The following is a 61614-nucleotide window of genomic DNA, read 5'->3' on the forward strand; positions in this document are numbered from 1 at the left end:
TGACTGCTAGGCTAGTGATAACGTCGGAAATAAAATGTCCATTAGCAGTGAGAATGACAAAGTGGTTTTAAAACCTCATCAAAGATATCCGGCTTAAAATTTAGAACGCTAGACACGCGTCTGTTTACTCAAAATTCATCACTTGCGCTCAAATCAAGATAGTTGTAAGGCCAAATCAATAAGCAGTTATGCACTGAAAACGAAATATTCTAAAGAGGCGGGTCGAAAATCAACTCCTTAATCACAAAAAAAAACACAGAAAATGTGATGCACATTTTGTATGCATGGTTTAAACCAGCCATATACGCTTATAATACATTATCATGTTTAAAAAGTAAAATAACAAAAATCCCAAGGAAAATTCAAAACGGAAAGTCCCTTATCAACTTGCACAATCAAAAGCTCAAACACATCTAACGAACGGAAAACAACTGTCATGTTCCTGACTTGGTACAGGCGTTTTCAAATGTAGAAAAATGGTGGATTATACCTTGTTTTATAGCTAGCAAAACCTCTCACATGTATGACAGTCGTATAAAATTTCATTACATTAAACCAAACACGCATAATAAGTAAAAAAATCAAAAAATTGGGGTATTACAGTCAACATTGTGTTATAACCTCAATCACTATAAAACCAAACAACTATTTAAACTTTACATTGAATATATACTGCATGTCAGAGACATTAACAATGTGTTAAAATTCATGGTTGATAAATGGTTTCGACATTGGATTTTGGACGAAATTTTTTTCATCGATGTAAAACATACTTGTGCTTAGTATATTTTGGAACGGATTTTTTTTTCAACTTAAACGAGCCAGTTTGATTTTATTTAAAGACACATATTTTTTATGGACGCATAATACTTGACCATTGACGTTGCCTTTGTCGTTTGTTATTGCAACCACAAACAACTTAAATGGGGAAAATATGATTTCAATGTACATTGCTTCTGCTAACTGGAAACTAACCACTGTGGCTAAATTACGATAATTCGTATTTGCAATTCTGTTATAGATTTATTTTGGTGTACAAAATTGACATCAAATTCTCCAGCCGGCTGTAAGCCAATACTTAAGAGGGGCGTCAATTTGGCTGTGCAGAATTTTAAATATGCAGCAAATTTGGTCGGAAAAGGGTGTTTAATCCAATGCCTAGTGTAGGGAGAGTGTCACCTTCTCTATACGTTGAATAACGCTTGTAAAAACTCATTGGTGTGTCACTCTCAGTTTATTGATTTATGTAAATATCATATTTAGATAGCAATTTTGCTCCTTAATAAATACATACAGCCTTACAAATTTAATCATCTCTTGCATTTTGTGTACAAACATTTAACAATGCTGCATGGAAATTAATTTTTGACTTTGTTTATCTTATTATAACATCCTGTCTTTATCTTCAAAAGAAAGTCATTGATGTATTCTGGCAAGAAGTTATAGATTCGAGCATACATCTGAAATAGAATTCAGGAACAAATATATTTTGATGTGTACTTAATATTGTAATCTAGGAAAACATGGTTTATTCATTAGTTGAAATTTGTTATTGACTAGCTTTCAATTATAAACTGCGAGTACTCTTAGATCGGAAACTTGTGGGTTTTCTTTTTCGTTTTTTTTTTATAGTTGTGTGAGTGCTTCGTGTCAATCTGTTTAGGTAAGCCCTTTTAAACTGATTTTTACAGTTGTTCATATGTTGTTCTGTTACAACACAGTCCCAGTTTTGGGGAGGATTGAGCAATCTCAAACATGTTCAACCTTTCCACATTCCCTACGTGCCAGTCTCAAGTCAGAAGCCTGTCATTCAGTGGTTTTCGTTGGTATTGTTTGCCATATTTTGCTTTCTATTGTTATAGCAGAATTCTGGCCTTTGATGTTCTCTTTTGAATTGCTTCACATTTTGTCATGCTAGAACATTGTATAGCTTACTTAAGGTATGGAGTTTCTCATTATTGAAAATCGCACTGTTTTTTTTAGTTTTTACAATCTTATCATTTTGGTCACTTGTGAAAAGTTATATCATTTGCATACAACAGCTGTTTATTTTAATATTGTTCAACTTGTTAACATTTGACATGAACAAGTCTATACTCAATCTCGATTAATTTTTAATTATTTGGTACATCAGATTTGCTCTTCTTCTTCTTGATATGTCAGGACCCTTTAACAACAATTGGTTTCGGATTGAAGAAAATACTGCATGTTCAAATATGTTGATGTTTTTCTGAGGATACCACAGATAAGCACTTTCACAGCTGTAATGAGGAACGCAATTCACCCATTAACCTCTTCAGATATAGAACATGAAATTGACCACTTCGTCGTCATGTATATGTGGTTGTTCTATCGTTCTATTTTACAAGTGGCTCATACGGATAAACAAAAAGTAGGTCCCTTTTGGTCATATAGCGTCTCACTTATTCAGGTATTTATACATCGTTAGCTTTCAAATATTTGGGTTGAGCCTTCCTGATGAAGGATGCTTTAAATCTATAAAGGATTATTTTCAAATCAATTAACAAATAAATCAAAAATGATGTAAACCTGCTTTTATCAAATTTTATTAGTAGAATCATGCTGAATTGATGAAAGAAAACTTTGCAATTTGTATCATCAGCACATTGTGGTCTATGTATTTTTATTTTCATGAGCTTTTCTGGTAGGAACATGTATTAGTAAGAAGAACAAAATCAGCAGTGTATTTAAGACTCGAGATATATTTATATTAATTACTTGTTTCAAAATCTATGGTAATACATGATACCATTGAGGTTTCTGTTAGAAAGATCATTGAAAACATTCGTAGAGTAAAAAATGCTGTCTCATTCAAATCATTTCAAAAATGTGTCTAGAAAGATTGCCGAATGTCATCTTGAAAAAATAAATTGTTTCTGGTATTCAAACGAGCATTGAACGGTATGCAAAACTAAACTGTAAAAGAGAATACGCGGCACTGTACTTACAGAATAGCCATCAAACATGCCAGTTCCACCATCGACCAAGTATCTAGGTTTAGGATGAACATTAATCAAAGCATCCTCCATAGCATCTGTCACAGGTTCCACAGCTTTTTCTGTATCAAGTGTCGGGTCAATCCTTGAGCACTGTTCGGTATACCTTTTACTTGCGCGATAGAAATAATCCTTTCCGTACAGCTCTCTCACTTCTGCAGAAGCTTCTTCCCACATCTGACCAATTTGTTGTTTAAGTCGATCACACTACACATAAACGAAGTGCTCTTTATATATATTTATATATTTAAGAAAAAAATGTGCATGTCGCGACTCGACTAATTGAAAAGATATGCCAGTATGTTTAACATCCAGCATTAGATATGACATGCTTATTCAGAGCGTTAACGTATCATATTGGGAATGATGGTGACTAATATGAGTTTTTTTCTCGTTTTTTTTATATAGATTAGACCGTTGGTTTTCCTGTTTGAATTGTTTTACACAAGTCATTTTGAGGCCCTTTATAGCTTGCTGTTCGGTGCGAGCCAAGGCTCCATGTTGAAGGCCGTTCTTTGACCTATAATTGTTTACTTTTTATACATTGTGACTTGGATAGAGAGTTGTCTCATTGGCACTCATACCACATCTTCTTATATATATTAAGTCAGATGTTAAAGCAACAGCCCGCAGGAAGGCATATTATCTAAATGCGACACATCATACTCCAAGACTATCAGTTATGATTGTTCTCATTCATTATGGAAAAACAGCTAATATTAATTTCATATTTGTTGATTAAACCAATGTGGGGATCCAACCCACACTAACGACAAGCATGGTACAATGCAATGTAGCTTGATAAAATATGATTAGTAACAAGAAAATACGTCAATAACAGCAACTCAGCGAAAAAATAAATATTAACGGGTCAATATCTTTAAAGAATTTCTAGTGCAAAAATCATATAATAAATATTAGAGTCTACTAAAAATTGAAAAAGGATTCAGAACTATCCTAAATAAAACAACAACATTACACCTGACAAAATTACTGACTGAATCTTAGGACAGACATAAAGACACGTGACGGGGCATAACAAATATCGAAACCTGCTCCTCATTACCTCATTCAGTTGATGACACAGCTGTCTACGAAATACTGTTCATTGAAATTTATTTGAAAAACCCTACTGTATTCATTAACAGCATTACAGACGACAAAAAAGTTACGTGGAAACAAAAGCAGGCAATATCGTATTAATGAATGAAGGTCATACATCTACGTCATTTAAACGAAATATCTCTGGCTTTTAAATTTGAAGGTTTGAGCGTACCGGATAAAGGTTAATCCTGAAAATAACTTCGGAAACACGAAATTTATAAAGTGTTATTTTCATGCTGAAAGGCATATTTCTATAATTCCGAATCTTTAATTCGGAATTACCTTTTTACAATTCCCTTTTTGCCATAAATGTGTTATGCACTTACGTAGTCATAGTTATGATCGATAAAGATATTCGTAATATCATGTTTAGTGTTGTCACAAAGGCGCTTCCAATAAAAGATATTTTCCGTTAAAGAAACAAATACAAAAATCCAATGATAACTAAATATAACTTGATTATATTCATACATACGGCTGATTCAGAATTTATGCTAGTGATATGACTGTAAACTCCGGGTTCAATAATTGATACACCGACACCAAACTTGATCATTTCTAATCTCAAAGAGTCTGATATAGTCTCTATACCGTGTTTACTAATTTGATATGCAGATCGTGCAGGCCAGGTTTGTCTGCCTAGGACACTAGAAACATTGACAATTCTACCTGAAATGTCAGATTGACAAATTAATATCAACGTTGTTTGTAATTATTACGTGTAATGAATATTGCTAATAAATTCTCTTTTATTATTACAAAAGTGACATTTTCTAAACTAGGAAAACAATATGAAATAAGAAGTGACATTAGTTGGCAATGTTCTAAACTCGTAAATCTATTCGAAGTACACAAAACAAGAGGAAAAAAATCCTGGTAGAATCGTATAAACTTCAAACGGATTGATATTGGGTGCATTGACAGGGTAGACGTCTTCTGCTATGTATGTATCGCCAAACATGCGAATCCATATTCGGTCTGAAATGTCTCAACCGCGAATAGGACAGAATTACTCAATTTTCAGACGTCGACAGTTCTTGTGTCTTAAGATGATGACAATGGTATAACTTATGTAGAATCATTTTAGTCGGTCTTCCCTATTAGAATGCTGGTGATGTTTTTGTGTTAGCGCTCCACTGTTATTGTGGTATGATTGCCAATGAGACAACTATCCACAAAAGTTCAAATGACGTAGATGTAAGAAATAATAGGCTTCCGTATGGCCTTCAACAATGAGCAAAACTCATGCCGAATACAAGTAGTCAGCTATAAACGCCCCGACTTGACAAAATATTAAACAATTTAAACGAGAAAACTTGCGGCTTATATTATATCGAAATAACTTACGAAAAACAAATATAAAAGACAAAATTCACTGCTAGTGAAAAACAATGTCCTGACTCGGAGCAGGCACATACAGAATATGGCGGGGTTAATATTGTCTGTGAGCTCTCTTACATCACCTTAAGCTGGGACAGTAGTGAAACAGAACAACAAAAGAACAAACTGTAAAAATCATTTGTAAATGGCTTTACTCAATAGGTCAGTGAACGTAAAACTGAGCTGAAAACATAAAAGACAATAACGCATCAAGGCATTCACTCGGAAAATAAAAGACATATAAAAATATTATAAGTAGTAACTGTACCACAATATTCAAAGAATTGTTTTATACTGGCATATAGTTTTTGCTTTTTCTGTTGACTTATAAATGAACTTGTATTCATTTAAATACAAAACCTTTAAACAGACTTATTAAGAAGGGATATAGTTACGATACTGTTGTCAGGTCATTAAAGATTGCATATTTTGGCTTTAATATTGATTCACTTATAGGGTCTTTGCATCAGAATTAAACATATTTATTCTAAAACCAGTTGTTGGCATGACACGGGTTATGGTCTTCCTATATATTTTTTGATGGTATAATACTAAACCCCTAACAGGAGGGATTGTGCCTGATATTCATATGATAAAGACATAATCTTTCAATCAGTTTAATTGAGGCCTGGAGCTGGCATGTCAGTAACTGCTAGTAGTCCGTTGTTATTTATGTATTATTGTCATTTTGTTTATTTTCCTATTCTGACATCGGACTCGGACTTCTCTTAAACTGAGTTTTACTGTGCGTACTGTTGTACGTTTGTTTTTTCTACATTGGCTAGAGGTATAGGGGGAGGGTTGAGATCTCAAAAAAAATGTTTAGCCCCGCCGCATTTTTGCGCCTGTCCCAAGTCAGGAGCCTCTGGCCTTTGTTAGTCTTGTATCATTTTTAATTTAAGTTTCTTGTGTATAATTTGGAGTTTAGTATGACGTCCATTATCACTGAACTAGTATACATATTTGTTTAGGGGCCAGCTGAAGGACGCCTCCGGGTGCGGGAGTTTCTCGCTGCATTGAAGACCCATTGGTGGCCTTCGGCTGTTGTCTGCTCTATGGTCGGGTTGTTGTCTCTTTGACACATTCCCCATTTCCATTCTCAATTTTATATATGAAGAAAATACCTTTTGATTTTCGAATCATTGGTAAAAAAGCCTTTGTAATAGCCAACTGTCCATACAAATTCACCTCGATAACCTTCCTGTATAAATTTAAAGTACACAATTCAAGTTCACCAGGTAAATCAATCCCTGCATTATTTACTATGCCCCATAATCCTGCATAAAGAAAAAAAAATCAATTAAATTCATTACAGATATAAGCATCCGGTGTGCTTATTTTTATCAAAATGAGTAGAAGTAGTAATAATATACCAAAAAAATATCTACTGATAGAAGACGATTAAGTATCCCCAAAAGTTGGTGCAGTATGTCATCATTGCTTAATAACTTGCGTGATTTGAATACCTCATGGATATTTAATTATTTTGGAAAAAACGCTTTTCTTTTTTTCTAGCAAAAATGAACGTATATAATTACTCCTGCCATGTTATGACCTCTCTCAAATATCTAAAAAGAAAAATCAACTTTTACGTTACTTGCCAACGGGTTCCAAGAACAAAATTTAGTAGTTCCAGGTTTTTTCCACTGTTTTGTTATTTTTCCATTGTTTAGCGTAGCTCGTATGCTTTATTAAGCTTCTTAAAAACGTTCGGATACTAATTCCCTGATTTAATTTACACCTTTTTATATATTAAATGCAGTGTACAAGTCTTTTATTTGCAATGCAACTGCACGGTTTGTCAAGTACACTCCGTGAATATGTTTATATATATATATTGTATGTACCTGCAGAGGTCATCTGTACTTTTAATACCGCTTCTTGTATATGTTCTATTTTTGTAACGTTCAGCTCCACAACATGTAAATTTGATAACTTTCGGTCGTTCAAATTGATGGCACCATTCTCCTTTATGTTTAAAACACCAGCAAAAACAGTAAAACCCTTATTAGCTAATCTATTTGCTAAATAATATCCAAAACCTACAAAAATATTCCAAAAGGAAAACAGCCTTAATTGTTTTATTTAAATGTTTAACATGTCCATTCAAAAACCAAGAAAATAAAACATATTGAAAAACCAGTAAATAATAATAACGAAGTAGGTAAATGTTGTAGTGCGCACAAAAAAAAACCGAACAGTATTTTTATTTAAAAAAAAGTGTTAATTGTACTTTTGTTCATACCTAAACGTCACTTCTCGCGCTCCTTAAAATACACAAGGTTGAAAGTTTTTATTGTTCTGTTGACATTGTATAACATTTGAGTTTATTCGATTGACACAGTCATTCGGTATAAACAAATTACCAAGTAGTCGTAAAAATGCATTTATTGTAGTTTTAATAAGAATTTTCAAATTATCAACTGCAGTTATTGATAAGTATTTTTCATATTCAATGTTGTTCATTTTATATTCATTATATAAGTAAGGACAGGAATAAAAGACTTCATTTCTCAGTGGTACTTTTTGCTTAGCATATTTGCGCAAAGCTATTAGTTTCATTCGATATTCACGCCATCTTGAAATTATTATTATCAAAAATCGGTTCCGAATGGTTGCCTTATGATGTTGCTTAGGTTCTATTGATTAGACAGATATATAGAATAGGAAACATGATATCATATACGAAAGATAACGAATTCAATTACAGTATGGGTATTCAAGACTTGATCAAAATTTATTGCTTGTTGTTGACGTTATTCATGATACTGCGAAGCACTTTGTACTTTTTTTTTGGAAAGTTAAATTGGTATATCCCTAACTTACAAAATTTAGGCTTTGAACGTTTTTGATGAAGGTAAATCCAGAAAACAACTGCGGACGCTTAAAACATTAAGTGTTTTTTCATTTTCACATTGTAAAGAATCTATTCTTATGTAAGGGCGTAGTTTTTTCTATTCTCATCTGTATACCAATGTATAATGAAATGATGTAATCACTTTAATGAAATGTATTGACAATGTTTCCTTATATAATTGACTACATAACCTTAAGTTCGTTGTCCATTGATCTATTATTGATCAAATAAGAAATTGCACATGCTTTTCTCAGACTGTTGATGACGTCTTTACACTAAAAACTTTGGATGTTTACCGATTGGTGTTTTAATTAGAAAACATAGTTATTTTGTTAGTTGAAATTGACTTTGAACTAGCTTTCAGTAATTGCGAGTACTCTTAGAATGGTACCTTGTGTTTATTTTCATACCTGTTAGGTTTTTGTGTGCTTTGTGTTGATCTGATTAGTAAAGGCCTTTCCAACTTATTTTTACTTGTTGTTCTAATATTGTACTGTAACATTTCTGTCCCATGTTAGGGGATTGTTGACCCTTACAAACATTTTTATGTCAGTAGCCTGTAATGCAATGGTTGTCGTGGGTTACTGTCTACCAAATTTGTTTTTTGCTCATTCCTTTTCTCATTGTTAATCATTCCACTTTATTTTTATTGATCATTTGAATCTATATTAATCGAATTTGACATTGATGAGAATTACAGAATAGGCAAACATGAACAGTTTAAGTTGTGGTATGATTGCATTTGGAATAATTATCTACCAAAGATCAAAGGACAATGAAGTGAACAACTACAGGTCACCGTACGGCCTTTAAGAATGGGAAACTCTATACTGAACAGTAAGCTTTAAAAGGTATAGAAATAACAAAATATGAAGTGAAATATTACAAAAAGGATAACCAACAGCCTGGTTTAAGCTAAAAAAAACTCTAATAGCCAAGAGTACTCACATCAACTGATGACTACATTGTAGCTAAAACTCAGATTTCACCTAAAAATAGACTATGTTTTTGCCAGAGAAAAATATCAATCAGTCCACATCCAACGGATTTAGTGTAAGGAATGCATAAAAAGTCTATGAATTTCAAAATTGACCTCCAGTTTTTCATGGAAATTCGTATTTTTAATTTGGAAATAATTTGTTGAAATATTCGATATTCTTATACTTGTTTTTGTTTTGATTGTTTTTCTTTTTGTTTATTGTTTTGAATTGCCATTCTCTTGTATTTATGTATTTAAAATCTCATTAAACATAACTGTTATGATGTCTTTTTACCTGTTGTTAATGCTCTTGGACACTAAATTGAAATGACTATTATGTTAGTGCCGTTCCTCAAGTTTGACCCGTGTACCTGTTTTTGCAACGAACACATCTTATTTACAATTTTGATACAGAATAACTATATGAACATACCTGTATCGCAGCCTGTAATAAGGATTGCTTTGTTACTCACAGGTAAACTGTTTTTGTATTTTTTCTCCACGTAACTATGAGTTATCTTTAGTATTACAAATGAAATAATGTATAAATAATTGTTGACACAAATGTTGAGAAAGAGCGCAAATAACAGAGTAAAGGCAATAATCCGAAAAATGATGGCAAACGTGTCCATAACTACTGGCTACATGTACAACTTGTATGACGGAACATATTTAATAAGTCGATCATACTATGATAGCAAAACATGTCAAGGTCGGTTATTGTTAACGTGCCATGAACCTCTAAATATAGGCTTTTAGTGAGTTTCTTACAACAAAAGTAATATAAGTTTAAATTAGTTCATTAAATATGCCATTTTCTTAATTGATCAACGTACGTCGAATTTGCTTCAATTGGATTGTTTTCGGATCACTTTACTTTCATTTATTGTACAAAAACGGTTTCTACCAAATATTAAATCAGATTCATTTAATGCGTCACTGCGTCTCGCACTTTTGTTTTAAAAACATCAATTCGGTAGGATTTTTGAAGCAAGAGGACGGCATTGTGGTTACGACAATCGGAACTTATCCATCGTCATCTGTGAAACAGATATTGCACAACGGTCAACAAACCCATGATGTTGTCCGTAAAATTTTCAAAGGGGTGATTCCAACTTCACCACTTAGTACTCTTGGTTTAATAGCTTCCTTGTGAGCAGCAACCCTTTATCCGGGTTATTATGATAGGAAATGCAAGCTCTGGAATATCGTATCAACTGGGAGATATATACTCCATATGTAGGCGCTGCTGGAATATTGCTACATAGAAATGCGAAGTTCATAATTGGGAAGCTGAAATCATCTCGTTTGTCGTACTTGTGTCTTCATTTATGACCCTCATTGTCAATTTCTAGGTGTAAGTCAAGGTATGAGGCAGACTTAACTGTATCTGTTACATCCTTTTTTATACAAGTTCGATGGCGTTCAAATAGTCACCAAACTTCTAATTATTCAGTAAGAGGACATCATCTTTATAGCAGTAAGTGAAGTTAAAAGATAATGCTGCCTTCTTTTTATTCTTCCTAACTAGCACCTGTATGAAAACAAGTCGTCAAAAAGAGGAGCACAGTTGGTTACAATGCGAATGACGATTTTTTTTGTCCTTCAAACTTAACAAATATGTTGTCAATCAAGAAATCAAGCTTCTTGATAATGTTAGTTTCAGAGAATTTTTTTTTTAAATCAGAGGGATTTTTTACAAAGTACGATTTATCCCTCCCTAAGTAAAGCTACTTGTATCTATGTTGGCCATTCGGTTTTTTATGAAACAAAGCAGGTCCAACTCTTTCAATTTGTCCTTTATTTTGAAATGGGGATACTTGTGAAAAAGGAAGAAAAGTAAAATCTTTTAATGCTATTGCAAGAGCAAAGAGTTTAAGATTGTATGTACTCTAACAGATCATTGGAATTTTGTAGTATCCAAATCTGATTTACGCCACCCCTAGAGTAGGTACTTCCACAATAACGTTGAATCCCGGCTTTTATTGCTGATAAATTGATGTTAATAATTTAGAAGTGGTTTCGTGGAGCACTTAAAGCAATATAACGTAGTTTGCAAGGAAACTTATATTATTCAGGTATCCAATACAGTGAAGGAAGATCAGTTCTTCATCTTTGGTTGAAATTCCAAAAGAACATAGATCAGACCTAGGATTATTCAGGTTTCCTCCTCGGTAATTGTCGTGGGGTATATGTTGAGTATCCAAGTAAATTGTCAATACATAATTCCTTTATCAATCAGCTTATGTAATGTGATTTACAAACTAAAAAGATGTTGTTTGGGGCTTTATCTGCGGGGACATCAACATATTTGTCATAGATGTAGGACAGGGGCTCCGCAGATGTTGTGTCTTTAGGGATTGATGTAGCATGTGTTTTCATAGACTCGGTCAGTTGTTCAGTTGTAATTTGTATCAACGACCCCACAGCCTTAACCCATTCGGAAAGAGTATCAACATCTTCATTTTTGCGTTTTACCCATTGCCTGGCATAATCCGCGACTGCATCCATCATTATTTTGAAGTTTTGCTTGATGGATTTAGGTTCACGATATTTTGCTTTGATTACAACATATAATTGTAACTTGATTGACTAATATTATTGTTTTTTTTTTCAAATTGTCATGATTCCTAAAAAAAGATTCCTTACGTTGGAGTCGCCATTCAAGCTTTTATATTGTTTCATCAGATCTTCATAAAGTTTAGATGGTAAATTTTACATTGCAACTTTTGTTTTGAGATGGAGAAGAAAGCGTTTGATACGTAGACAACTTGCTGACAGAGGGACATTCAGAAATCTTTTTTTCTTTCCAAACTATTTCCCGGATAATCGAACAATCAAAAGTTAGCAATCCACATGCATAGACTCTGCATGTTAGCTTCAAAACACTGTCATATCGATTTCTGTAATCTAGTAGGAGCGACACACAAACACAGATTTATTTATTTAGTATAACAAAACTGTCGTTTCTTCAGATAAAGTTAATATAGAAGATCTCGAACAAATAGTCAAGTCTTGTTAGATTCATTTATGTACAAAACAAAATACAAAAACAAAAACAGAGCGACAAATTATTTTAGAAGTCTTTTCACATCACTAGGTTTTCTAGGGTTTGCTTCTCGATATTCCTGCTGAGAATTTTGTTTTTTTTTTAAAGTTCGAGAGCAATTTCGTGAGCAATTATACTGTGGGTGTTTTAATTAGATCGGAAAATGCCTGTATCATGTCAGGAATATGGAAGTTGTTTTTCACTTGTTCCGTTGATTGATAATGTTTGATTTTGTCAGTTTTTATGGACTCCCCCGTTTTGGATTCACCTTTGAGTTCGGTACTTTTGTTATATATTTTTCTATCGATATGATGATGATTTATAGTTAATGTAAACAAATGCATGTATTTGATACAATGTACTTTTACGTTGTTTTAGCGTTGACTCAACCCTTTTTTAAGTCTGTAGCGCCTCAGATGTCGATTCATGTACCGTGATCTTTAACCTGACTACACTCACTACGCCATAACATAGTCAAGAGTGCTGAAATGAGCATTTAACACTAATAATCAATCAATATTAAGTCTGTACATATAGCTACATCAAGGAGACAGTAGTTTACTGATGCCCAAATCTCGTTAATCGACAAGGTAAAGAAAATAAAGGTAACAAACAAAAACTGAGGGAATCACATGAACTCCAAAAGGAGTGAGACCGGATGCCTCGACAGGGAAAGTATCTCCTTGTATGCATGCATCACCCGCCATGCAAATCCAAACAACAATAAAAATGTTGCAATTTGGAATAAGACACACTCGTTACTATTACAGATCAGACGACTATACTGGTATCTAAAGCTCCAAGACCGCGAAAATATGTCGAAAGTGAGTTGAGATAGCGAAATCTCAAGTTAACTAGGATATATGAGATGTAAGCACTCATTGAAATGGTTTTTTTTTTGAGTGACAGAACATCATCAATATATCCAAAAAAGTAATTAAAGAACTTTGCAAGATGGTTCTTTTTTAAGACTTGAGAAGGTTATGTATGAGTACGAGTAGAAAAAACACATCGCCCAGTAGTGGTGCACTATAAGTACTCATTGGAATACCGGAATGAAAACAGGAGCAATGAATAAAAAGCAAGATGAAAAAAGAAATGAACTAAAAGCTAACCATAAGACACAACTATAAAAATGAAGCTTTAAATATTGTCAAATTACATAATATTGTTTGTCAAATTTGACTTCCAGGTGAAATCACCAGATAGTATTAGCGTTAAAAAATTGATAATTTCTTTATTTACAAAAAAATTTGAAGGCAAAGAATGATATTGAATAGATTGATTTTTATCAAGAAATTTCAAAGTTTGTAAATGTCTTGTGATAAATTTTACTTTACAGATTGAACAGTTGTTTACGTTAAAATTCAGAAATTCTTGTGCATACATTATCACATTAGTTGACTTTTAAAAGAGATGGCATGTGTCTGGTAATACTGTGCCATCATCAGTTCATAATTTCTTCTATGTATAACAGCATAATTCATACTCAAATTGGAAATGTGCTTACATTACATAATATAATAATGAATAAAAGGAGATGTATGGTATACGTCAATGGGATAGCAACCCAACGACACAAATCATCAAAATAATTTAAATGGCAAAGTACAATTTACAACAATAGAATCGCGCCTATACATCAAGTCAAGCTATAAATTGTCCCTAGTCTAAAAAGTGTGAACAAATTAAACAGAAAATGTCGATCTGTCATAAACACCAGATTATACAAAAAATATAGACAACAGAACGTAAAAATATGACATAAGAAACCACTGTTGAGATTTCAGATTTTGAACAGGCACATGCATATTTTGCGTAGTTATTTTAGACCTCAATTCTTCTCCAATTAATCTTGACAACTGGACCAACAAAAAAGGTACATTACTGATAATACGAGAAATATCAATACAGAAAAAGTACTTAACTCTAAAATAAGGTAACAATAGATAAAAAAAAAAAACTCGATGATACGAATTCATGCTATCCTACACTCAAAAATCGGTTACTGTACTTTATATATTTCATACAGAAACTAGGAAGACACAATTTAGTACTATGCCCACCAGCTAATAAAGTAATGTTTGTCGGACAAAGCAACATAGCTCAAACCTAGCTGCGTTTTACTCTAGTTGTTGGACTCTTAAAACTTAAAAAGCTGATGCCTTTATGATATTCATAATCACTAAAAAACGAACGGTTTGAATATCGTCATTTTGGTATTTTTATTCATAAACAGATAGCAATTTATTTTGCACAATTTTGCTAATCCCTTTTGAAATTTTGAAAATTTAGTTAGATTGCCTATATACAGCTTCTTTTGCATTTGTACGTGTTGAGTACTTTCACTTTAGAGTACTGAAAGCATATATAATTCGTATAGTACTATTTCAGCACTTCGAACTTATTGTACTATTTCAGTTCCATAATTTTAAAGTACTGGATTTGTACTTCAAGTTGTAAGTAACAGTTTTATACTTTTAATGTGATGTACATTTATTGTACAAAATCTGTTTTGTACAGTCCAGTACTAATGACCAAAAGGACATTAAAAGAATAATTGAATCCATCTAATATCAACTTTGCCTGACTTTGTTTGAATAATTTCTAAATTTAACAACGGGAAATTTAAGAAAAGTATATTATAAACCATGTCAGTACCGAAGCACTGAATCCAGAGGCTGTTGAAACCATCGGAATACAACAGTCCATCAGCAACAGTATCGTCATCATATTTGAAAGCCAAATTCAAGATTCATGACATTCATTGTACAGGGCCTCAAAAAGAATAATCAGGACAAACTGATGTATATATATATATTTAATTACATTTAAGACATATGACAGGTGCATCATGAGATGATTTGACGCCATAACCACCAGTGTAGTACAAAAAATGAAATAGATAATATATACAATCATCACAGCACTCTAAAATGAGCAAAGAAGTAACGAGTAACGAGTGATACACTCATGTCTAATCTGCGATATAATCAAACTACGCTTGCCCAAAACTAAAATTGTCATTGTTTTAATTCTATATGTACAGAGTGTTCGAGTTTACTTCAATGCGGGTAGTAAGACTTCAAACCTGAAATGAGTAAAAAAGAACAATCCTGTAATATTATGAGTAATACATTTTAAAGTATTGAAAAAAAATAATAAAATATATATTATATATATATATATTGTTTTATTTTTGATAAGTTCGAGTCAACAGAACGTAGCCTAATTTTTGTGAAATATAACGAGAACACTTATATAGAAATCCGACGCCGCTTTTTTTTTAAAGATACTGTGTCATGTAAATAGCCAAAATGTGCGGAATTACATGGGATTTATTAAATACCAAGTTTTAACGTCTATACTATAAGTTTTTTCTCTTGCAATTTGAATTTAACATACAGAATTGTATTATCAACACAGAACACTTATATGTCCCATGGGATAACAAAAATATATGTCATTCAGTTGGACAAACAAAATCCCATGGGACTGAAAAAAACATGGGATTCTTTTCGGTCCCATGGGATTTATTTTGTCCAATAGAATATATTTTATCTCATGGGTTAAAAAACTCCTATGAGACAAATAGAAATGAGTATTTTGCAAATTTAAAGTGTTCAGTGTTGATAATACAATTCTTCAAACATACATGTATATCATTTGGTATTTTGTGTCTCTGAGATGCTGTTTTATTGACGTTCAACCCAAGTCTAATAGTGTTCATATTATCTTGTAATATATAACAACACTTCTTACATGTAAACGGAAAAGAGAGCAAATAAGAAAACTTGCTCCACAGCACTATGAATTTTAAAAATATATGTTAGCGCTGTGTAAACATGTACATTGTTGTTGAGACAGTAACTTCACCGATTTGAATAAACAAAGCACATTCGACATGTATTCTGTTATGGGTTTGAACCCTGCATGTGGCAGGTATGTTCGATTCCAATCTTAATTGACTAGGATTGTCCGTTTTCCTGCCGAAGTTCGGTGCTTCTCTCTGGGCTATCCAGCTTACTCTGCCAATAAAACTGACAGCCATGATAAAGTCAATAGTGCTGAAAGTGGCGTAAAATACCAACAATCAATCAATCAATCAATTTAATGGATACATAATGTATATACATTCCGTACGTCAGATATCAAGACTTCTCTAAAATAAAATACACGATCATACCTCCTGATTTATTTGTTGAAAAATGTGTTTCTTCATCAGTGGAATTTCCAGAAGCATCTGAGAAGTTCCCTGTAAACCCATCACGGCGCTGTAACCAGTAAGTGCGAACCATGTCACTGAAAGCATTCATGACATCCCGATCCGTCTAAAATAAATGGCAAACAATTTCATTTCAGTTTGGTTGACAACCAATCCATAATAAATGAATAAAATAAGAGAATGATTTTATTTTTGCACCTTTTTGTACGCAGAAAACGATGCCCTATCATATTGCAAAAATTGGTAGGTACCCAATAACGTACTTGTTAATATTTAGGAGTTTCAAAAATTGTTTCTAATATGAATTTTATTGTTGGTCATTTTTTGGTATTATCAGCTCTACAACGTTTGTAAAACGGCCTAGGTTTTAGATTTTCAAATGTCTTGGCCTCGAGTATCCCTGAAGAGACACTAACTGTCGAAATGCGCATCTGGTGCAGTAATAACTTAATTTTTATAATGAAAGATATCTTATGTGGTGTATACGTCAATGAGACAGTAACCCATCGACATAAATAATCACATTTGTTATTCCCCTTTTTTTTTTATCCATATCCACTGAATATATCAAAAAAGGAGATGAAGCATGATTGCCAATGAGAAAACAAACTATCCAACAGAGTTCAAATGATGTAGATGTTATATAAATAACACATAGCTGATAGGGTGATAGAGCAGAATGTTACCCCGAAAAACGTTGTCAACCAAGGCGAGGCACTAACAATCTGATCTATATACAATATAAAAATAAGGAGATGTGGTATGATTGCCAATGAGAAAACTATCCAACAAAATTCAAATGAAGTGGATGTAAGCAATTATAGGCAATTGTACGGCCTTCAACAATGAGAAAAACCCGTACCGTATAGTCGGCTATAAAAGGTCCCAACATGAAAAATCGTGACACCAAATCGCCTGCACTGTATCCGACGCGCTAAACAACACGACCACCTAGGCTTCACAATAATAAAGCTTTCGGTGGCCGGGTGTTACCTTTCCTCGTCACTTTTAATCTAGCGTCGTAAGACAGTACATGATATATAAGGCATGAAGATGGAATTGTTACAGATCAGCTGAAATATCTATTGTAAAGGATCCTACAAATTAATGCAAGATACAGTCACAGAAATAATTATATTTATAAGTACGTCTGGAACAGTGACAACTCTACAACAGATTTCTCCATCGGATCACCAGCAGTGATGGTGATACATGGCTGTGTACATTCTGTATATACAACTCGTCTAAACATCAGCCCAATAATGTTAGATCTGTAAAATTGCTTTCGCAAATTTTTTGTTCTTCCCTCGCCGGGATTCGAACTCATGCAACTGAGATATCGTGACACCAAATCGCCTGCACTGTATCCGACGCGCTAGATCACACGACCACCTAGGCTTCACAATAATAAAGCTTTCGGTGGCCGGGCGTTACCTTTCCTTGTCAGTTTTAATCTAGCGTCGTAAGACAGTACATGATATATAAGGCATGAAGATGGAATTGTTACAGATCAGCTGAAATATCTATTGTAAAGGATCCTACAAATTAATGCAAGATACAGTCACAGAAATAATTATATTTATAAATACGTCTGAAACAGTGACAACTCTACAACAGATTTCTCCATCGGATCACCAGCAGTGATGGTGATACATGGCTGTGTACATTCTGTATATACAACTCGTCTAAACATCAGCCCAACAATGTTAGATCTGTAAATTTGCTTTCGCAAATTTTTGTTCTTCCCTCGCCGGGATTCGAACTCATGCAACTGAGATATCGTAACACCAAATCGCCTGCACTGTATCCGACGCGCTAAACAACACGACCACCTAGGCTTCACAATATTAAAGCTTCCGGTGGCCGGGTGTTACCTTTCCTCGTCAGTTTTAATCTAGCGTCGTAAGACAGTAATGATATATAAGGCATGAAGATGGAATTGTTACAGATCAGCTGAAATATCTATTGTAAAGGATCCTACAAATTAATGCAAGACACAGTCACAGAAATAATTATATTTATAAATACGTCTGAAACAGTGACAACTCTACAACAGATTTCTCCATCTGATCACAAGCAGTGATGGTGATACATGGCTGTGTACATTCTGTATATACAACTCGTCTAAACATCAGCCCAACAATGTTAGATCTGTAAATTTGCTTTCGCAAATTTTTTGTTTTTCCCTCGCCGGGATTCGAACTCATGCAACTGAGATATCGTGACACCAAATCGCGTGCATATATATATCTCTCCCTCTCAGCTATGTGTTTATCTAATTTATGATACTGAATGTTCCGTCATCATTGTCATAAAGGTCTTTAAATTTTAAATTGAATGTACTTCACTATGACTCAATGTACATAACAACGTGACAGTCATTAGAAAAGTAGTAAAAGTGAATCAAGATGTATTTTTCTTATGTTGACAGTCTATGAAAAAGGCCTGAGGCCGAAACGTTGAGTCACCGTACGTCCTTTAACAATGAAAACCTCCATATCGTATAGTCTGCTATAAAAGGCACTGACATGAAAAATGTGACACAATTCATACAAGAAAACTAACGGCCTAATTTATAACAATACCATTTACGAAAAACAAATATGACGACCACTGATTTAAAGGCTTCTGACTTGGGACAGGAATATACAGAATGTGGCGGAGTTAAACGTGTAAATAAGCGCCCAACTCTCCCCTAACCTGGGACAGTGGTGTAACAGTACAATATAAGAACAACAGTTACTGAAAGCTAGTTCAAAGCCAAGTACAGCTAATGAATAAATCATGTTCTCTCACACTAAAGTATAAATCTGTTTCATCTAAATGTGGAAATTGTGGAATATGTGTAAGCGATTGAACACTAACTAATATTCTCCACTTGTCGTACCCACAACCCTCCTTCTTTTCATCGCTTGTGGCATAACCGAATGCAAATTATCATCTAGCGGAGCAGTAACTGCTTAATCTTCCAGAGTACATGTGTTCAAGCGGTTTTTGATGGAGTTCGTGTTACTCAATTACTAATTCTCTGTGAAGTTTGTTTTTGTAATATCGTCATTTTACTCTTTTGCCATGGTGTTGTTTTTTATATTACCCCTCTGTATATCCTGTCTCGTTTGTTTGACTGTTTCTTCCCGTGGAATTGCCTTATAATTTTACTATGTAACCGAGTGATTATATTCAAAGCCACTGACAAATGTATACTGGATCTATTTGTATACTACCGTTACAGTACAATTGGATAAGAAAAAAAACATTGATCTGTTGTTTCGATAAGTCCTTAGCATTAGAGACTTTTATTCAAAACTATCTCCATACGGAAAACGTATTTCCCGCGATTGACGTAGTTTAACAATACAGCATTTCCCGCGTTTGACATAGTTAAACAATAAAGCATTCGGACAATATTACAATTATTCTAGAATTGTTCTATGAGGGTTTTTTTTATGCAGGTGTGTGTTTTATTTTTACAGTCGGTAAGATTATTTTCTATACAAAAGTTTGATTTAGTAAAACTATGTTTGTTCTCTTCTAAGAAACAGATACATTACCAATATGAATTATTCCTTTGCCGCGATATAACTGAGGCGGTGTAAAACAAACATCAATCAATGTATAACATGTGAAAAAGAAATCACTTACTCGCATTTCACTGTCTCTTCTTTCATCCATTACAAACCCACCAATCGTAATTAGAAGATCCCTAGTTGTTTGACTTATTTGTATCTTGTTGGCTGAAATATATTATTGAAAATAAGGAAAAAATTAATTCAACATTGATTTTTTGTTTTAAACCCTCTTCTTCCTGAATGTTATTGAAAAATCGTTTTTAATCTAAGTCTCAAAAATGTGTTTGTCCCTTGGAAGAAAAAAGATTTTTGTTCACAAATCAGATTAAAAGGCAAGGGTTGAGTGCGAGAAAACTCCACCACATGTGCATGTCCCATGTCAGGTTGTCTTTGGTCACATGCCAATATGTTTGTCCTCCGTGGAAATTGTTGTTGAGGGTAAATGTTTTGGCAGTAACTATTAAATTTATTCACAAATTTTCTAGACTTAGATTTATTGTTTGACACAGTGTATATACTTGTCTATTGTTGTAAAACGTATGTTAACATCTGACTAAGTAGCTTTTCTTTTTTGGGTTGCTGTTTCGTTAACGTATCATGTATACCCCACATATTCTTTCATTCATACTTTATTATATATAAATGATTAAAACAATTGTTTTGAAATTTTTTGAACATTAAAACTTTAAATTTATAGTACGATTTAGTGAAAATTGAATAATCCTGACAGTCTACTCTTGTTTTTTTTTTAACCGGCAAAAACAAAATTGATTTCACTTCTCCCATTGCAATGTGCCACGATCTTTAACCTTTGTACATCTAATGAATACTTTTCAGAGAAATATGCTATACCTCGTCCTTGAGACTCCATCTTTGATGCAATGCTGACCGTTCTTCCAAATAAACAATATCGCGGCATTTTAGTTCCTACAACTCCAGCTAATACAGGACCTATACACAGTTCAATTATAAATTAAAATGTGTCAATATTGTTTTAATTATGCAACTTATGTTTGATTTATTTCAATATCTATTTGATATGGTTCAAGGCTGCTAGTATTTTAAATAATTTATAAATTTTATTTATGTTCATGTTTTAAATTGCAGATTTCCTTTTGAAACAAATGTATCATCAAGAATAAATAGACTACAACTAGTTATATCACGAGCCCAGGAGTCTTCACTCCTGTACTGAAGTAAACTTCATTGATACGGTCATTTTTGTAAGGTTACTATTTATACAATGCTTAATTATTCCAAACACTAAGCCAGTGGCGGATCCATAGGGGGGTTCCGGGGGTTGGAACCCCCCTTTTTTTTGACGATCAATGCATTTGAATGGGGACATATAGTTGGAACCCCCCCTCTTTATCCTGGGTTAGGACCCCCCCCCCCCCCCTTTTTTAGAAATGGCTGGATCTGCCCCTGCTAAGCATTGTATACACCATGTGCATGGATGGCCGTAGCCATTTTTAGCACAACTTTTTGAAAATTCTGGTTTTCAGTGCTCTTCGTGTTCGTGTTTGATATGGCCTTCCAACTGTTTTGATGCAAAAGCCACTGATAAGTCTTGTGCAGACGTAACTCGTTTCTGACATAGGAATTTATAAGCACGATATCTTTGATGAGTTTTTACTAACGGACTCTCCTTGTATGGAATTATCCTTGCAAACAGATACATGTACAGTCCATTATTTAACAGACTTGCTTGTAAACCAGATACAGATCAATGCTACATATATATATATATATTAGGGATGTCAACGAGTACTCGAGTATTCGAGTATCGCTCAGTAGTACCGAGTATTGAATACGAAAACGATACTCGACTAATCGGTTTCCTGTTAGAATGTTGCTGTCTTCTTTATATAAAATTGATCTTCTTGAGAACTTCTTTCGGAAAATTAAATAGGAATCATTCAATTATCATACTAGTAAATAAATACATTTTGTTTCGAATGCTTGCGCTAAATTATCATTTAAAATGCCTCCGAAAATACGTTGCCTATACCTAGGCTAAACATGTCTTAGCCATTCCGTCACATCGGTATCGTCAGAGAAAACATTTTCGTCTGAAAGACTGTAATTTACAAAGTTGCAAAACCGACTGTCCCCAATAATAGTTGACAAGATAATATTTCCAAATAGAATAAATTCGTTGCATCCTCTGGTGACCCTCAGTGAATAGTTAAACTTCTAATCCTTACGCCTTTGTAAGCAGTAAATGTGTTTTCTTAACGATTACCAAATACTATTGTTTGATATGGTTTTTCCTTGTGATTTCTAAATAGGTGCTCATTAAATTATTTGATTAGATTATTGTCGGTTTATTTAATTGGTACTTGTAGCTAATGAGCTATTAATTATGGTGTGTAATTCCTTGTCCCATTTTCTTATGTAGATGGTTTTTCGTCCGTTGAACAACAAACCACAGAATGTAAAATACGTGTTTCCGTGTTGTAGATATATTCCCGAGCGAGTACTCGAGTATCGCTCGATAAAACCAACGAGTACTCGATTAGTAATTGTTCACCGAGTTGACATTCCTAATATATATATATATATATATATATATATGAATCATCTATGGAGAAAATAAACTTCCTCGACACTACGAGTTACATCAAGAACGGAACCATTATAACGGACCTTCATACCAAACAAACGGACAAACATCAATTCCTTTCTCCTAAGAGTTGCCATCCTAAACACTGCTCCCGTGGCATCCCATTCAGCCAGGCATTGCGAATCAAGAGAATATGCTCTACTGAAAATACGCAAAATACTAGACTTGGACAACTACGTAAACATCTAGTTGTTCGAGGATACAATAACAACATCATTGATAGCGCTTTCGAAAGAGCAAACAAAACTAGTCGCCAAGAACTTCTAGAGTACAAAGATAAGAATAAAGCAGCTAACAGAACACCCCTTGTACTCACTTACCATCCTGATTTTAAAAATGTGTCTTCCATTGTTCAGAAGCATTGGAAAATTATAGAAAATGATTCAAATCTTAAAAAAGTATTTTCCTCACCACCAGTCATGGCCTTCAGAAGACCTAAAAACATCCGTGACAAATTAGTGACATCTGTATTAGCAAAGCAGCCTACTCCATCTCCCGGTTGCTACAAACAATGTGGTCGAAGGAACTGCTTGTGTTGTAAAGCTGCCAATACAAGCAGTTCTTTCATCAGCTCCGTTACTAAACAAAATTATACCATCTACTCAAATTCCAACTGTAAAACGGAGAACTCAATTTATATATTAACATGTGACACATGTGGCATTCAGTATGTGGGAGAAACAATGGACAAATTTAATATTCGGCTCAATAACCATCGTTCATGGTACAAAACCAACAAAAACTGTCCTCTCACAAGACATCTTCGTTCAACGAAACATTCTTTTGATAATGTTACCTTCCAAATCATAGAAGTCAACACCGAGTGGGACACCACGGCGAGAAGGAGAAGAGAAAATTTTTGGATCCACCAACTCCACACTTTAGAACCTGATGGTCTTAACGAAAAAGATGAGAAAAGATACAGGAAAGATAAAGAATAATTTAGTACACAGCATCGTCCTTTTTATCCTGTAATATTGGCCAATGGACGTTGCTAACTTCAACTACCAATTTTGTAAAAATCTTGAACTTCATCCAAATTATGTATTATTTTCAAGGCAGCTAAATTCAAGTGCAATATATACATTGAGCTGCAAAAGTTTCTTATCATCTACATCCGATTTCACCTGGATAGATGCACGCTTGATAAAGCTAGTTAGTCTAGCGAAATATTGCGTTTATTTTCATCATTTTGTAAATATTTTAAACATTCTTATATTTACATACTAAATAGTGTGTTAAAATTACATTGTTAGGCAATCTATATATATATATATATATATATATATACAAGTCTAAATTAAAAACAACGTTCAAACCTATGATTGCGTTGGATAAAAACCGCAATTTTTATACGTGCATGCAAAACAAATTTCTTGTTAGAGGGGTCTAAATACAGCACAAACAACATTTTCCAAAAGACCAAAAAAGTGAAAAAGTATATTTTAACAAAACGCATTTGACTAACAGGTCGAACAACAAATGTTCTTAAACCCTGCTGACTGCCATTGGCGATTGCAAAAAAACGGATCACCGATGTAATAAATGGATCTTAATTATAAATTTAATACTAAACAGAAAACAATAAACTTGCGGAAAAGATGGTATACCGCAAACAAAAGGTGCAAAGGTTTTTGTACACCATATCCGGATTTCGACAATAAATGTCTCTTCAGTGATGTTAGGAATCGAAACGGTATTTGGAAAGCCATACAATTTAACTCAATTTAGGATAGACTCTTGAATTTTGAGGAGTCAAAATAGGATGAACGGATCATATAAACCCGAAGGCAAATATAATACAAGCCCAAACGAAAAAATATAAACAAGTCTAAATTGAAAACAACGTTCAAACCTATGATTGCGTTGGATAAAAACCGCAATTTTTATACGTGTGCATGCAAAACAAATTTCTTGTTAGAGGGGTCTAAATACAGCACAAACAACATTTTCCAAAAGACCAAAAAAGTGAAAAAGTATATTTTAACAAAACGCATTTGACTAACAGGTCGAACAACAAATGTTCTTAAACCCTGCTGACTGCCATTGGCGATTGCCAAATAAACGGATCACCGATGTAATAAATGGATCTTAATTATAAATTTAATACTAAAAAGAAAACAATAAACTTGCGGAAAAGATGGTATACCACAAACAAAAGGTGCAAAGGTTTTTGTACACCATATCCGGATTTCGACAATAAATGTCTCTTCAGTGATGTTAGGAATCGAAACGGTATTTGGAAAGCCATATATATATCAGGCAAACTACTGCTGTATTAAATTATATAAAAAAAATAGTAAAATCACCGTAAAAATATTTCAACAACTATCAATCGATTGTAGTTTTGGTTAGCTAATTTAACTCATCATTGACCGAGAAAAAAATAATAATAAAATTTAAATCCGAAACAGCAGCAAAAACATCTCAAGAAAATGACATTATCTGTTGTGTTACCTGAATGCGCTCCAATTCTGAGTTTAAACTTAGTTTCGGGAAGATGCTGAATCTCGAGTTTCTTCACGTGATCAAGAAGATCCAGGGCCACTGTAGCTATCTCAGACGCATGGCGTATACCATTACGCTTTGGTACACCTAAAAACGATCATATGTATATTTAATTAGGAAATGATTCGAATTGTCCATACCATATTTTGATAACACTATAGATATCTGTACATCCTTAAATGATGACACATCAGAATTGTGTATTCAAACATTTTAACAAAATTTACTAACAGTATGCTTTTTCTAAAGTTTACCGACGAAATCTAACCATTACATAGATTAAGATAGCAAAAAAAAACTTGCTAGCTAAATAATCTATTTTGACGTCAGGGAATCCAAAATGACACCGTATATATAAATCAGAAGATGTGGTATGAGTACCAATGAGACAACTCTCCATCCAATATGAACAAAAACATATAATAAAGATATTTATACAAAGACTGGCGCAATGTTCTAGCAGAAATAGGAGCATGTCCAATCAACTCGGAATAATTTTACAATCGACGTACTAGCTACGTAGCATTGTCGTTCAACATAGAGAGATATTAGGGCATAATGGCTTTGCAACTTTTTAATGCATTATGATAGATTTCGTTCATCGAAATCTAAAACGTCACCACAGACATGGGGCACAGCGAACGAGTTGGGAAATATTTACACCGTAAGAAGGGACCGAAAGGGAATCACCACCCCCCAAAAAATCATCTCTTTTGTGGTAAATTTTTGTTTTGATTTTTCTGTATCAAACTAAAGTATCCAAATCAAGAAAATCTATTACCTACTGTTATTATTAGATTTATTTAAAGGAAGTTCCCTTGGGGAAACTTCAACAGTATACTCAAAGAATTCTTGATTATCTAAAGAAAAAACATCATCAAGGTAAAGTTGAGTGTTATTAAATTTATCAATAAAATGGAATTCAAAGGGATCTTTACTGAGTTTGACTTAGAATTGATAAATTTTTGTTTCCCCTATCAATATTGCACTGAATTCATCACCTTCAAAGTCCATAATACACGATCCTATGGTTATACTGAGTAATTCTATGGTGTTTTGGCAGAATTTAAATGTGTCTACTGTCACTATTCTTCCGAACTATTCGATTGTATCATATATAGGTCATGCTGTAAATAGCCACACAGACAAAGCAATATTATTTTGCAAGAGAAAGAAATATTCAGAGAGACAATACAATTTATTACCTTTTACAATAAAACCTGAAAATGAATTCATATATGACAAAAGCAGTATTCCAAGCATAGAAAGATGTACAGTTACCGTTTGTTCCGTACATAGAAGATACATTTCCAAATCCCAAAAAGAAGCTTAAAACAAGTATTTACCAACAAGGTATGAAAAACTTGTATATAATAAAATTATGTTCGAAGATCAATTAAGAATTTCGAAAGATGTTTATATATTAATTTTACGTTCTGCATTGAGCTTAGAGTAATTGCTACCTCATATAAAATAAAACTTAAAGTCACAATAAAAGAATATTGTAATTATTGAAAAATACAGAATTTACAATTAAATAAATAGAATTTAATTATTTGTTTACATAAGAAAACATAGCACTACAATTTCAACGGACATACTCTTTTGTTATTATTTTACTATTAAAAATATTTCAGGAATTTATTGTGATAGAAAAGTATATGGGTATCGATCCATGACACAAAATTAGTATATGTACAGCAAGAAACACAAAAAGCAAAGGAATAGCGCTTTTATTACTCAAGTCACAGTGAGGCCTTCAACCAGCAGCAAAAAAACTATCACCTCACTGCAAGTTTAAGACGCCCCCTAGCACCATAAAGAAATCTAACCTTTTGTTAAGATACGAGTGCAATCATATGCAAAAATACTAATAGAATATGACCATGCTTCTTTGTCTATTTCCCTATCATTTTCATTTTCAAAAAATCTTAGAATTTAATTGGAATGCACGATATCACAGTTCTGACTTCATGACTCCTATGTTTGGCAAATAAAGATAACAGGAAGTGCTCGAGCTGAAGTATGTATATTAACTCATAGAAGTTCAAGATGTCCTCCAATGCGAAAATGTACAAAACCTTGTAAAACTTCTATTAAAATTGTCTTCGACAAAAAAGTGTATGGCTGAATAATATTTTAATCTAATGAATATTACAAAAAAATATTGAAATATTAGTTAGTCTTTTGAATATTCAAAATTCTAATATTGACTCTGTTAGTAAAACAAATGCAACAGAAAGTGTCTATAACCCTTAGATATGCATTAATTACCTGAAACGACCATGTAAGCATCCCCAATTGTTTCTACTTTGTACACATCATAAACATCAATCCTCTCGTCAAAACAAGAGTACAAATTATTCAGCATGTCCACAACCTGCAACGGAGAGCTCTGAGCAGAAATGGATGTGAATCCTACTATATCACTGAAGAATATAGTGGACTCACTGTACTGCTCTGCGTTAACCTGTTCACTTCTTTTCAGCATTTCTGCTACCTCTCTAGGTAACATCTGATATAAGAGCATGTCTGTCAATTTCTTTTCTTTATTAAGTGCCTTAGTTCTGTAATCAAATAACTTAATTATTATATAATCAATAATGTTAGATCTATAGGTTTCGTTTTCTATCGCACACTCTTTAACAGTTCATAAATATTTATCAAATGCTTGAAATGGAATATTATTAATATTCGTTCTATGATTAAATGTAATATTCTTATCTCGGTTATATGCTAAGTACTTGTGTGTTAACTCGAAACGTTTGATAACAGGAAACCTTGCTATTAGATAACAGAAAATCATGTTATTTGAAAACAGGGAATCTTGTTATTTGATAACAGTGGTCCTGTTATCAAACAGCTTATTTCTTTAAAATATGGTAGCACAACTTATGAAAAAACCAGTCGCACTACTAGTGGATGTGATCTCTGATTGGGCTGAAAGAGTTATCAATCTTTAGTGATTGATATTGAATTAATACTTAAATTAAATCATGTTCACGAGAACATTTATTTTCAAATATTATTTAAAAATCACATTGTTAAAATCGCGAAACGCCTTTATGAAACGTTTTCTAATCAATACATTCTCATGCTAATTCAATGTCGAAGGTGATTTTTACATCTTACCTATTTGCAATTGAGATGGAGTACTTTTGAATTTCCGATGTAAGTGAGTAGACAGCAAAAACAATCAGTGGGCAAACAATCAAAATAACTCCAAAAACAATACAAATAGTGATAACACTCTTCAGTTCCTCGTCCGAGGCTTTGGCAAGATTCTCGTCTATTGTAAGTGCAAGTGCGTTCTGTGTCCTTGTCAAAACGCCTTGGTATATAGTCATGTTATCAAACCACATCTGTGCTTCCGTAATTGATGCTGATTCACGGGAATAGTTATTTGACTTGATTCGATTCCTGAACTCTTCTATACGCCCACTTACATTTGCATTCTTAGCCAATTCGAAATTATAAATATCAAATGCTATTTGCGAATAAAATCTTGCGGACTCGAACGTCACATTAGCTCTATCCTGATTTTCCATAAATAGCAAATATTCTTCTCTTGTCTCAAATCCGCCCGTCGCATAGAATGATACACCTAATGCTCTTTCTCTTCCAAATAGTTCGCTGGACACGATAATTTCTTGATAAGCTACAACATCTTTCCAGACTGAACCTGTACTGGACTCGCTGACGGAATCATACAACCATGTTAATAAGACCATGATGCTGTTAGAGTAAAAATTTAGTTCCGTTTCCACTGACTGATTGTAAACGTCTAGTTGGTACCTATGTTTGTTAAGGTAAGACAAAAAACGCTCCCGTGTCTCCATTTCGTTTATAATGTCGTCACCTCTTGGCCATTTTGATAAATTCTGAATAGCTAGATCTGTGTCAGGATACCGTTGAAGCAAGAAATCTTTTGTCTCAGGCTTTATATTACTGACATAGAGTGCACTCATATCCCGTTCAAACTGTATGGTACGGAGTAAAGCACCGAGCTCTATACTGAAAGACAGTAGTTCTCGAACGCTGGATGAACTAATATAGCTGTCTATTGCAATAATGAAGGTATTTGCTGTCATCCCTGTAATTACAAGTACTGGAATCATAACTACGGACAACATCTTTATCATTTGCTTGCGTTTTCCAGCATCTGTAATTGGGTTACCTGTAGATAGATATTTATATTTTTTCACCTTTTATGATCATGCAAAATGAAATATAATCGCATTGGTGGTCTCAGGGTAGCATGCTCTCTTTGAGAGCGGGACGTCGTGGGTTCGATTAAACATAATACGTTTGAAATTGGTATACACGATGGATACAGAGTGTAACGTGCAATCGTCCTGAATGTACCTATATACCATTGGAGGCCCAACAGTCATCAATATTATTGTACAAATATTTATATATAGAGAAAAACTTGGGAAGTTTGTATTACTTTTCAACACTTCAATATATGCAATATCATCTTTAATATTTTAATATTTTGGACGGAATTACAGCTGTATTGCGTTAAATTTACATTTTGTACCTGTACCAAGTCTGGCTGTCTGGACCATGTGTTTTTTTTCGTTGATGTTTGTCTATGTTTGTATGTCAGTTTTTCGGAAAAGTCGGTTGATTGTAGTTGATGTGATTTGTTGTACTGTGCAAAACAAATTATATATGACACTGCTTTGGCATAAGTTATGTAAAAATGTTGTAGGCTAGACGCACGTTCTGTCTATATAGGTACCATCAGTGACTCTTGAATGAAAACAGTGAGAAGGCAAAATCAATTAAAAATTTGAACAGCATTAAAAACCGAAAAAACCGAAAATTCTGAAAAATTGTGACAAATAAGACGTGTAAAACTAGAATAACATCTTCAGCCTGGTTTAAAATACCTCTGCATAATTATGATTTCACAAATAGTTGCTACTTATTATTAATTGTAAACGTACTTCTAAATACAGTGACACATCTTGTAGCTAATTATCTGTTGTAAAAGAGAGGCGAAAGATACCAAAGGGACATTCAAACTCGTAAGTCGGAAATAGACTAACAACGCCATGGCAACAAATCAAGATCAAGAGACAAAAAAAGTACGAGTTAAGTATACAAAACACAACATAGAAAACAAAAGACTGCGCAACACGAACCTCACCAAAAAAACGGGGGTAATCTCATGTGCTCCGGAATGGTAAGTATTTCCTGCTCCATGTGTGGCCCTTGTCGTGTTGCTCATGTGAGTTTAAACCTGGTGATAAGCCAAATGCGGTAGGTCACATTCGGGGAAAAGGAGGACGGGATTGCGGTTACGACGATTGGAACATACCTCTTCATAAAGTATGTCACATCGTGTTGCTTTTATCGATTGTAAACGTACCTCTATATATAGTGTCGTATCTTGTTGCTTATTGGCTATTGTATACGTACTTCAATATCAGTGTCATAAAACTATAAAAGTTGAAAAGAGCTTAACTCATCAGATCGATACATAGCAACAAAAAAGTGACAAAAACACAGACCGGACGTGGCATGGTATTTATACATCTTACAACAAAAAAGACACTGAATACAGATCTGAGAGTACTCGCAGTTACTGACAGCTAGTTCAAAGCCAATAACAACTAACAAAAAAATTATGTTTCTAAGACTAAATTATCAATCCGTACACATCCAATATCTAATGGATTTAGTGTAATGACGTCATTAACAGTCAGAGAAAAACATTACCTTGCGCAATGTCAAAATATAGGTATAGACAGATTGAAGAACCGTGTAAACCTACCTCAACATAAAGTGTCACATCTTGTTGCTATTATCTATTGTAAACTCTACATAAAGTGTCATACCGTGTTGCTAATTGTCTATTGTATACGAACCTCTACAAACAGTGTAACATCTTGTTGCCATTTATCTATTGTAAACGTAGTACTACCTCAACATACAGTGTGTCACATCTTGTTGCTATTTATCTATTGTAAACGTATATTTACATACAATGTCATATCTTGTTGCTAATTTTCTATTGCAAACGTACTTCTACAAACAGCGTCACACTTTGTTGCTACTTATCTATTGTTAGCTTAGTACTTCAGCATACAGTGTCACATCTTGTTGCTATTATCTATTGTAAACGTACCTCTACACAAAGTGTCATATCGCGTTGCTATTTATCTATTGTAAACGTACCTCTACAAACAGCGTCGCACTTTGTTGCTACTTGTCTCATGCTCAGCATGCTCGTTATTGCGTCATTGATCTGTGACGGAGTCAGAGAAATAATGGAATCAGTGGACACTGATCGTCCCTCATGAGTGTGTTGTTGAGTCTTTGTGGGGTGAATTTTTGAGTCACCCATATTTTTCATCTGAATAATATGGAAATATAGTGCATGATGAATATTGTAAGAAAGGATAACAGCATATGATAAGGACCCGTATAAAAATCGCTTTTTTAAATGTACTTTATTATTAAAAAAAACAGGTAACAAAAAGACATTTCTTCCGTGTTAAAACCTCATGTTATTCAAAGAACAAATAAAAGAAATCGATATATTATGAAGGAATAATGTTTTACTTGGTTCCGTATTTCTTGTCGTCTATGTTCCTTTGGCAGATTAAAAAACGAATTAAAGAGATATCCATGGACGATAATAAATGTTAAACGGTAACTTACATACTTTTTAATATACACATCAATTTTGCAGCAATTAAACAACACAGATAATCCACCGAGGAAATTATACTTGATTAGAAGGGGTCAACGAGGCATCCCCACAAAAAAGGAAAGAACATTAACTATAATAAATTAAGGTGGCCCACCCCATGAGGGTCCCCGGTAGAAAATTTTCATTTTCACAAATTTTGAAGATCTTTTTATGCTGAATCAAAAAATGCAAAGAAAAAAGGGGGTCACCAGGCTCGTGTTTTCCTCAAAGGGGGAGCGAAATTAGCACTTTTAACCCTATTTTCAAGCATTTCCTGCCTTTCAACAATAAGAGCTTCATTAAATTCAAAGACTTTGAGAACTAAGTCAGTATGATTATTATGTGAAAAAACATTAAAATTCTAAATCTAAACGTTTTCCTTGGTTGATTTAGACTTAAAATTCCTTTTATTTTTAGATTTATGTCCAAATTTTGCCATTTTCTAATTTCAGTTTTAGGCTAAAAATATTGGTTAAATCGACTTTTCGTAAAATTTCCCCGGTGAATTTTTTTTTAAACGGATATGTCAAAGCTATGAACTTTTCGAGCATAAGCATTTTTAAGGTAAAATAAAATGGGGGTCACCAGGCTTTTAAAAAAGTTATGAACTTTTGTTTTACCCCTCTAACCCAATTGGTCTGATTTCAGTGCACTCCATTAATTACTTTTTTGTGTATTTTCTATTGATTGCTTTAATAAAATAATGTGTGCAATTATATCAATGGACGATATTTGAATATTAATTTGTTTAACGTATAATTATTTGTAATTACAAAGCGAAATTTAGATTATTTTGGTGAAATACGGTAAGTTTGTCGGGCGCGAGTTGTTTCCCTTTAATTTGTAGCCCAAAACGGACAACGGAAATGTCAGGATCGCAGCACACACTTCTGATGAATACGACTTTATACCTGAATAGCAGACATAGTGGCGAATATACAAAGTTGAAGGTAGAGTTATTGCATATAAAAACATAGATTTGAACATTGAAGGCAGCCTAATGTTATCAGTATCACGAAAAAAACAAATGAGGGGGTTGTCTCAAAATACTCGCTGCGGTTGAAAACGTCCATGGGTTAAAACATGAATGATGTTTGCCCAACGTATTCTAAATGTCTTTTCTTAGTTTTACATGATATATTTGTAATGACTGGCTATCCTTCTGTGTTCATTTGACCGTAAACCGACAAATTGTGAGCATGTAACCTGGTGGTAAAATATCGGTTACAAAAAGTATGATTGTTGAGTTCGTTGGCAAGAAACTAAATGGTCTATTTGTAAATTAGAACCCCTACAGTATAGGGCAATATATTTTATTGGTCGATATGCTTTGATCATAATTTGTTAACAGTCACCTCTCCCCCCTCGTCAGGCGTCAAACGGTCATTTTCGGCTACCGTTAGCGACAAATTGGTTAAAATTTTATCGTGATTCGCAAAATATCCTTATCGTGATTTGTCAGAGGTTTCAAATAATTATCCGTTACCGTTATTTTTGGGAATAAATTTAACGTGATTCGTCAAAATCAGTCGATTTTTTTTATTGTCATAAAGAAAATTACATTTTATCGTCATGCACTTAAAATTACCGTTAACGTCATTTGTTAAGATTTTTTACCGTTATTCTTCATGAAGGTACATTGTACCCCCATATTATGACCCTCAATAAACTCCTGGTCATTACTTAAACATGAAGATATTTCAAGTTACGTATTTATGACAGTGACAAAATGTAATAAAACGCAAAACTGATAGTGTGCAGATGAAACTCTCGATTCCATTTAAAGCATACTGTATGGATTTTACTCGTTGTTGAAGGCCGTATGATGACATACAGGTCCTTTGTTTACGGTTAAACGTTGCGTCATTGGCAGTCGTACACCATGTCAATGTTACAATTTTATTAGTGTTATGCACAACATCATACTTATATTTCTGTCCTTTTAAAATTTTATGTGAAAAAGTAACTAACCACTCTGTATTTCTGACCGTATTTCGTTTATTGAAGAAAGTTTTTGCATCGCTTGTTGACACCGAGAAAGGGTGCTCTCAGACACGCCCGCGTTCCGATGTCGTCAAAATTATTTTTGAGAAGACCCCTCAAAGCCATCGTTTCCAAGACGAAAAGCACGCGCTCGTCGTTTGAAACATGCGTTAAAAACTGCGCACTGTTAAAAGGCCGAGCCACCTTTATGGAAAAGTCGTCCCGTTTATCATTAACTTTGGTTTGGGAAATTCTATTATTAAGATTTATGAAAGTTATGTTGAATAAATTAGATGAAGTACATTCCAAACGTCGAAACTGTCGAAATTATAGCTGGTAGTAAATTCCAAAAATCGAATTTTACTTAAATTATAGCTTGTAGTACATTCAAAACATCGAAAGTTATTTTCACATATTTGCGTCATTTTTAAGTTCCCATAATGAAAAGTGTAATGCTACTTAATTATCACTTGTTGATAAAACATTGATTTCATAACTATACTAGTAAAGGACTACCGCATACTGTAAAGAGTTGCCATGGCTACATTTCAAACATCCAGATTCTTGTAAGTTATGATATCGATTAAATACAAAAGTTCATATTAAAGTTGGATGACAATAAGAATTATAAAGCACAAGTGTGTTAAACGTTTTAGTCAGGACTAAACTTTCTGTGAACTAAATTTAAGTCATTTACTGAAAATATGGACACTAATAAGGCTGTAAAACTTTTTGTGTAAAAATCGCATGACAAACATATCGATAATTGGCATGCTTATTTGCCAACAATTCCGATAAATCGGGTTGAGGTTGAAATAATCTACGAACTTACAAATTGTTAAAAAAAACCTGAACCTGAAGAATATGGTAAAACAGCTTTGCCTTCTAGTCACGGAAGCGCTTTCGTCAAATTAAGATGTGGAATAGCCCCGTTGAGGAGATATGCAAATATAGCTTTAGAAAACAGAGTATGTTATGTATGTGATGGTTTTATTGAAGACACAGCGCATGTTTTATGACGGTTTTAGAATCAATTTATTTTAAGTTGCTGAAACTCTCAATGAAAATTTCAATGATTTTGATGGCAACTAAAAATTAGTGTTTTTATTCCCAGACGTAAATATGATACGTGTGTGTGCCAAAACTTGAAATCAAAGAATAAAAAGATCGCCTAGATTTTTTTTACCTAATTTGGACAAATTAAAGACTTATACTGTAGAAGACTTATAGAAAATGACCTACCGTATATTATTTCTGTTACACATGTATGTTGGATTTGAATCAATCTTGGGGAAATTGTAAACGGGGATTAAAATGAAGGAAAAAGAAACAGCACATGGCGCCAAGCGACAAAAAAAATTACAGTGACCATATGAGTCATGTGAGCTAAAAAGGAAATAACGTATCATGTAAAAATTAAGCTTTTCAATTCAAATCATTTGCGGTCGACGTTTTAATTTTGATTATATCCTTAAGATGTGAATCTCAAACTGGTTGGTCGCTAGTTCCATGGATTGATGTTTTATGGCACAGTACATGTATGATTGCCGACGAGACAACTACACTTTATCCACCATAAACCAAAGGACGAGGAGGTAAACAACTATAGGTCACCGTACGGCCTTCAACAATGGGCAAAATCCATTCAGTGAGGTAGGCTATAAGTGGCAACGGTATGATAACATGTGAAACAATTCAAAAGAGAAAATCAACGGTCTGATTTAAGATAAAACTATAAAAGAGAAGCAAATATGACAGGCAGACGACAACCACTATATAGCAAGATCCTGACTTGGGACAGGCACATAACGAGTACAGTTTGGTTAAACATGCTTTTGCTCAACTCTCTCCTCATCTTGGACTTTGCTGTTACAGTACAACAGAAGAACAAACAATAACAATCAGTTGGGATTGGCTTGACTTAATAGATCCAAACAAAAATCTGATTTGTATTCGAAGTATCGTATAAAGATAATAGTTAACGACCTTACTACAGTGTTAATATGATAACCTTTAATAATATGTGTATTCAACGGATTAATAAGTTTGTATTGATCGTATCTAAATTGGCGGGCTCTTTGAACAACATCGCATTAAGACTACGGGTGTGATATCCGGTTTGTAATAATGTTTTTACAGGTAAAACAAAACTTCCAAACCAAGTCTTTTTATCTATGAAGAAATTTAAGTTATTTGTGGAAACGAATTCCCCTGCTTAAAGTTTTTCCAGTTATACATAGATTACGTGTATTTAAACGGTACTACAGACACGGGTATAGCGAACGAGTTTGAAAATATACACACAGAAAGGATGAGCCAAAGGAATATTCCGTCCTAAAAAAAGGAAATCGACAATAGGAAACAAAAATCGTCTCTTTAGTCCAAAAATTTGTTAATCATGGAATTTCCAGTTTCATCTGAAATATTCAAATCCAGAAAAGAAAAATGATAACTTCTGTTTATATTAGATTTATTTAAAGTTAGCTCCCATGGGGAAATTTTCGCAGTATGATAAGAAAATTTTGATTATTAGAAGCAAAAATACCAACAAGAAAAAGGAAAATGTTATCAAATTTTTCTATTAAATGGAATATAGATGGATGTTTTCTGAGTTTTGTCGAAAACTGTGATTCATAACAATAAAAGAACAGGGGCGCAGATGGCATATAAGTATACAACCTGTCGATAAACTGTTTAGGAAAGAGTGTGTATACATACACATTTGAGCTTAAAGTACATAAAAATCAATCAAGAGTAGACCAAGTTAATGTGGGTGTGTTTGCTTATGACGGTGTATGTAAGGGGTAGGGTTCATTTCTGCTGAATTTAATTTATTCATTATTTGTTTCAGCATCCGATGTTGTTTAAAACTACTGGTATTTGAGTTTCCCGAGTTTAAGTCCTACCCATTAAATATTTTACAACAATTATACACATATCCATGAAATCAAAATGTCTTTCAGCGCAAAATATTATTGTTGAAGACAGTCTTATTGCATTGATTCGGGCGCTTGTGATGATTCTTATGTAGATGTAACGCGCGTCTGGTGTAACAAATAAGCCAGTTTATTTTTTTATATACAATACTGCAAATTTTTAATGTTTTTTTTGTTGTTGAAATTTGGCTGCGAAGAACATCCCTAACCAACATTAGAATTGAAAAAAATTATAACAAAAACTCCAAAGTAAATTCAAAAAGGGGGAGGTCCATAACGTGCAAACATAAATTACAGGCATACAACACAACCGACTAAAATTTCAAACAAACATACAAATAGATTGACAAAAAACAAATTGACCCTACCTCTTTGCTTGTTTCTATAATGTAATATAATTTACATAATTGAATGCATATCTTTTGTATGTATTTTGGCGTGGAAATATATGTAATTGTTATGCTTCTTTTTTACAGCTCTTTAATACTTTTGTAATAATAATAGAAAATAATAGAAATCATTAAGAAACTAAAGTATCTACTGCCTCAGACAAAGTTACAGTTTAAGGTTCCATTTGGTCATATTTGGCTCTTCGTGTGTTTCGGTATTATACATCCTTGGCTTTCAAATATTTGGCTTTGATCGTTCCTAATGAAGGTAAACATAGAAAAACGCTTCGGACGCATACCATATTTAAAGTATTATTATTTTTTTTTGTGTCGTTATGGTTTTGCATATGTTATAATGGACGTTGAGAAAACCTCAATGTTTCGACAAATAAAAAAAAACACTACACAACAAATATATACATGTACGGTCCATGAGACATACAAAAGTTTGAACACAACACAATGTATATGGACAACTAGAGAAAAATATCGTATCTATAAAAGCGCCTGCTCCTTAACATTCACTGATACATACTACAGTTCGAGTTCGGACCGAGTCCATTGTAACGTAATTTACATCTGGTAATTTTGAATTAAAATTTTTTTCAGTATATATCCTTCTATATTCACTGAAATAGAAATCTTTATGTTGTAATGATACAAAAAAAAATAATTTTACTTCAAAATTCAATAAATATTTACCTACCGGTTGTTTCTGTGTCAAAACTTTCGTATGAACACAATATGTTTGAAATGTTTCTATGGATACCATTTACAGTTCCATCTTTTGCAGAGGTGCTAATGAAAGACAAGTCTCCAAGTAAACAAATTATCTGGAGGTCAGTGGAGGCTTTGCGCAAATATGGAAATAAATACTCTGAAGTGTTAATGAACATTTATATTTTAAAAACTACAATATTTAAATCAAGTTTTAAAGTTTTAAAAACAGTTTTCATTGCATCTTCAATTTAGGATGATTATTTCAAGCTTTCTTATTAATTATTATTTATTTTCACAATGTTCGATAACTAGAATGAAGAAGTATGAAAACGTTTCAGTAGTTACAAGTATACATCCTTGCATCGGAATTAAACATATTTATTCTAAAACCAGTTGTTGGCATGACACGGGTTATCTTCTTCTCATATATTTCATGATGGTATAATACTAAACCCCTAACAGGAGGGATTGTGCCTGATTTTCATATGATGAAGAAATAATCTTTCAATCAGTTTAATTGAGGTCTGGAGCTGGCATGTCAGTAACTGCTAGTAGTCTGTTGTTATTTATGTATTATTGTCATTTTGTTTATTTTCTTTTGTTTCCTATTCTGACATCGGACTCGTACTTCTCTTAAGCTGAGTTTTACTGTGCGTACTGTTGTACGTTTGTTTTTTCTACATTGGCTAGAGGTATAGGGGAGGGTTGAGATCTCAAAAAACATGTTTAACCCCGCCGCATTTTTGCGCCTGTCCCAAGTCAGGAGCCTCTGGCCTTTGTTAGTCTTGTATCATTTTTAATTTTAGTTTCTTGTGTATAATTTGGAGTTTAGTATGACGTCCATTATCACTGAACTAGTATACATATTTGTTTAGGGGCCAGCTGAAGGACGACTCCGGGTGCGGGAGTTTCTCGCTGCATGGAAGACCCATTGGTGGCCTTCGGCTGTTGTCTGCTCTAAGGTCGGGTTGTTGTCTTTTTGACACATTCCCCATTTCCATTCTCAATTTTATCCTTGAAACTTGTTTGTTTTGATTATGTAGACAGATTTTATTGATTCCGTTTAGAATAACATCTTTATCTCTTTAATAAACCAGTGTCCCGTTATTTGCCAAATTTTAAGGGTTTACCTTTGAATTTTAAAGTCCGATATGGAAATGTGAAATGCAAGATATAGATTCCTACATGTATACACTAAACTCACTTAACATTTGTCTTCTTTTCAAAAACTTCTTTTTCAGTTTTCAATTGAGTGTTTCCGAAAATTCCTAAAAGTCTTTCCCTGTTCTGAATGGAGTGTTTCTGAAAATTCCTAAAAGTCTTTCTCAGTTATCAATGGAGCGTTTCCGAAAATTTCAAAAAGTCGTTCTCATTTATCAATGGAGCGTTTCCGAAAATTTCAAAAAAGTCTTTCTTGAGTTATCAATGCAACGTTTCCAATAATTCCTAAAAGTCTTTCTCAGTTATCAATGGAGTGTTTACGAAAATTTCAAAAGCTATAAACCGAATTGGAAATATGAAAAGGAGTACTTTTTTTTTACATAAAACAGCTGCATAAAAATAAATACACATCCCTTGATCCTTGTGTGTAAAGTGCGAAAATGTTCTATGACGGAGACTCGATTCAAGATATTAAAATGTAACAGTTATGATTTTACCATATTGGCCATTTGATGATACTTGTATACAACGAATGACATATCAAGCATAGTGCTAATTCTTTTGTGTGTCGGATTAAAAAGGGAACGTAAAACTACAATGTACCAATGTACATTAAATAAACTGGAAGAGATTCCGCTGTATATTTGCCACTTACAAATGCCGTTCTAGATAAATGTCTGCATTTAACAAAATCAAAACAAATGTTTACATGTTTGTCTAAACAATATTTGATAGTCTCTTTAATTTGTTCACTTTTTTGATCCAATGCGACTTAGAGCATGATATATTGTATAGATTATTGTCAATTGATGAAGAAAACTTGCTGAGCACTAGATGTTGTTTTTCTTAAGCATTTGGTTGATTGTTCACTGACGTATACCCCACATCTCCTTTAACTATTATACATTTTACCTGATAAAATTAGTTGTAATAAATTATACTAAGTTCTTTACTTTTTATGTCCCATTTCTACTTAAATACAGAAAAACAACAACTTATAAATTTATAACTATGCAGTCAGTAAATAATAACAACAAGCTTGTACAAACATAAAAGAAACCATCTATTTCAAATAAAAATAAAGACAAAAATAACTTTCAGGGTGAACGGTGGTATTCTATTCTCAATAGGCGACAGTACACATATTTTCTAAATTTTCTAATTTCTATAATAAAACCGGACAAAACAGTTGTGCGTGATATTAGTACTTTATTATTCTGTTTTAGAAATTGAAGTCAAATGGTGGTATGACAATCTTCCAAGGAAGCTTGTTTATAGTATCCATGGCAACTGTCATTTTACTTCAGATTTATGAAAATAGTTCTAAAGAAAATGTGTTTCATAATTTACATCCAATCACAGCCGCTCCAGAGTTGACTTCTTTCACCCGAGTTTGGTAAACAAAATGTTAACCTAATGCCAAGAAAATGAAATACTACTTGAGTCAGGAATATGCCAGTTGTTTTTCATTTGATCCGTTGATTAATAGCATTTGATTTTGTGAAGTTTTTATGAACTACCCCTTTTTGAATTTACCTTGGAGTTCGGTGTTTTTGTTATACTTTTGTTACTTTAATTTTTAGACCATATTTCTGTCTATTCTTTATTTCTCGCCCATTATTGTCTGTTCTTTAATTGTACACGAAAAAAACATTATTGTTAGATTAGAAAAAATAACTGAACGTAAATTTTTAAATAAAAAAAAAATGACATTCTAGATAGCACTTAAAATGTGCTTTCATGATAAAATCGGTGCTAACGTACTCGTTTACTTGCTACAAAACAAAATATTTTAAAGAAAATTCCTTAACATTCCTTTATGAAATTAATCATCTCAAAAATTTTCTGAATTTGTAAAAACAGTCGTAATAATAAAATAAATAACATAATTTTTCTTCATTCAAATGAATTGCATTCTTGTCTCAAAATTTGCGTATTTCATGAAAGACATACCCTTTGTTTTTTTCAATTTTACCATCCAAGCTTTCGAGAGAAATACAATCTTCCTAAATATTGAAATAACCCCAAATGTTTGTGTGTAAGTATACATCCTTCAAAATATTTGTAAATTGGGTTCATGCAGGGGAACTTGTTGCACCATAGAGCTAAAAAGGGCGTTAATTACATTATTGCCACCTGTATTTTCTAAGAATTACATTTTGCTGTTGTTTCAAAAAGCCATTTAGTGTTATTTAATATATTAACAGGTGCATCGTAAAATACAAATCGTGTTAAAATTTCAATTCTTTCTTTTTTTACTATTTAGATTTAAATTCTTCGAAATACTTCTTTGAGGAACATTTATGGTCAACATTAAATTTGTCAGTTGCTAATTTCACAAAAAAGCAATTAACTTTTTTCATAAATACTATATAGAAATAATATTCCCAACAATCAAAATGTTCCCGAAAACATAGCCAGCAGACATTGTACAGTGGAAAATAACAACTTTACAAAATTAACTTTTTTCGATTTTTACAATACACATGTATAAAACAAGAGGGATAATTATTACTATACTAGTATCAAATTTGATTTAGTATTTCCAAATATGGCTTTTCCACATTATAACATTGTACAAATCAACAAGGACAAACGTTTGAAAATAAACCACATTATAATGCACAACGTTCGACAAAAAAAATCATTATTTGTCATCAGTAATGATTTTGTTAGTTTTTAGTGCCATTGTTTTCTTCTAGGCGGTGGCTTCAACTGTCCAGGTTTAGTCTGATCTGAGTTTTCTACTATATCCGGAAGTGGATATCTCGTATCATCACTAGACAATGCTGATTCGTCAGCCGATATCCCAGAATCTGAAATATCATGAAAATCCTCGTTTACACATAAATTCACGATAATCATTTCAAATAATCGGGTAAGTGAAATGGAATAATTTTTTTCTTAGGACCAGGAAAACTTCTAGGCGTGACAACTTTAAATTTGCCTTTGTCTATGACTTTCTGTACACGAAACATCATAGCGTCATCGTTTTCCGCTACTTTTCCCGTGGGAGATTCGTCAGTAGATATTCCGGAATCTGAAATATTGTAAAATAGCTGGTGACGACTTCCATTATTGATTTTTGTGAAAATGTGTAACAACGAATCCGACATTAACACCACGACATACAAGACAAGTATGTTATTTTAAAACAGGTTTTGGCTACAAAAAGAGAGGCAAAAGATACCAAAGGGATATTCAAACTAATAAGTTGAATGCCATGGTAAAAAACGAAAAACGATCAAAAGACAAACAACAGTATACAAAACACAACATATAAAACAAAAAGACTGAGAAACACGAATCCCACAAAAAACTGGTGGTGATCTCAGGCGTTCCGGAAGGGTAAGTTGATCATGCTCCACATATCGCACCGGTCGTGTTGCTTATGTAAAGTACAAACCCGGTGATAAGATTTTATCGGTAGTTCACATTCGAGGAAAAGAGGACGGAATTGTGGTTACAACAGTTGTACTGCTGTTTGTCTGTTTGTCGGTTTCCTTTTAGCCATGGCGTTGTCAGTTTATTTTCGACTTGTGAGTTTGAATGTCACTTTGGTATCTTTCGCCTCTCTTTTGGAACATACCGTTAGTAAACGAATTTGAGTCTGAAAAGTCCGAACAAATAATCATTAAGTCATGTACAGTCTTTCAGTCTATTTTCAGATTTATCGATTATGGTAAAATCAGTACTGTTCAACAATTCGCTTGCAGTCAATTCAGTATTGTCCAGTAGCTTTTCGGGCAATTCAGTATGTTATTGATCTGTACAGGTAAAAGGTAAAATAACAACTACTGAACAGTCTGGGCATATACTGAACAAATCTTAATTGACTGAAAGCAAATTGTGTGAACTCTACTGAGTTTACCGCAGTGGATAAATCTGAAAATTGACTGAAAAACTGAAAATGATTTAATATTCTTTTTGCCAGTCTTTTAAGAGATGTTAACGTAAAAAATGACCGTTTCAGACTAAAATTCATTTTTAAGTGATATTCGTCGTCATCTGTGAAACAGATATTCGATAACGGTCAAACAACTTGTGACGGCGCCAGTAAAATTTTCGAAGGGATGATTCAAATTTCTTGGTTTAATAGCTACCTTGTGAGTAGCAACCCTCTACCAATGTAATCATTATAGGAAAATTTGCATAACAAAAGGTAATTGAAACAAAACAGGTTGTACATTTTTCATGGTTCTTGACTTGGGACAGGCACATAAAGAAAGTGGCGGGGTTGAACATGTTTGTGAGCGCCCAACTCTCTTAGCAAGCCGTTTTCAAAATTATGTTCGTATGCTGTTACACCAATGTCAAAGGATATGGGAAGGGCTGAGCAAACCCCGCCATTTTCATTCTGTATGTGCCTATCTCAGGTCAGGAGCCTGTAATTCGGTGGTTTTCGTTAGTTGTTTTGTACATAAATAAGGCTGTTGGTTTTCTCGTTTGAATGGTTTTACATTTTGTCATGTCAGTGCCTGTAATAGCTTGATAACATGTATATTTCGTCATTTGGTCTCTTGTGGAAACTTGTCTTATTGGCAATCATACTAGAACTTTTTATTTTTATAATATATAATGGAGGTTTTTGGTTTTTTCAGCGTATATCCCGTTGTGTTTTAACACGATGTGCAATTTTAATCCAAAGTTGTAAAAGTGGTTTCTATTATTTCATGTGGTTATGTTTACCTCTAAAACTGATCAGAAATAAAAGCTGTGAAAACAGATTTGAGGTACTCAATCGCCATGATAAGAAATTTTTCAAAACATTCACATTCAGATAAATAAAATTATTCTGAATCGAATATTGATTTTTTTAGAAAAATATTAAATGGTTTTTGATTTTTTCGGGTAAAAGTTACCAACATTTTTACACTAAGTAGACACGTTTTGGCTTTATGAAATATTAATTGCAAAAACGCTAAATGGCCTCTACCGTCAAATACGCTTATGCATTGTATTTCGACTACATTTGATAAAAAGAGAATTTGGCATATCATATCTAGGAAATTCTTTCGAAAAGTAAAAAAAAGTGTACTGATTCCACAGCCAGTTATTACCCGCAACTCGACAAAAATATATACTGGCCTTACCTTCATACACCTTTTTATCCATTCTATATGTATTTTCACGCTTTGGTGCAGCTGAAACTAATCTTGGCTTATGGTCAATAGCTGGTAAATGTGATATTTCAGCATCCATAAAATTCTCACCATTTGAATCTGAAATAAATTTTATAACTTGGAAAATTGCATATTTTTTTTTGGTTTCCGCACTCTAACTTAAGTTAGCCTCCTGCATATTTTATGAAACTCATACACAATACTTAGAACCGAAATTCGCAGACAAGAGTCCAAATTTGGGAACCGAATCACTTGCCGTTCTGGAGTTATGCCGCTTTATAACTTAGAAAATTGCATTTTTTTTCCGTTTCCACACTCTAACTTAAGTTTCTTTACGTATTATAATCAAGCTTGAGCGGCGGCATTCGTGTCCTCAGACATATTCTCCTTTTATTATGATTTGATTTTTAAAAATAAATCTATTTTGCAGTGGTTATCTTTTGTTATATCCAAAGAGTGTTGCTTTTTGTCATTGAAGAGTTTATTTTCTCTTTAAGATAGATCTATTAGTGTTTGCTAAATTTTTGACATTTGCTTAACCTAGGGCCGATTTAGAGCTTTGAATATTGTAGAGCCAGTTGTATTTTAATACCAAATGTTGACCTATTGGTGTCTTTTTGTTTTATTAATGGCATTGGGTAGCTGCCTGCTAGACCAATACCCACTTTCTGTTTTACTCAACTTTCAAACTAAAATGTAGCATTTGCATTGAAAATGAAAAGACATACTAGTAACATATTTATCAAACTTATTTTCAAATGTAATTCTTGCTTCAAACCTGGGAAAAGTATACTGTCAATATATTATGTCCTAGACAAAAGTGCAATTTTTGGTTACTTTTTTTACAACTTTTGATAAATCTTACTAGTAATATACAGTAAGTTAATAAAAAAAAACCCAAACCAACAAAAAATCAAGTCCAAACATACATCCAACAGAATTGATTGACGAAACCTTTGTTTATTGGGTAATCAAGATACGTAACCGTAACAAAACTTTCCAAATAAAAGAAGTAGATGCAGAAGAAAAGGAAGACGACCGTGTCGTCAATAGTGCCGTATGACATCATATCAACCCTTCATTTCTAAGTTACAAACCTGAGGTAACGTCATGGTCTGTAGTGGCGAAATCTCTTGAAGTAAAGCTATCATTAAATCTTGCAATTGTGGTTGATGACTTTGCAGGTTCTACCTTCGCATGCTTCATCTTACTTAATGATTTCAAAGAAAGTGTGCGTGTTTGTAGAGATGACGGAAGTGAAAAGGGAGATTTCCACGATGATTTCTTCTTACTGTATTTCTTTTTCCTCCTGACAGGTTGTTCCATGTTTTTATGTCTTAATTTTGTCTGTAGCATTGATCTTGCATTTTCTTTTAATTTCTCCGTTGAAGGACGTGTGCCATATACATTTGCTGCATTTTTTAGTGCACTCGGAGTAGGTAAAGTTTTAGATCTTGTCAGTGGTCTCATATATGGTGGCAATGGCGGTTTTCGTTTATATCTGAGTGGCGATGGAATTCGTTCCTTTGATTCGCTGATAGTGTTCAACATTCGTGTATTGCTACGTTGCATCATTAATTTGATCGTAGCAACAGATGCCCGACGTGACGGATTATTAGGCTTTGAAGGAGGTTTTTCAAAAAACTTGCTCTTTTGGAATGGTTTCCTGATAGGCTTTGATCTACTGACATCGTTATGCGACACAGATCTATCAAATAGCGACTTACTACTTGGATGTTTAGGAAATTGTCCCATTGAAGTTTTAGATCTATTCAGATTTTCCTGTGAGAAACTTTTCTTCATTTCAAGCATTCTGGTAGGTGGTCTAGACAGATTGTATACAGAACTTGCTCTGGACAATGGTCGCCGAGGTGGCGGATGCATATTCACACTAGACATGGTATCATCATACTTGATTCCGTAATTGTGTATAGTGAACTCTCCTAAGTCTGGTAACTCTGCAATGCGAGATTTAAAACTGGTACTCCCCGATTTCATAGAAGCCGGTTTACTTCTCATTGCACGGTTGGCAGTTCTCCATGGCCACGGCAGATACTGAGGCTCTGTAGGAAACTCCTTTGTTGGAGTGTTATTCACGTTATTTAACAACCTTTGTTGTAACGTCTTGTTATTCGTAGCTACTGATGATATGTGGTCTGCACTACTATATTCGGGACTCTCAAAGTCTGCAATCGAAAATATTAAAGCTGGTTATTGTAAAACATTTTCACTCTGATGTTATATATTTTCGCTATTTTCACGGGAAGAAAATCTAACCGCCATTATTAATTTACTTTTAGCTATGAATTTGTTATAAACTCAAATCAAAATAAAAAGCCATAAAATTAGTCTGACTAGGCGATTTGCAAATATATTTTAAAATTAGTGTATCAAGAAAACTATTAAAAAAAGGACATAAAACAATGGGAGTTTAATAATACTTGTTCTTCATATGCATTTAAAAATGAAATATTGCGAACCAAGTTTTGGTCATCATAATATGGAATTTTAAAATCAGGCTTTTCTTTATAGCAATCATATTTTATTGCTCTTTGATATAAAACGGTGGTTGTATTTCATATACTAAAAAATATAACCTTTTTGTGTTGCTAAACTTCTGTTGGAACCATGGAATTGTTTTGTTGGTCCACCAAAGCTTCCAGGATTTCTATCTGACATTTGTTCGTGGGATGTGTAAGAACGCTCTGTTTGGATTTCAACGTTTGCAACTAAATTAAAAACAAAACAAAACAATCAAAATGATTAAATATATATATTTGAAATGTAATGGAATCTTTAAAGAATAATAATATGACAGGAACAATTATTACAGATTAAAAAAAACACATTAAATAAAAGTCTGTCCTAAAATGTATATTCCAAATAGCAATAGGGTACTGGTATATAAATACCATAAGAATAAGAAAAACAAAAACAAAAACAAAAAGGATTCAACCATAAGGTATCTATTCAAACAATCATTATCCGTGTGATATACATATATAATATTGCCTTCATTCAGGAAAATGTTCTCCAATTATTTTCTTTGATGCCACTGTCAATTGACTGTCCTAGTTCTGGCATGTATCTCGCAGTTTAAAATGTTACGGCGTGCATAACTTATTACTTGTATGAAAGTCATTTTCAACATAAAATTCAAGTTGTAAATTCAATGGTATTAAACTGAATTATCAATTTATACCTTTTTAATGTTAACGATTTAAACTCATTTCAATAAAGGAAATGGCATCACTGTACTTTTCTCTAATATCAATGGATCATGCTTTACATTTGAGATATTTGTCGTTATATGTCGTTCACTGTTTTCTGGTTTCTGTGGAGGTCTGTTAGACATTACTAAGTTGTAAAACTTGTGTCTGATCCATTTGTCAGTTTGAACAATACAATATAAACTAACGCTAGATAAGTCTGATATGTAAAAGAGAGGCAAAAGATAATGAAACTCATGAGTCGAAAACAAACTGACAATTCATGGAAATAAAAGAAAAACGATGATAAAAATATAAAAGTATACAAAACACATTGAAAACTAAATACTGAGCAACACGAACCCCACAAAAAACGGGGGTGATCTGAGGTCCTCCGGAAGGGTAAGCAGATCCTGCACAACATGTGGCTTTATTATTTGTAGATTATCATATTTCTACTTTTGATTTATGAAAACAGAAAGTGTGTAACCATTACACAAATGCGAGATTAATGATTGTGATTTAAGTAAATGCTGCATACAAATGCTATAAAAATTTCAAAATGCAAATTTTTATTTTTGCGAAACATACCCCGTAGCAATTTTCGCAATGAAAACATTGCAAAAATCTCTGAATTTACAGTACCTGTGGGCATACTATATCGTTTTGATTTTGGGGTAAGTTTCAACTGTAATGGCATTGGATATCCATTCTGTGGGAAATCTGGTACAAGCGAGGCTTCATTCAACGGGTGTTCATCATCAAATTCTGAAATATAGATAAATTCATTCGAAAATGAAATATAAAATTTTCATAATTAGATATCACAATTAGGGCAATCGGGAAAAGTATCAAACAAATTATTTCTTTTGAATGATCTCTGCTTAAATTCAAAACAACAACACATGCCCAACATTTACGTCTTTTTCACTATAGACAATGGTGTAAAACGTGTTTATTACTCTTAATTTTGGAATATATGAATATTCAATTGGTTGTGTGCTTGTTTTTTTTTTTTGTTTTTTTTTTGTTTTTTTTAGACACAGCCATTAGAAAAATAATTTATTTTGTCAGTCCTTATTTTTGAAAAGGGAAATTGAATTAGAATTTGCACCGGCATAAGCATGAAATTGATTAATCTGCTGGCAGAACACTATTTTTCTATTTTAATCTACTGCTGTTTCCCTTTTGAGAGCACTGTAAATACCAAAAGGCTATTGTTTCAGACTAGTAAGATAAATGCCAAAGGCTTATTTCGAACCTACTTTCACTGTGGTAGAATGGATTGGTTTTTAACGTCACGTGGTACATATTACATACATAACAGGACAAGAATATTTGATCTTGATGTGATGTGATTATGAATAGACACACACGCGGGTCGGATGTTTAAGCTGTTAACACCAAAGGTGACAGTCTGCATGCAAATATATCACCCTACCAAGACACATTTTTTACTCCGAGGAGACTACTTGCTCTTAAATGCGGCGTGCTTAGCGAAGAAGCAGCAAACACCAATTTTTAAATCTTTGGTTTCAGCCGGCTGAGGGCCGAATCCACGACCTCTCAAGGCGAGCACACTATATCAAAATCACAGAGGCGGTATTTTGAATTAGGCATCTAACGACTTTCACAAACTACAACTAATTTTTCAACTTATTTCTATTAAAATGGTAACATTTATGAAAAGTTAAATAACAACTGATGACTTTTGATAGAAAAAAGTAAAAGAACAAACAGCAGAAAAATGCCTCATATAATTATGGAACACAATCTTCGAGAATAGATTAGGTCCAATTTAAAAAAAATAGCCTTATACAGAAACGATTGTGTGGTAATTAAATCTTATTGCGTTTTATACAATTCATTTCCGTAAGGCACTGAACATTCGTATTTTGGGGGACAGGGGTTGGCATTGATTAAAAGAAGTTGTCAGATTTTGAATTTCCTTAAAATAATAAACAAAGGAAATGCAAGAATATATTTTTTGTATAGTTTTTCTTTAAGTTAGTTTAAGTATAATAACAAAATTGATTTAAAAAAATCATCCTTGTTCCTGTACATAAAATTGAGAATGGAAATGTATATAAATCAAAGTTTACAAAAAAAGTATTGACCTATGAACATGCCCTCCCACACACATGGTGCCTAAAATATAATATTTACCATCCATTGCCATTTTCTTTTCAAAAACTTTAAGATTTCTTTGCTCTAGAGCTTTGATTTTGTCTCGTTTCTTCTTCTTTTTACAGCAACAATAAATTAGAAGCGCCAGAAGAAGAAGAAATAGCAATCCAAATATAACTCCAAGTACAATGGGTAAAACGTTCACGGAATCTTCCGTAAATGCTGTAAGTAAACATTTATGTACGATTCTTAATTACAGATTTATAAATATATGTGCATTTTAAACAATACATCATCATTTTTAGCTTATGAATTATGCAAATGTATTTAAAAGAAGGTTGACCTTTGACTGCTTTTGTCGTGTTCTCGTCGGACTCTTTTTAACGTTGAAGCTCTCAAATATTTCATTTATTTGGCTTTTCATACCTTTAGTCTATTTAGGGTTAATTTAGAAAAAAAATATGCCCGTTCACTGAATGCATATATGATACTCGCTAAAATTCTTGTGTCTATAGCTTTTCGCTTAAAGTGATCATGCTTATATACTTTGTATCTCATCTTCCAAAGTTTGATTGTAGTGCCAAATTTATTCCACTTGCAGAAATTTTGTAATTGCAAATTTATATGTTTTTTTTTTCAATTAGTTTCTGTCTTCTGTCTTGCACTTGCATACTGTTAATATCTTACCAAAAGTAGCACATAACACAGCAATCTCTTTTATTCACAGCAATTGTTAAATTAAAAAAAAATAGAATTAAAGAAATAGTCAGTATTCCCCACTCTCCCAAGAAAACTTACAAAAACACAAAAACAAATTAGAAGAACTGCATTTCGTTTATACAGTTCTATAGCTACAGAAACTTATACTTACGACAGGTCACTAAAAGAAAGAAGAAAATGAAACAACATTGGTTCGTTGAATTGAAAAAAAATAACAGCTAAATCATTTAAAACGTAAAATTTAAGGTTACATACTTTGCAACTAAATCTTTCAAACTGTTCAGTGTATTCAAAATTTACACATATCGAAAACTTTCTTGTTTTATAATATTATTATTCGCGTGTGAAAAGTATATACAAGATATATTTGTGTAATAGAACAACATACAATGTATATGGTTACATAATATTTGCAGTTTCTTTAAAGTTCAAATACAAGTATTTTTCGTACATATTCAGAATATTTGTTTTCTTTTAACGTATAAATATTTTACATTCAAGTGTATCTTTTAAAATAATAATGAAATGCCATTATATAGTAGATTTACGTGTCCAATAGAAATGAAAACAGAAAATAAATGAACCGAAGATGAACACGTATATCAAATAAGAGTACAAATATCAGTAAGAGATGACTGAGAGGATCTTGGTTTGGCACATCTATGCTTTTATTCCAAGTTTTTCTTACATTTGCTTTTTTCCGCCCTATGGTCGATTACATTTTTCAATTTCTATTTTTTCATTTCTGTCGGGCTGTTCATGAAAGTTTTTGTAAGATTTCCTTGTCCGATTTTAAAAAGAATTTCACCTTTTATAGTGTGCTTATTATTTGATGGATATTTTCTCCCTTCGGCTTACACCCTTTTCTCTACATCAGACCACCTTTACCGTAGTATGTTGCCCTCTAGATGTATTTTGGTTATTTTTGTCGTTGGGAAACACAACGTCTCATTGACGTTTACCCCGCATCTTCTTTTATTTATACAAAACTCTCAGTCGGGATTTTGCGAATTTTAATTGTAATATGTCGTCTGTTCCTTGGGTGGGATAAAAAAGTAATTAATTTGTGATCTATTCCATATACTAGTAATATAACTGAGAGTCTAAAACTCGATCAGATTGCAAACAGAATATTCGTGTTTCCTAGTAAGATATTAAGTATACTTGAAATTTCAGAGCCTTTTATAGCTGACTATGCGGTATGAGTTTTGCTCATTGTTGAAGACCGTACAGTAACCCAGGCTATATAGTTGTTAACTTCTGTGTCATTTGGTCTCTGGTGGAGAGTTGTCTCATTGGCAATCATACCGCATCTACATATTTTTATATGTACATGACTATAAATGTCTGAAAATACAGGTTCAATCTCACCAATAGGTAAGTTAAGTTTAAAAAAAAATAACAATTGCAGTTATGCTTTTATTCAAATGCATGCACATATTTAACATAAATTTTGAATTTGCAAGGAGGAGAAATTTTGAAATATATTTGAAATTAGGAGAAATTTTACGAAGATTTGTATGTTCTCCTTCGTAGCTTCGTGCAGTTCATGCGTAATAATCATATTTACCGCTAGCTTTCAGAATGTAAAGTTGACCGGCAGTAATAGTTGTTGAAAGTTGATTTGCAGTGCATCGCTTCTGACTTGTGCTTACAAATATATGAGTTCCGTTTGAAGTCGCAGCCTGCAAATAAGCAAAAGACACTACATATATATAAATCTTTCTATATTATCATATTTATGCGATGAAAATTTCAGTCAATAATACGCAGTTGTTCTCTTTTTTTTTTCTTCTTTTTTTTTTGAAAAGAATAAAACATTGGGACAACATCACATCAAACACCGACAAAATCTATTTTATAACGAAACAGCACAACGAATACGTTAATTACATGTGTATTAACAAGTCCTCTAGTTTAAAATAAAATTTTAAAAAAGCATATTAAAATTTGTTTAAAGTTAAAGCTGTTAACAAAAATCAAATTTAGTGCCCCTATTTCAACAAGAAAGGGAGATTTTCTGGAATTGTATTTTAATGTTTTCCATATTTTTAACATATAAACAAGTTCACTATATATATGCCCGAGATTTTGCGGTTATGAATAAAATCCAAAGAATAAAAAGTAATCGATCCGATGCCGCGGCATTGTTTTGTCACCTGTTGTCTCCCCTCTTCTGTGTTTTACTTCAATAAAATACGTAATATACATGTGTATATGTAGATAATTAAAACTTTCATAAACGCCACTGATAATAACTTCAACTTACTATACAAACGAATTGAAATGTTGTTAGATCATTTGGCGTTGTACTGTCCATATTGTATAGGCCTGAATAGTATGTACCACCTCCAGTACTTGAATCATAAATGACAGACAAGCAACCAAGCTTTCCATCGCCTGTTAGAAAAAAAAATACTAATGAAATAGAGATTTTCGTAATTCAATAAAGTACTCTTATTTTCACGCTTAATTGCAATGGTACACTGGTCATAAATATGCAAATCTAGCTGCTGCACACGTTTGCTGGTCTTTACATGGTTGTTAGTGTATATGTAGAGAGAGATCGTCAAAAACGGCTATATATACATGGTATTTGTTGATAAAAACTCATCTTTACTACGGTTACGATTGTAGCTGGGTTTTTGTTAACGTTTGTAGATTCCGAAATAATTAAAATTGAAAACACATGTTGAAAATTCAAAAAAATATTATATAAAAACAAAATTTAATGTTTTCTGCTTATAGATTAATCTTGGACATCGTTAAGAAACAATAACTCAAAGTCCAGTCCATATTCGCTTTAACCTCTTGTTTATTTGTAATAGACTCTTTTTAATGTATGATAATGCATCTTGCTATTTTATAAATATCCAAGTTAAAACCGGAGGTTCCAAATTTAAGTTTCAACATCGAAGATATTTTGTGATAAACTTCTTTAAAGTGAAAGTTAAAAAGATAAAAAGAAATATATGTGAACATATTTATTTAGTATGACGTCCATTATCACTGAACTAGTATACCTATTTGTTTAGGGGCCAGCTGAAGGACGCCTCCGGGTGCGGGATTTTCTCGCTGCATTGAAGACCCATTGGTGGCCTTCGGCTGTTGTCAGCTCTATGGTCGAGTTGTTGTCTCTTTAACACATTCCTCATTTCCATTCTTAATTTTATACTGTATGTTATGTAAATAAATATTAAACAAATCAAACATCAAAACTTGAAAGTGAATATTTAAATACAGTTCTTACTGGTGTACATTCCAGAACCTGCACATGTTGCCTTGTTGAACTGAATAGACTGCCTATTATCACCGCCACAAACGGTTAAATTATCATTCTGACAATCTGCCATGCTACTGGTTGGTGTCCCGTAGTAGTAAGTAAAATCGCCCAATATATGCGTCATGCAGTTAGTCGTTGCTGATGATGCTTCTCCTAAAATCGTATAAGAAAAATATACTTCAGGAGTATGTTTCGTAGGAATTTGATGAATTGGTTCATTGCAAAGTAAATCACGTGACCTAGGAAATGATTCGTCTTAGTCATGTGCTTATTGTTTGGTAAAGGGTTGTAAATTGGTGTGTTCTCTAAACAAAATGAACATCTGTCATTTCTTAAAGAAAACAATAAAACTTATCGTTTTATAATATTAATTGATATTTTGAATAAAAAGGTTTCATCTGATCATAGATGTATAAACCCATAGATATGGGTTTATACAATTGGGTTTATACATCTATGATCTGATAAATTTTTTAAAAATTAAGATCTAAATGGGCATAACGTATAGCCAGAGGCAATAAATTTGTGTAACAATATAAACTAAAAATCTGAAATTTCAATTCTAGCATCGTAAAATTCTTATTATAAAAGTTCCCATGAAAGGTCAGAAAAACACTAGTTCTAAACACATCTCTGTATGGATTTAGATGAATAATAAGAAAACGTTTTCATTGCAAAGGGCTCTTTTTTTTCAGAACTGTAAAACAATGGTAGTTTACATTATAATTATTCGCATTTTATTCTATCATAACCATGATAATTTGAACATATCACAGGGATCGTTGTCCCATAATAAATTAGATCTAGACAGTTTGCAAGTTTAACCTTTCCAAAAAAGGTATAGAGTGCTTGGCAGAAAATATCTGACATCATTGACTGTTATATGATACAGTAACTGATATATAGTGCAGGCGGTGTTGTCCCGATATCACAATAGCATGAGTTCGAATCCCGGCGAGGGAAGAACAAAAATTTGCTTCCGCAAATTTGCAGATTTAACATTGTTGTGCTGATATTTAGAGTACTTATATATATATATATATATATTTAATATATAATTCGTCTAAATAACAGCCCAACAATGTTAGATCTGTAAATTTGCGGAAGCAAATTTTTTGTTCTTCCCTGGCCGGGATTCGAACTCATTCTACTGAGATATCGTGACACCAAATCGCCTTGCACAATGCCCGACGCGTTATACCACTCGACCACCTAGGCTCGACAAAAATCAAGCTTTCGATGGCCGGGTGTTACCTTTCCTCGTCAGTTTTTATCTAACGTCGTAACACAGTACATGATATATAAGGCATGAAGATGGAATATTACAGATCAGCTGAATTATCTTTCGTAGAGGATCTTACAAATTAATGTAGGATGCAGTCACAGAAATAATTATATTATAAGTACGTCTGAACCAGTGACAACTCTACGACAGATTTTATAACTGATGTAAAACATGGGATCGAATTCCTTAAGTGATAATTGGTTTTGATTGTTATATGTCAGTTTATGTTACTCTATTAATAATGTCTATAGATCTGATATGGCATTCAAGAAATTTAAAAAAAAATCTATGTTTCATCCCGACAAAAATAATTTCGGTTTTTTTGGTATTGTTCGGTTGCTGTGTATACCTTCATCTATACTCAGTCTGTTATTCATTATATGACAATTGTATTACTAAAATAAATACCGTAAAGTAAGTATAAACGGCACAGACAAAATGTGAAACAATTCAAATAAAAAAGCTTATTGATGCTAAAAACAATAACAGAAAAACAAATATGACCGACAGCAACTACCGACAACCACTATAATAGCAGTAATAATTATACTTGTATTACATACAACCCGTGACATATCCAAATTAAACACATACCACTTTTGACCATACTGTTAAATTCTGCTGAAGATGGTAGTGAACTGCATAACTCACTGTCTGAAGGAGATGAAGTTGTCTCCCAAAAACTAATGCGTTCATTTCCGAAAACATGATTTTCATCTAAAAAAAAAGAACAAAATCCTGCTTTGCGAAATTTACATATCAGTGATTAGAATTAAATAAAATGTTTAAAACAAGGGAAAAAAGGATGATAAGAGTTTATCTTTCTGTAATCTACCACGTTTGACACTAGAACATCTCACTTTTGGTCGTGTAAAAATTCATCTTACTGGAATGGAAGTGCAACAAAACAAAATCTTAAAAAGTAGAATACTGCTGACACACACTAACATTGTATCTGTCTTTATATCATACTGAACATCATTATGATAATTGAATAAGTAGTTAAAATGTAAAAACGAAGTACATGTAATTTGTTTAACCAAGGTAACATACTGTGGGCGTTGGTTCGTTATGAAAAACGATACTGTGCACTATGAATAAACTATGTAAACGACAAAACATCAAAATCACAAAAAGCAAATAGTAAATACAAGTATCAATGAATATTTTGGATATATCGTAATCAACTGTTACCCAAATTTTTGTTGGAGATCAGAAAACTTACTTAATTTTAGTTTATTTATATGTTTTGGAGTTTAGTGTGACGTCCATTTTCATTGAACTAGTACACAATTTTTTAGGGACCAGCTGAAGCCCGCCTACGGTGCGGGATGTTCTCGCTGTGTTGAAGACCCATTGGTGGCCTTCGGCTGTGTTCTGCTCTTTGGTCGGGTTGTTGTCTCTTTGACACATTCCCCATTTCCATTCTCAATTTTATTGAAGTCATTAGGGCCACATCAGGGCCTTTTAGGGTACATCCCTTGATGTGATGATATTGTCTGTATGTGTAACAGCGCGAGATATTTGCGCTTTTTGCTAGGACAATTGCTATTTTTAATGAAAATTTGTGCTTTTTTAATGGATATTTGTGCTTTTCAAAAAGGTCATTTCCGTTTTTTTAATAGGACATTTGCGCCTTATCAACATAACTTTTGAGGTATCATAATGGTTAAGAGTTTAAGAATCATTATATATCCAAAACACAGCACATTCAAATATTTATCTACAGCTAAAAGACTGAATCTTTCGCCGTCATGCTTATGGAAGTAAATTCCATATAACAACCACGAACAACAGGTGGTTAAAAAATCAAATTGTGGTCTAAACAAATTGTAACAAGCTTATTTACTATGACGGTAGAGTTCCTCGGACTTTCCATGCAATAGAATGGACACGAGATGATTATAGTTTCCATTTTTAAATCCACTAATGGTACATGTGTTTAAAGTGGCTTGAAGAATTTAGGGCACAATTTAAATGTTCCATCCATAAAAATTTCGTTTTCTCTGCCGTTTACCCGAATTATTTTTTTTTTCTCATTTTGTGGTCTGTACAGGATAATGTACAAAGAATGTGTGAACAGTTACATCTTTCTTTGACTTTGGTAAATTTGTTTAAGACCATATAGGTAAAAAGCATAAACGCCCTTAGCCCGTATGTTAGAATACATGTATATCACTTACCTGATTGCATATAGAAGTAGTAGTTGTTAGAATTCACGTAAGTAAACTGATAACAAATATAGGCATTCCCAGGATGACCACTGAGGATAGTGAAAGTACTTGACCTGTGTAATATAGATAATTGATGAGAAAATTTAAAAAAGAACAAAATAATCTCAGAAGTCTAATGTTTGTAACAGAAGGCCGGGTAAGCCATAGAACTTGACATGCTTAAAGGGGAACCGGAGGCCTTTTTTAATCGATAGTGAAAAAGTCTATTCTTTTCAAATGTCAAAGGTTAATTATCTTTATGTAGATTTATATCAGGTTTTTCTTTTCATACCAAAATTATTGCTGTTTTTTTTTCACCTAATGTATCTTATGTTGAGCTAGTAAACGAAATATACATGTTAAAAACACACCTATAGAACTATGCCATGAACAAAAAAATCAATAACTGCACTTACTTGACAACATATTTCAGACTTGATGGGTTTCTATCACAAGTAAAAGCAACGTTGGATGTTGATCCAGCTACGGAAGCAGACAATGTATCTAATGTCAAATAAGTTGAATTGATAATAATGTTGCCATAGTTACTGCTTATCCAAGTTCCTTCCAGGGAAGACGAAAACGTACATGCAGCATTACCTAAAAAATGCAGTCACTGTGGTATTATAGCACGTTGTTTCTTTAAAGTAGTACTAGTTGATATTAAATCAAATAAAAAGAAATCTGTTCGCTTTGAAGGTGTTATATCAATAAAAAATATAAGAGCTATACGTTAACGAGACAAACCCCGTAGACATTAAAAACCTCTAAACAAGTTATATTTCTTCATCCGTTATATCAAATATATACGTAAAATCGATGAACAAAAAGAAAAACAGTCCGCAAAATACGTAATAAAACAACCGAAAACTAAGGGTGAACTCAAGTGGTCCGAATGAGTTAGCAATTCCTGCCTCACTGGTGGCACCCGTCTTGTGCTCATGACAAGTAAAACGTCGATGATAAGTCGTATACAGTGATGTCACATTCGAAGAGAAGTAAGCATACCCTATGAGGTAGATCATCGATACGACTGTATAAGTTTAAACTACCGTCAAAACAGATTATCTAGTTAAGATAAAATAAAACTCATCATGCTTCACGTTAATTGTGAAATAAATGTAGAGTATACATCAATGAGACGGCAACAGATAACTAAAATAACATTTAGATGTAGACGTACTACGATATAGTCTACAACAATACACAGGTGTCTATACAAATAAACGAAACAGATAACTAAAATAACATCTAGATGTAGACGTACTACGTAATAGTCTACAACAATACACAGGTGTCTATACAAACAAACGAAACAGATAACTAAAATAACATCTAGATGTAGACGTACTACGTAATAGTCTACAACAATACACAGGTGTCTATACAAACAAACGAAACAGATAACTAAAATAACATAGAGATGTAGACGTACTACGTAATAGTCTGCAACAATACACAAGTGTCTATACAAACAAACGAAACAGATAACTAAAATAACATCTAGATGTAGACGTACTACGTAAAAGTCTACAACAATACACAGGTGTCTATACAAACAAACGAAACAGATAACTAAAATAACATCTAGATGTAGACGTACTACGTAAAAGTCTACAACAATACACAAGTGTCTATACAAACAAACGAAACAGATAACTAAAATAACATCTAGATGTAGACGTACTACGTAAAAGTCTACAACAATACACAGGTGTCTATACAAACAAACGAAACAGATAACTAAAATAACATCTAGATGTAGACGTACTACGTAAAAGTCTACAACAATACACAGGTGTCTATACAAAAATGCTGGCTCAAAAATGTGAATAAATAAAAAAAACTATCAAAGATCTGCCATCAAAATCAAATCTCTGAATACGAAAAATATAAATAAACAAATGCAGTACAAAATACAACCATGCGTGAGATTCCTGACTTGTGACAGGCAGAACAAATATATAACAAACGTATGATCGCGATCCGTATTATTCATTTTCACTTGTCAATTTCGATGCATTTCCAGTGATTTCAACTTTGCAATCAATCATTATCATACTCTAAGAAACTGTGAAGGCATTAAATTCTTCAACTGTGCATTGACAGCATCCAATAAGAATACACGAATATACAAATGGTATAGCTATAATGTATCGCACTGAAGTAAACATACCGGGATATAAAGAATAAGAGTAATTTTGCATGATGTAATATTTCACGAACGAATTATTTATATATATGATAGAGCGATAAATATTTATCTATAACGACAAATCTATTATGTTTTTATCCTTTTTGGGGCAAACAACTTCCCTCTGGTAAAACCATACAAATAGGAAATCCTTACAATCTTTTAACTCGTACAGAATTCAATAGCTTAACAACACTGAACCAACTAAAGACAAGGGACATTATAAACAATATATCATAATGTTAAAAGTAACTATGCAATACACAACTACGAAACACTACAACAATTAATTCAAGGTAAAAAAAAGGATCTGCTAACCTTTCCGGGCACCTTAGACCCCGTGATTTGATTCGTGTTTCTCAGTCTTTAGTTTTCTATGCAGCGTTTTGTGGACTGGTTTGTCTTTTCGTCGTTTTTCTTTTTTTTAACCAAGGCGTTGTCAGTTTATCTTTGTCTTTTGAATGTCCCCTTGATTTCTTCCGCCTCTTTTTTTTTAAATTACGTATAAATAGCTCACTCTACGTCTTTACAAAGAAAATGCATATGTTTATTCTCTAAGTTAAGGATGAAATAGAAAACATTTGTAATGCCTACCGTATGAGAATAAGTAACCGATTATTAATAAGTAAAATTCCGCATTCATCACTTGTTTGCATAATTAAAACACATTTATGGAGTCTTATCAATTATTTTTATTGTCTCCATTTTATAAATATATATTGCGTTTATGTTTTCACCTAGTTACACACGTATTAGTGTGACGTCTCTTTAATGTTATTACAATTTTCTTTTTGTTTTAAATCATGACAAAAAGCAGAAAGTTTTAACCCTTTTCATTAAATGGTATAAAATTTCTTATTGTCTTTTCGCTTTCACTCGAATCCTTCTATTGTACTATATATAATTACTGTTTCAAATATTGAATTAAAGTATTTCACATATGAACAGTAAATCTGTAAATTTAACGTGACTTTTAATTCTTATATTAATTATAATATTGTTTTACATATTTAGAGCAGCATATCAGTTTTGACAATTTTATGAATAATAACATAAAATGATAGGACTCCGGATTATCATTGAATAAAAGCATACCTCCCTCTAAAAAATCCCTAAACATAGAAATATCATATGGAGTTGATTGCAGCTCTTTTCATTCACTATTGTATTTTCTGCGGATCGATTTAGAGCTTGACATATTCCATATACACTGTTTTTCGTTGAATTCATATGTCCTTTGGTTTATTTGTGTCAATGTGTAACTGTCTCATTGACGTATACACCTCACATCCATGGAACTATTGATTTTGCTGACAAAATATTAGAACGATAATAGTCAGATTTTCGTAAAGAAAACGGATTAGTTAGCGTCAGTTATCGCCCTGTAACTGGATGAAACATAACAATTATAGACGTTACCATGCTGTTACTTGATGAAACAACACTTATAGACGTTACCATGCTGCACATTTTAACAATTGCAGATTACATGAGTTTTTGGAATTTTTCAATAAACCTTTGAATTCAATACAAAACCGTAACTGATAAACATTAAACTTCATTCAAAATCATGTGACGTGGAAATAATGGTATCATATATTTCTATAGTTTTATTGCTTTAATTTGGAAAAAAAACATGCATATATTCAAATACATGTATAATGAATCGTGTCGTGTTATTTCTACAAATTCTGGAAGAAATACTAAACTGCGGTAATACGAAAATAAAAACGCCTTTTTTGTGAAAAGTGGAGATAACTTACTCATCTGAATAAGTTGCAGAAAGAGCAGGACAATTTTTTAATGAAATTGCACAGACTGGTTCAAATTATAATATTTATACATACTAAGACAAAAAAAGAAGATTTCCATAAACTGAAAAATAAAAGGAAACATGTTTTTCGTCCTCATTAAAACCACTTTACATTACAAATACGTGTTGTCCTCAATCTAAAGCACAAAAACAATGTTCTCATTAAAAGTGAATGTCTTTCAGAAAGCTACATTCATTTTTTGATAATTTGATAATTTGAAATGTTCATTTATGTAATATATATTTCAATTTTACTGTTTTAAACAGGTTTTCTTTTTATAGTAAAATGCAATATTTTTTAGCTTAAATATTATTATGGTGTTTTTAATTTATAGCCAAAAAAAAGATAGAAGTTTATAAACGATTCTCTATGTCAGTTCCACGAAAATTTGTATGTAAAACTGCAAATCACTTATAGGTATATCCTGTATGAATAGT

At 32.9% G+C, this 61614-nt stretch overlaps 4 protein-coding genes across 5 annotated transcripts; all 4 read right to left on the bottom strand.

The window, feature by feature from the left end:
- Positions 1 to 1293: 1293 nt before the first annotated feature.
- Positions 1294 to 10019, bottom strand: LOC127728802 (D-beta-hydroxybutyrate dehydrogenase, mitochondrial-like). Its single transcript, XM_052236414.1, has 6 exons — positions 9771 to 10019; positions 7349 to 7543; positions 6626 to 6778; positions 4597 to 4790; positions 2970 to 3224; positions 1294 to 1460 (listed from the first exon to the last, which is right to left on the bottom strand). Exons 1-6 carry the CDS (start codon positions 9967 to 9969, stop codon positions 1359 to 1361), a joined length of 1098 nt encoding a protein of 365 aa, XP_052092374.1. The 5' UTR covers positions 9970 to 10019; the 3' UTR covers positions 1294 to 1358.
- Positions 10020 to 15232: 5213 nt separating this feature from the next.
- On the bottom strand, positions 15233 to 38171 carry LOC127730286 (uncharacterized). The gene is made up of 9 exons (XM_052238597.1): positions 38035 to 38171; positions 31504 to 31681; positions 28447 to 29491; positions 27589 to 27881; positions 25264 to 25401; positions 21033 to 21131; positions 20254 to 20345; positions 16573 to 16717; positions 15233 to 15477 (listed from the first exon to the last, which is right to left on the bottom strand). Exons 1-9 carry the CDS (start codon positions 38098 to 38100, stop codon positions 15452 to 15454), a joined length of 2082 nt encoding a protein of 693 aa, XP_052094557.1. The 5' UTR covers positions 38101 to 38171; the 3' UTR covers positions 15233 to 15451.
- A 2077-nt stretch (positions 38172 to 40248) lies between these two features.
- Positions 40249 to 49923, bottom strand: LOC127730287 (uncharacterized). 2 transcript variants are annotated; one of them, XM_052238599.1, is made up of 6 exons: positions 49708 to 49923; positions 48187 to 48309; positions 46930 to 47061; positions 45430 to 46518; positions 44303 to 44431; positions 40249 to 42025 (listed from the first exon to the last, which is right to left on the bottom strand). In XM_052238599.1, the coding sequence occupies exons 1-6, from the start codon at positions 49718 to 49720 to the stop codon at positions 41889 to 41891; spliced, it is 1623 nt and encodes a 540-aa protein (XP_052094559.1). In that variant the 5' UTR covers positions 49721 to 49923; the 3' UTR covers positions 40249 to 41888. The 2 variants fall into 2 exon arrangements, with proteins under 2 accessions (XP_052094559.1, XP_052094558.1); XM_052238598.1 differs by having other exon boundaries at positions 40249 to 42249.
- A 2012-nt stretch (positions 49924 to 51935) lies between these two features.
- LOC127727676 (uncharacterized) lies at positions 51936 to 60117 on the bottom strand. The gene is made up of 7 exons (XM_052234790.1): positions 59958 to 60117; positions 57586 to 57769; positions 57140 to 57243; positions 55551 to 55673; positions 53639 to 53824; positions 52658 to 52788; positions 51936 to 52073 (listed from the first exon to the last, which is right to left on the bottom strand). Exons 1-7 carry the CDS (start codon positions 60004 to 60006, stop codon positions 51936 to 51938), a joined length of 915 nt encoding a protein of 304 aa, XP_052090750.1. The 5' UTR covers positions 60007 to 60117.
- Positions 60118 to 61614: the final 1497 nt, after the last annotated feature.

Source organism: Mytilus californianus, unplaced genomic scaffold (assembly GCF_021869535.1).
Source record: "Mytilus californianus isolate M0D057914Y unplaced genomic scaffold, xbMytCali1.0.p SCAF_2, whole genome shotgun sequence".
NCBI lineage: Eukaryota > Metazoa > Mollusca > Bivalvia > Mytilida > Mytilidae > Mytilus > Mytilus californianus.

Excerpts from the sequence above, each read along its gene's own strand:
- LOC127730286 (XM_052238597.1), bottom strand. The coding sequence starts at position 38,100 with ATGGTATCCATAGAAACATTTCAAACATATTGTGTTCATACGAAAGTT. Across the intron at positions 29,492-31,503 it reads GTGCGACGCTGTTTGTAGAG|GTAACCCAATTACAGATGCT; the intron begins GTACGTTTACAA and ends ATCTATCTACAG. Across the intron at positions 20,346-21,032 it reads GATGGAGTCTCAAGGACGAG|CCAACAAGATACAAATAAGT; the intron begins GTATAGCATATT and ends AATATATTTCAG.
- LOC127728802 (XM_052236414.1), bottom strand. The coding sequence starts at position 9,969 with ATGGACACGTTTGCCATCATTTTTCGGATTATTGCCTTTACTCTGTTA. Across the intron at positions 6,779-7,348 it reads AGTACAGATGACCTCTGCAG|GATTATGGGGCATAGTAAAT; the intron begins GTACATACAATA and ends TTCTTTATGCAG. Across the intron at positions 1,461-2,969 it reads GCATGTTTGATGGCTATTCT|ATGTATGCTCGAATCTATAA; the intron begins GTAAGTACAGTG and ends ATTCTATTTCAG.
- LOC127730287 (XM_052238598.1), bottom strand. Across the intron at positions 47,062-48,186 it reads ACGATATAGTATGCCCACAG|TTGCAAACGTTGAAATCCAA; the intron begins GTACTGTAAATT and ends TTTTTAATTTAG. Across the intron at positions 46,519-46,929 it reads AAGTTTAGCAACACAAAAAG|ACTTTGAGAGTCCCGAATAT; the intron begins GTTATATTTTTT and ends TTTCGATTGCAG.
- LOC127727676 (XM_052234790.1), bottom strand. The coding sequence starts at position 60,006 with ATGAATGCGGAATTTTACTTATTAATAATCGGTTACTTATTCTCATAC. Across the intron at positions 57,770-59,957 it reads CGGTTACTTATTCTCATACG|GTAATGCTGCATGTACGTTT; the intron begins GTAGGCATTACA and ends TGCATTTTTTAG. Across the intron at positions 53,825-55,550 it reads TAACAGTATGGTCAAAAGTG|GAGAAGCATCATCAGCAACG; the intron begins GTATGTGTTTAA and ends ATACGATTTTAG.